Source organism: Vicia villosa, unplaced genomic scaffold (genome assembly GCF_029867415.1).
Source record: "Vicia villosa cultivar HV-30 ecotype Madison, WI unplaced genomic scaffold, Vvil1.0 ctg.000987F_1_1, whole genome shotgun sequence".
Lineage (NCBI taxonomy): Eukaryota > Viridiplantae > Streptophyta > Magnoliopsida > Fabales > Fabaceae > Vicia > Vicia villosa.
In genome coordinates, this window is record NW_026705444.1 from 580967 (window position 1) to 653055 (window position 72089).

The window sequence follows — 72089 nt, forward strand, 5'->3', positions numbered from 1 at the left end:
GATTAGAATGTTCCAATGAGTGTTGATCGAAGATGCCAAACTGGACTTGCATAGATTTGCCCCAGTTAGCAGGAACTTTGGTAAGATTCGCCTCGCGAGGACTTTATGAAAGGTACACTATGGGTGATATGCTCCCAGCGCTCATAGGCTCAAGACAATGTCCCATGTTGATTGGGGGGTATCTTTAGAGATACTTGGATGCGTGCCCCTGATTGCTCGAGTATCCATAAGAGATTCTCGGAATCTTGACTTGATTGCCCCAGATTGATCGTGACATAGTTCGAAACCCTCTTGCGATGTATGCCTCTTAACTTTTTGGCATTTGAGAGATTCTTCGACTCTTGACTTGATTGCCCCAGATTGATTGGGCAAAACGGGCCATGCCCCTTGTATACGTAGAGACATCGCTTCTCGGAGTAATTTTGTTAACTTTCAGTCATTAGCCATACCCTGTGCAAGTTTATTCTGATGCTAACATTTGAAATTATGTAGCAGAATACGTTTAATAATGAATTCATGAGATGCAATGCATATGTCTGTCTTGAGTTTTTGAAAAACATTAAAACTGGAGATGTAAAAACATGACATTTGTAAGAACATGATATTTATAACAACGTGCCGTATGTAAAAACGTGACATCAACTTGGCATTTATGGTAAACCTTAAGGAGTCAGGATACCCTTTTGGTGACAGTATGCTTTTGAACTAACCATGCTTCAATTAGGACTTTCAAGGGTTGTAACGTGGCTTGGTTCACGGTTTAAGAAACAAAGGATAAAGGCTCAAAATTTGATTGTACCCACCCCTCTTCGTGATGATCTTCAATCCTAAGCTCAGTTGATTCAGCTTATGCATTCAGGTTCCAAGAGAATTTTGGATTTGCACCTTTGATAATGATGATGGTTCACAAGCGGAGAGAACTTTTGAGATGGCAGTCACTTCTTCCTTTTGGTAGTCACAAATTTGAGTTGTTCAAGAATTTATTGACTTCTTTTTTTTCATTTTTTTGATATCCCTAACTTTTGCCTGAACTGTTTATTTTGAGTTTACAGTCAGCGGGATGCCTTGATTTTTGCCTAAGTCATCTTTTTGATTGTTGACTTAGCAGGCTTTTCTTTGTATATATGTTTTTTCATCATTTTTCTTTTTGAAAGATACTGACTGCCTTGTTTGATGATTGATGAACCATCATTGTCTTTTGGTTCTTTTCCAACACTTCTTTGATGTGTGCGGATGAACGCTTGTGATTGAAACCTTTGTTGAAAGGTATACTAAATGATTCTCTTAAAATAGAATGCACAGCCAAATTAACTGAGAACTACCCTGCCCCAGGTTATAATCAAAGGTTTTGAATTTTCAAGAAATAAAACTCCTACGCCTTAGGCTCAAAAGGGTTGACGAGGGATTAGCATCCTTATATCTCCACTGTTTAGGAATTGAAACAATGCCTGTACATCGTCAGCATAGTCCGTTCAAAAGCATACTGTATGAAGTTGCGGTATCGTTTTCATCATCCTCCCTTAAAAGGTATACAACTTTAGCAGGAGTTGAATATCACAAAATATATGCAAAGTAAAGACATAATTTAAAATGAGTGATAACGAAATAATTAATTCAAGACAAACATATGCAATGCACTGATGATAATTATTAAAATATATAATGTCTATCATAATTTGAATGTTTAAACAAACAGAATAGAAATTGCAAATGAAAGTAAATCTAATGATCTAAAGTTCATTCATTCTGACATTAATCAATCTTTTTGTGATTAGGCATGGGAGCAGTGATCACCACAGGGGTCTGGGGATGATAGAATTCAATTTCACCAGCATCGATCATGTCTTGAATCTTGTTCTTCAATGGCCACCAATCATTCGTATCATGCCCAGGGCTATTGGAGTGATATGCGCACCTCGCATTGGGCTTATAGCTGGGAGCGGAAGTGTTGGGTTTTACAGGAGGACCCCTCACAGTGATCAAGTTTGCTTTCAACAAATGTTGTAATGCCTGAGCCAGTGACATGTTGATCTTCGTGAACTGACGCTTAGGTGCATCTGGCTTGCGTCTTTGTTGTCGTGGAAATGCCCCAGTGGGTAGGTTGTGTTCATTACGACCTTTCGGGTTGTACACAAACTTAGTCATGCGAGGTTCTTCAGGTGAGTTGAAGTCAATGATATTTTCATCAATTAAGTCTTGAATCTTGTGTTTCAACGGTCCACAATCCTCTGTATCATGACCAGGACTATTCGAATGATAAGCACATCTCGCATGATACTTATACCCAGGAGCGGGATTAGTAGGAAATGAATATGGAGGCAATAGAGTTATCAAGTTCTGATTGAGCAGTTGTTGCAGAACTTGAGACAACGGCATGGGTAACGGAGTGAATGACCGCTTAGGTTTGGATTTCCATTTATCATGCCCACCTTGCTCCCTTTGTTGGTCCTTCCCCTTCTCGGCCAGAAGTGCCTTTAATTCTTCTTGCCCCTTGGCCAAGTGAAAGATTATTTTCTGGAACTGATTCTGAGCCTGAAGATTTTTGACAGATTGTTCGAGATCCATTTCCTTGCTGAAATAAACAGCGGGAAAATGAGGCATTTGTTTTTGTGAAACCTGTGATGCCATGTTTATGAATGATATGATTATGCATATGCAATGTTTTCGAGGACCTTGGAATTCAAATTTGTTTAAAACAAAACAAAAGAAACTTTATTAATAATACTTAAGGGAAAGAATTTGCAATTTGTTTTATTCGTATCTTTTACAATAATGAAAATTTAAAACTAGGAACAATAAAAACAAAAGTCTTCAAGTCTCCCATGGACGTTTCCTTTTTGAACCGATGAAGTTGTTGATGCCTTGCTCCGCTTGAAGTAGCCTTGTGAGCTCTAATACTTTCTTTTCTTTAGCACGAAACTGAGCTTCAAAAGTGTCTCTTTCTTCTTTTAATTGAATCCAAGATCTCTTTAATTCTTCGATGTCAGTTGGCATGTCTGGATGAGCAATAACTTGAGGAACTTTTTCCTCGCAATCGGGCTCCACTATCACAGATAGGACATATGGATAAGGCATGACGAGACGTTGAGCACGAGTGCGCACCCATCTAAGATAAGGCCCCAAAGGAATGGAGTTTCTCTGCCCCAAGCTCTTGCTATCAATTCTGTTCACCATATCCCATGCTCGTATAAACTTTCGGCGGTGATTTTGAGTATCATCTTCATAATCAAACACAACCCTTTGTAAAAGCATCTGATGAGGACCATCTCTTCGAGCGTAACCAAACTGTCGCAAGGCCAAACAAGGATTATAAGTAATACCCCCTCGTATGCCAAGTAACGACACATTAGGATATTGTCCACAACGGTCGATGATGGTAACACTCTCCTTGGATAAGGAAAGCCAGCGGATATCAGAATGAGAGAGTGACATTATTCTCTTATGCCATTTCAGCCTTTGATCGTTCCTCATTACTGAGCGAGGAAAGTGCGAAATAAACCACTTAGATAGCAAAGGTATGCAACACATAAGAGTCCCTCGTTTCTTCATAGTACGAGTGTGAAGAGAGTGTAGGATATCTCCAAGCAAGGTAGGAACTGGATTGCGTGTCAGAAATATCTTTATGGCGTGCACATCAATGAACTGATCAGGATTAGGGAATAATACCAAACCATAAATGAGTAAAGCTAATATGTCTTCGAAGGCTTGATAACTCATGGACTTCAAAAACATGCGAGCTTTTCCGAATAAGAACTTAGCGAGGAATCCCTTGACTCCACTTCTGGTTTCCCAATGACCATCAATATCAGACTTCTTAAGATGTAAAGCGGGAGCGATAACTTCTAATTTTGGAATTTCTTCCAAACCAGTGAACGGAATCTGATCTCGGATGGGGAGTCCAAGTATGTCAGCAAACTCTTCCATAGTAGGTACCAACTGATAATCCGGGAAAGTAAAACAATGATGCTCGGGATCGAAGAATTGAAATAGTACACTCATCATTTCTTCGTCAAAACCTGAAGTAACTAAACTGGGCAAGAGACCATGCCTTTCAGAGAATCGGGAACCTCCAGGAATCTCTAATACCAATTCTTTCAGTTCGGAAGGTATCTTCACAAAGTTAACTCGAATGGTGTTTCTAGTCTCCATGACCTACAAGATAGAACAAAGATGAATTCCATGGTCCTCGAATGGTTAGTCATGATGTTATGATGCTTATGATGTTTATGATGTCATGATGTCAAGTAGATAACAAACACAAACAAGTCACACAATTTTGCCTTAAGGTTAGGCTTGCATGTAGTCCAGAGGTGCGTACCCTCCCTCTGAAGTTTAGTCGGTTCAAACCTGTCCTATATAAAGATCGGGTTCTAGGGAGCTCATATCATTGACCTTTCTCGAAGGCGCTTATCTCAGTTCGGCAATCGAGTCGCCAACCGAAAAGGTCCTGAAAGTCCAGTCCATATGAGTGTAGCTTCGAGTATCAACCAACTTCAGTCGGAACCAAAGCCAGCCATCTCGCTACTTTCTAAAAGGCCAAAGTCAAGTTCGACTAAGGTTCTAAGGGCGAATTAGTGCTTAATGACACCACGCGGCAGCCAAGCATTTCCTCAGGTCGGATCCCAAGGAACACCAGGACAAACCAATGTGTCACACTAACGATGGCCATCAGATCAACCACATCAGTATACGTTGTGCAGTCTCCTTGATCTCATGCCATATACCTAAGGTACTCAGATCCGGGTTAGGATCTTTCACACAACAGAATACCAAAAACAGCCCTGCAAAATTAAATCAAACAAAGCAAACAATAGAAAACATTTAAAGTGAATCCTAAACTTTTAAGGTAACCCCTCTTTTATCGAAATTTATCCCCAGCAGAGTCGCCAGTTCTGTAACACGGTGAACTGACTTTTATAATTGAAAATGTCGCGGTTAAGCAAGAGTCGTCACCGACTTTTATTTTATCCAAACAAATTCAGAAAGGCTAAAAGAAACAGAAAAAAACCTTTTAAAGAAATCTAAGTTCGGGGGGTAATTTATGCAAAGGGAAGGTGTAAGGCACCCTTTGCATCCATGGTTTTCCATGGGCTCTTAATTGCTTTGCTTGCTCGTTTTCAGAAAATGTAGATGAAAGTAGAAAAATGGACTTTAGCTCGTAAATGAGCGTAGCCAGTTTTTGAAGAATTTTGAGAAAGAATATGAAAATTGAGCATTGCAAGGCAATTAGGGGCAATTACCTTAAACTCAGATGATAGGTCTCTTTTTAGCCTTTCAGAATGAAAGGGTCTATCCTTGCCATAAGAGGGCAGGAAGCCTTTCGTTTGGAGGTTGAAGGGTCGTCGAGATATCATTCGCCCAAAGACTGACCCATGCCATAGAGAGGCAGGTAGTCTAAATGGAATGATCAGAATAGCCTTTGTTTGTAGGCAACCAGAAGATACCTCAGCCTTATTCGTGGGCAACTTCCGAGGGTCGAGGTCATGTTAGTGTATCGAAGGCAGCATCATTTTAGGGTCTCATGACCTTTTATCGAGGCAACATGGCTGAGGTATCCTCGTATTCAAGGGACTGGCTATTCTGCAAAAAAGCACAAGGCAACAAGGCAACAGGCAACAAGGCAACAGAGAGGGTTACCCAAAAGCGTGCGTGTGTGCAACATTCACGTGATTATATTCAATTAATTATCTTGTAAATTAGCGATTCTAAATTCAATTCATGGTTGTCACTCCCTATTTTACTAACCACGCAGATAATATAAGGCAAGAACAACAATAATATGGGGGAGGGGACAATGAAACCAGCGGATCCCTTAGTAGGGTTTGACATAAGTAATAATTAAACAGAAAGAATAAAAGATTAGAGTTTAGGGTTTTAGGGTTACCAAACTCGCAGCTTCGGCGGTCATCAAACCCTGAAAATTGAAAAGGAAGAATAAACAGAAGAGGGTGAGTGTATGGCTAATTCAGTGAGAATTAAAGTTAACCCTAACTTAATAAAAAATGTTAAAGAGAAATTAAATAAGAATAAGAACTTAGCTTCGCATTTGATCTGATAGGGTTAGTAGCCAGAGGACGCTTTAAGGTTAACCCTGAAAAGAGGCAAGGCGGAGGCAGAAAAAATTGAGTGTAGGCAATGTTTATTTAAAAAGACAAACCCTAAAAACAGGAAATAAAATAGATTTTCAATTTTTAGCGTCGAATACTTAGCTTCGGTTTTTTGAAGGCGCATGATTGGGAGGAATCATGTTGCTAACCCTGAAAAGAGCAAAGGCAAAAAAGATGAAGGCAAGGCAAACCCTAATTATTTAAAAGGAAACCAAAATAGATTTTAGATTAAATAGGGTACTTAGCTTTGAATCTTGATCGGGCGCGTTGTCGGGGGCGTTGAAAGGTAACCCTGAAAAGGCAAGGCAAAGAAAAATAACATATATCTCAGTGTATGGAATGATCATTGTAAACCCTGATTCAGGCGCAAATTGACTAAGTTTAATATAATAAGTGAAATCGAATTAATTAATTGTTGGTTTTCAACCCAATTAATTAAATCGGTGAAAATAGGGTTTCGATTAAATGCCCTAACTCTAATATATATTTTTAATAATTAATTAGTTAATTTAAATAAATAATCTAAACAAATTAAATTAATAAAATTAATTAAAACAAATAAATATTTTTTACTTATTTTTTTGTGAAAAAGGAAATTAGGATAAATTGCTTTTTAAGAGACTTTCTAAAAGATATATATTATATATAAAATATTTAAACAAAAAAAAAATAATAAAACAAATTATTTAATTAAAAAAAACAATTAAAAGACTTAGCTGGGTATTATTCTGGTGTGGTGGATTGCTGAGGGTGTATGATGCGCTTTCTGCATGGTGGACGTGGGATGAGATTCTGTGACGATCAGAGGGTTGTGGGATGAGGCTGCATCGTAGCGCGCGTAGACGGAGATGCATGGGATAGTAAGGTATATCTATGCAAACAAATTAGTTAAAAACACAAGCGACGTTGGGGATCGAACCCACGTCTATGTAGTAACCAGCCTTCTTCTTTAACCAACTGTACCAAATCCATGTGCTGTTAACATAATCAAACTCAATTAATATATTAGAAAATAAGTCGCTTGGAAAAATGAAAAGACCGCGCCCTGAACCTTCTTCTTCTTCGTGAATTTTTTCAGAAACAGAGAGAACCTTTTGGCAACGATTCTCATGAGTAGCCATAACCTGTCAATACGAAAAACCATCATACATGCCAAATAAATATCCAAGGAAGGCCCAGATTCGGTGAATATGGTGCCCCAAACATGCTGGCATCCATATTTTTGTCCAATTTTGCTTGGTTTGAGAAACCCCAATTATGGAGCTTCCAAACCTAACAATGGTGATCCCCGCTACCTGCGCTTAAAATTAAATTAACCAGTGCAGAAAGTTCACAAATATCATCATGAACACAAATACATACTCAAATTCGATTCATAATGTGTGCACGATGAAAATCGAAACCTGAAAAAGCTTGCTCAAACCGTGATAATTGATGTCGCAATTCTGGAGAATTTGATGACTTGCAATATTATGGAACGCTTCAGAGAAGGTCGGGGAGTCAATCTTGATGCTTGGAATGGCTTGAATCGGCTTAAAACTCTGGTGCAATCTCGTTCTCGTTCGGTTCTGCGTTTTTTACTTGACACAGAGTTTCTTGCACCGCCCTTTTTCGTCTTCTTTGTTGCTTTTTTTTTATTCGTGGGGAATCTCCTCCCAATAGGGTTGACTGCTGACCTATTTATATCTTAAGAAAACTAGGTTAAATATAATTAGTATAAAATCATACATAAATGGCCAAATTAACAAATTAAATATTTGTTTTGATTTATCTCAAATTAGAGAGAATCAAATCAAATATATTAAATGCTAATTGTCTTGGAACAAAATCTAAGCAAATTAAAATATCATTCTATTTTTTCATGAATAAAAATGGAAAATAAATGTAAAAAATGCTTAAGTAATAAATATGAAAATTAAGAATTAAAATAAGAAGAAAAACTATTTTTTTGTGATTTTTTTCAATGAAAATAATTTAAGACTAAAGTTAGAAAAATAAAAGAGTAAAAACGTCAGCAGTGGGATCGAACCCATGACCTTATACCTGCAAGCATCACACTCTTACCAAATGTGTCAATACCTTATTTGTGGCAAAGCGTAATTCGCAAATATATGAGGGCAAATTTTGGGGTATGACATACCTCGTACTACATAGTAATGTTATCTGCTTTCCTTCTTGAACTTCAGAGGCTCACAACATGAGTTGGAAGAAAATAGAATAAGCTTTGAATTCTTCAGAACTTCAAGTCTTCAGAGTCACATCTTTAGAGTCTTCAACACTTGGTCTTCAAAATCCTTTGTCTTCATAAACTCGAGTCTTCAGAGCTTTATGGTTTCAGAGTCTTCAGAGTCTTTTAGCACTTGGTCTTCAAAACATGTTTCTTCAGACTTCTTAATAGAGTGATAACTTATGATGCTTCTGCTTCTGAAGTAGTTGCTATTGTTCATCAAAACGTGTGTAGCGCGAAAACATAACCTGATGACTTCTGATGTTTTGGCCACGCCTTTTCATCAGAATCATAACCTGTTTGTTAAGTACTCAACAAAAGAAACGTTAGTATAACAAAATTGTTCATACCCACATACACATTGTTATCATCAAAACTCAAAGACGTATTACAGAACCAATCTTGTTCTAACATACCTCATTGTTCATTAAATATTTTATTATCATCACAACCTAAGGGATATGGTATAAACCAATTTTCTTCCAACATATCATGGGTATTATTTTTGCCACAAGTATTATTTACAAAAGTAATAAATTATCCTAAATCACCAGGACCGGCCCAACATATTTGGAGGCCCGAGGCAAATTAGTTTAGAGTGTTTTAATAAAAGTTAATATTAATTTAAAAATTATTAATTCTTTATTTAAATATAATTTTTAGATTTATGTTTAAATTTATTTAAAATAGTTTAAATTAGATAAATCTCATTTATTTGATGGTAATTTTCTCTTTATATTAAGAAAAAAAAAGATAAAGTACTATATTTTTAAAAAAAACCTAGTAAAAATATTAAAAGCCCTCCATTTATTTCATGTTTTTATAAATTATAAGTTTTTTTTATAAAATTATTATAAATGTGTAAATATATTAACTGATGATAAAAAATATTTTTATTTTTTAATTATTTGTTGTGCTTATTAAAAGCCTATAGACAAAGAAATGTAATGCTGATTTTTTTTCTTTGATTTTTAAATCTCTAATCATTTGTTTTGTTCTAGACTTTCTTTTTATTTTTCATACTATAATATTAATTAAAATAATGATATAAATATAATTGTAAGTAGTAACTAGCTAAATTGTAAAACAGCCACGTCACAACCAAAATGCAAAACAGACTATGCAAATAGAAAAGTAATATTGTGTTTTGAAAAAGTGGATTGTGATCATATATACACTATGCATAGAAATATAGTGTTTTAAAAAGTGAGGCCCTAGGCGGTGGCCTTGTTTGCCTACCCCTAGGGCCGGGCCTGTAAATCACCCCAATAGCAGAACTAAACCTTCCTAAAAGATCATTAACAACTGAAACAATAACAACACCTAATACACAAGAATACTTAACAAGAAAAAAATCATAGCCACCCACCCATAAACCTCATAATAAACCCAACAAAGAAAAGAACGTTGTGATATCGCGATGATTTATCTACAATTCCTTGACAAATAATTTCAAATCAATAGTCGTAAAATATGAGTCCGGTCATGGTTTAAAAATAAGAAAAAATCAATTTGAAAAAAAAAACTAAAAGAAGGACTAACATGGCTTGATTAAATTTGGTAAGAGATTAAAAAGAAAACTTTTTTTTTCTTAGGGACTAATTTGGACTCTTCCTTTTTTGCGAGGGACTAAAATGAGTTTTCACTGACAGTCCAGTCACGATTCAAAAGTAAGAAAAAAAAAACAGATTTTAAAAAAATATTAGTAGAAGGACTAACATGACTCAGTTAAATTTTATAAGAAATTTAATATGAATTTTTTTTCTCAAAGACTAATCTGACCTCTGCAGTTTTTTGTGAGAAACTAAAATAAACCTTCACTTTTAAAAAAATTATATTAATATTTATATTATCTCCCTCTAAAAGAAATACATTATTATTTTTTATTATACAAACTTTTATCTCTCTATATTATTCAATTTTTCTCTTTTAAATATTGTATATTTATATAATCAAATTAATATTAATTGTTATTTTACTTTATAATTTCCTTCTAATCTATTAGTATTTTTATGTTAAATATTTTGAGTATTATTTTTACAATTTAAAAATACATCATTGTATTTATAAAAAATAATAAAGCTTTAATTAAATTTATTATAAATATTATAAAGTTTTATTTTAATTTTTTTATAAAAATAATTTAAAAAATAATCTGTTTAGAACAGATAATCCAAAGTCTATATATGACTGAACTTAAATAGTAATTTTCAAATCCATAGTATAACATGTGTTTTTTTTTTTTTAACAAACTCTAAATAAACCTTAAGATGTTTAAGAAGGATAGCCCATTTTAACGGGTGCAGTTACCGTGCATAGATAAAAATCTATGCACCGTGCATAGATTATTATGGACCCTTGGATCATTAGATCAAATTCTAAAGATCAATTGTTATTACTCAATACTCAGCACTCACTACTCAAAACTCAATACTCACCACTCAATACTCATTACTCAATACTCAATATTGCATTAAAAACATGATCCAATGGCTTAGATTGACTTATGCATGGTGCATAAGGAAAATCCTTATGCATATTAGCCAATGCCCATTTTAACATATGTTTCCTTTTTTTTTTTTGGTCAAAATAAATAAATATTTTTTTATCTTTGTTTGTTAGATAGTAGATTGAAATGGTGTAAATAAAAGTATATCCTAATAAATTAAACTCATATAAATTAAAGAACTTTATAAGACATTGTTGTACAAAATAAAAACTCCTTAATGTTAGAAAAATGGTAAAAAAGAAAATCCCATAAAAAACGTTTAGCAATAAAAAAAAGATAAATAATAATAGAAAAATAGAGACGAGAGAAAAAAAAAAAAAGAAGCAAGAGTACGACTGGTAGCATATTCTGAAGTCTTCTCTGCTCGTATCTTCTATCCAACAGCCACACACACCTTCACAGTAGTGCGCAATACACCGCCTCAAAACGGTTGTTGCAACCATAACGCATCGTTCCTTTCTGGCTGAAGAAAAAAAAATCCAGATCGAGCAATTTCAGATCTAAGCAAAGATGAATATTTTCAGGTTAGCTGGGGATATGACCCATCTGGCTAGCGTCCTCGTCCTTCTTCTCAAGATCCATACCATCAAATCGTGTGCTGGTAATTTTTCTCTCTATTCTCAACATTACTTTCGATAATTAGTTATACTTTTGTGTCAATTTTGAAATTTCAAGTAGATAATGTTAGGATCTAAGAAGAAATGAGAGTAGAGTGGGGTTTTATGGAGTGATTTTTTAGGCATTGCTTTGGAATTTTCCTTTGTTAGGGTTTTTGTTTTTAGGAGAAGTGTTTCTAGTTATTGTTACTGGAGATTTCAATTTTCTGTGGCAGTTACTAGTTAGTGTAACCTGATGAAGCATTCTTCAGTATTTGTTATAGTGGAGGAAATTATGGTGTGCCTTTTATTTGGGATTTGGATAATGTCTGACCATTCAATATGAAGACCTACACTAACACTCCTGAGATTTGATCTCGGGTTTAAGGCGTAGTGTCAAGCCTGATCTCGGCCGTCTTTGAGGGCGTGCGAGGATGGGCTATGCACAGGGCCAAAAATTTGTCGCGATTAAACTATGGATAAATAGGGTCTCTATTTGTTTTGTCCCGGTTAAATTGTGACTAATCTACGCAAAATTTCCAAAAACTTGAGACGACTCTGAATCTGATAGACTGATACACTTATTATAACATATGTTTGACAATTCAGACAAGTATGCCAGTGCTTTCTGGAGGCAGGAACTGTAGGTTAATCTCGAAGTGCAATGTTAGTGGTTTGACTATGTACTGGAAATAGCATGTGTTAACTACTAGTGATCTTTAATTTTGGTAGTTTCTTTGGTAAGTTTGAAAGTTGTATGTATGTAAAATTTGGGTAATAAGATTGATATATAGGGATATATGTAGTTAGAGTTGTAGATGAATGAGGATAGCTGCAAGTCTTTTGTGAGTAATGTAGTTATATGTTGCGGTGCTGCTTAGGCAATTGAAGTACTTTATGGACGAACAATCACTGTTTTATTCATTACCAGATGAAGGAAAAAAAGAGGCAAAGTGATTAAGAATAAAAGTAATTCATTAGAGAAGTAGATATCTACTTATCAGTAGTTTTTTTTTCTTCATTTTTCGGGCATTAGTTGACTGGTCTAGTCTGATTTTTTGTTAAAAGGAGAACTGTGTGTGTTTTTCTTTGACTTTTGATGCATCTTATTTATATGCAGGTGTCTCGTTGAAAACTCAAGAACTCTACGCACTTGTTTTTGCTGCTCGCTACTTAGACATCTTTACGAATTACATATCTCTATATAATACTGTTATGAAGTTGATATTCTTGGGAAGCTCATTCTCTATTGTGTGGTACATGAGGTATCACAAAATTGTCCGTAGATCATATGACAAAGATCAGGATACCTTCCGTCACTATTTTCTTGTATTGCCTTGCTTAGTGTTGGCCCTACTTATCAACGAGAAATTTACATTTAAGGAGGTTAGTATAACTAAAAATTTGTTGTTATTTTACTTCTATAGCTGTTGTGCTACCGTACATGTTTGACTATTTTAAGAGCCAACTTCGCATTACTTTAACTTTCTTTTGCTTTTCCAAAACCGTTTATGCACGAAATAGGTGGTGTGGACATTTTCTCTGTATTTGGAAGCTGTTGCTATACTTCCTCAGCTAGTACTTCTACAGAGAACTAGAAATATTGACAATTTGACAGGACAATATGTCTTTCTTCTTGGGTAAGCTATGGTTCTTTATCCCAGTTTTAACATTTTATATTACTATGATTTATATGGTTCTTGTTATTGCATTAGTATTGGAATTAGAAGCTATTAACTTCTGGAAGTATTTCAACTACTGATCAATAGCCAAATAACTGGAAAATTTGTCTATTTTTATATATGTTTTTTATATATGTTCCCGTAGAACAAGCTTAGCAGCGGTTTCTCTAGGATGAAGATGCAAATCATAATTGCAATTTGATACAGTTCTGAGTCATTGAAGTAATACTCTTCAAATCTAGGTTGTAAATAGCGCACCATAGTGGCGTAGCGTGGCGGCATGGCCCCTCACTGCTACACTATTGGCCTGCGAAGCGCTATCAACGGTAGCGGCCATAGCGGTGCTATGAGTCTATGACAGCACAGTAGCAGTGCCATGTGGTTTGATGACCACTTTTCTCAATTTGGGACAAAACCGTAAACCCTAATATTTTGAAAAGTAATTTATAACTTTTTAAAGAGTATGTTGGTCTTTCCCACCCTTTTATTGTCCTAATATTTAACCCCACGCATTATGCTTTTTTAGTTCCCCTGTCTGTTTTCATTTTCTGCATCGTTCTCCCCTGAACCATTTTCAGCTGTGTCTTCTGCATTCTTTGCCGTTTTCATCCATTTCTTCACCATTCACTGTTGTTCTCCTCTGTTTTCCTCTGCTCAGCTGTTCTTTTCTGATTCTTTGTTCTGCTTTGCCACTTCTCCTTGCTCTGTTTCACAGCTACAACCTTTTGTTCTGTTTGCCTTGCCTTATTTCTCTCTTTGATAACCATGGCATCATCATCCTCTGTCACTGCAAGTGTAACACCAACCTCCAGCAACTAAGTTATTTTAAATCTATTAGTAACAACCTTGACATTGGTTGGCAGTGGAACTCTTCTAAAGACCACAGCTAGAAAACAATTGTTTGTGATTTTTGTAAGCACCCTTAAACAGGAGGAATGACACAAGCTATGAAGCATCAGTTGGGAATAAGGGGAGAAGTAAAATCTTGTTGGAAAAATACTTGCCGATATTAAACAAATACTACAAGAGAGTTATGATAAAAAGCAACACGCTGCTGATGGGTATATGTCTGGGTTAATATCAATGAGAAGGATGATGATGCTGTGCAAGATTATATTTCTAATTTGATTTAGACGGGAACTCATTTTGATGGGAAATGTATGCTGTTGGAAGTTATGTTTACCGTTGGAAATTTGTACTATGCATGCCAGTGCATTTTCTATTTTTAAGTATTTATGTATGCTGTTGGAATTATGTTTACCATATACATTGTTTTTTAGTCTTCACTATAGCGGCCATCCCGCTATGCCACTAGAGCATTTTGGGGTTTCGGTGCTACACACAGCTATCCAAGATTTCCAACCTAGCTTCATATAATGATTCACATGAAGAAAATCATAGCATTTCATGTGATGTGTGGTACAGATTCCAAAATAGTGATTCAAACTCACCTAAATAAAAATAGGCGTAGCTAATGAGGATAAGACAACAAAAGAAATACAGAAATTATTAGTGTGCAGTAGTGTATATGGACCAGCTTGTCCACTGGCTTCATTGAAAATGATGGATGGAATTGGTCTTTTCTTATCATGAGTTGAAAGTTTTATATGTGGGAAAGCAAAATCTGCTTATTAAGTTTTTCAAGTTTATGCAATTACTGCTGAACTGGTGTTCTATCATAAAGAAAATAAGCAATGGTAACTTTGTATATCAGAGGAATCCATTTGCACATGTTTTAGCTCTCAAGCTTTAATACCTAAGAACTCTGATGCAAAATTTAGGATGGGTTTGGCTTGTGGATTATTTTCTTTCAATTTATGTTCTTACTATTGCTAATACTAACTGACATGTCCTTTATTTTCAGTTTGTTTCCTGTTTTCAACTAGTTGTTTCATTTTGCACTTGTTTTTATTATTTTCTATATAAATCATCAAGAACAGGAAACAAAATATAAACAAGGTGATGTTTTTGTAATTATTAGTGAAAATGAAAATAAAGAACTGAACATTTACATATCTCAACCAAAGCATTTCCCTTAGTTTGCCAAGGTTATATTGAACTGTTCAATGTCCAAGATTGACACAAAAACAGATATCTGTTAATCAAGTATTTTCTCTGAAGTCATTGTTAAGTTTTACCAGATTGTAGTCTGCATTTTGCTTGAGTCTATGTAAGAAGTTAATCTTGAACTCTGTCCAAAGTGGCATTTGGTACTGTCAACTGTCTGAGGGCCTAATGAAGATTAATGGTTTAGTTCAGCTTTTACAAATCTTTTGGGAATTATTTCAGTAGATAACGTCATTTGTATGTAATTTCTTTGAGATTGGTTCTTAATGTGATGCTTACAATATTATTTTGCCTGTCAAATGCAGTGGGTACAGAGCACTATACATTCTCAACTGGATCTATCGCTACTTTACCGAGCCCCACTTTGTCCACTGGATAAGTATGATTCTCTCTATTGTTTTTTGTTTAATAGTTATTATTATTTTACACTTTGCAGTTACCTTAAATAAAAACACAATCTTTGCATTGGTAACTAGATAGTTTATGGTTTGGAGCGTGTGCCTCTTTATCACATACTCTCAATTTCAGATTAAAGACACATTTGTACCAATACCATTGTTTAAATGTTGCTTTCCGCCCAAACAACTGAAAAAGGCGCTTGAATGGTTTTGCTAATCTTTTAAAATATCTACCAATTCTATTTCATAGAAATCTTACATGCAAACATGATAGTTGCCAAGTGAATTTCACTGTATTCGGAAATTGTCTTTCTGAGTCATTTTGATTTGCTATTTTGCAGCATGGGTTGCCGGGCTTGTTCAAACACTGCTCTATGCTGACTTCTTCTATTACTATTTCCAAAGGTAAAACTGGCCTACTTTTCAGGTCCAATTTATTTCTATTAACATAATCCTTGTTTATGTTGGTTTTGAGCATTTGAAAATATTGCCATGCAGTTGGAAGAACAACCGGAAGCTTCATTTGCCAGCATGAGTGTAATTCTCCATACATAAAACCAAGGTTCTCATGCCATGTGGATTATTAATAGTGAGCAGAGAAGATTAAGTATATCCGTCTAGACAGTGGTTTCTGATTTATGATTCCATATTTGTTAGTTTTTGTTCCTTCAATTAAATACTATTGTACTAATGACTAGAAGATTATAGATGAAAAAGTTTCAATTGTTTGTGATGATGGTAATCATGCAATATTGATATGTTCTAGAATTTCTAGATGCAGGTACAATGTTTATTCTAGATTCAGTTTCTCTAATGATGCAAGGGTCTTCTTGATTGACCCCTATTTAAAACTGTGTAAACTATATGGTGAAGAGAATTTATAAATTCTCGATTTAATTAATTTTGTAGAATTGATTTTGGATAAAATTATAATGTGATAACGATTATAATAATAAAAGTGATCTGTATGAAAGATATTTAAGTGGTGTTAAAATGGCTTTTGGGTGTGTAAATTACCATAATGGATTTTAACATTAGCAAGGTTTTAAATAGCGGTCCCGTCACGGTTGCGTAAAGGTTTTTGCGATTTCGATTGGTATAGATCTATTGCGGTTACAGTGTGAATTAACTACAATTTGTTTTTCAATATAGAAGACGGTGATAACGGTATTGGTTTTGTTTTTCAATATAGAAGACGGTGATAACGGTATTGGTTTCGGTACTTTCCAAAATTGTTTTTGCGCCGTTTTTTCAAAACCCTGAACATTCGCGTGTGTGTAGATTTATTTTCTCATTTATTTATTTTTTATACATTTTCTAAAATTTCATATATAAATTTTAAATGACAAATATAATAGATCACAGGGAGGATAAAGACATAATATTTTTCATCTTTATTTTTCTCTTTATTTTTTTAATTCAAAATTTATACACTAACAAACAACATATATATATATATATATATATCAGGAGGGTAAAGAGATAAAATAAAGATGATAATATTTTTCATCTTTATTTTTATTATATGCCATGTGATGTGAATATGACAATGCTTGATTTAGAGTGCAAAAACATCTTTGATATTTTTTTATCAATGAAATGCATCAGATGGATGCAAATTAAATTTCAATTTGGCTATCAACAAACAATTGTCTTTTCCACCAAGACGTTATAGAGAACATTGCAAGATGAGTATGATCAAGGGAACAAGGTGAGTGAAAGAGAAGATACCATTTGACACTAAGGGCACATTTAATGAATGATGAAGTAAAGCCAAACCTAAAGTATATGACTTGGTTTAAATCAATTTAATTTACATATACCACTAACTTAAAACTTCAAAATGATCTCTCAACATGTTTCTACTTCTACTTAACAACATATTTGTCCCATCTCTCAACAAGAGACTTTAAGCCCACCTCCCAATCTTCTAGCTCTAAGAACCCATATTTAAATACGTACATCATTCAAACTAGGCAATTTTTTTATCTCACCCTTATACATTCTCCTGACCTTGTGCGGAATTTTCAAAACGTCTCTCTTTTTTCGGAGGTGTATCTCCAAATGCATTAGAAATAATTTTTCTTAGGTGTGGTTTATATTATTTTTTAATAAAAAAATAACAAGTGTATTTAAATATCTTTTATGGAGTGAAAATAGAAAAAAATTGCACGTATAAGAGGAAAGTATACACTTGTCATATTTTCATCGAAAAATAGTATAAACCACACCTAAGACCATTTACAATGGGGTTGTTGAAAAAGTTATTAAATAGTTGAATGGTTGTAATGGGGTGTTGAATGAAGTGAAGTGAATTAATTGGCGTTGAAAAGATTCAACATGTTGAAGATGGAGTCAGGGTCACGTAAAACACTTGGCAAAATCTTATTGGTTGCTGTGATTTTGTAGATTTTTATATCATCCTAATTATTTGGGTCAATTATTTCATAATAAATCAATTTTTTTTTAATTTTCACCAAAATTAATTATTTGAGGTCTATAAATAGAGACCTCGTTCATTTGATTTGGACACAGAAAAAATTAATTTTTTCTCTAATTTAAAATATAAAATTAGAAAAATAAAATTCAAATAAGTTATGATATATATAGCCGTTAGATTAAGTAGTCTTACCCGATCTTACAATACACCCTTTTCATAGTATAGTTTCTTTCTCTCTCCTTAATTTCTTCTTCTGCAACTGACACCCAAACCATGATGGTGGTGATAAGAACTAACACCGTGATTGTCCATAAATCATTTGCTAGTGGTGGTTTTCGGAAAGCTTTATTAGATGAGAATTTCTTCACCCACCTCCTAACCTTCTTGCTCACCCCTGGTGAATTTACAACACTGCCCCTTGTTTCGGAAGTTCATTTCCGAAAAGGTATTTTTTTTTGAAAAAAAGGTGTTTTCGGAAATGAACTTCCGAAAACGTGTTTTTTTTAATATAAAATATTGATTTCGGAGATCCATCTCCGGAATAAAGTTACATTTTCAGAAAATGTGGTGTTTCGGAAGTTCATCTCCGAACTCACCCCCCTTGGAGGAATTCGGAAATGCACTTCCGAAAAAAGGTCTGGACAGAAGAAAAATAACAAACAAGAACGATTCGCTTTATTTAATCGGATGAAGACGATGGAGGGGACGCTGCAACAGGTTAGAAAGTCCTGATCCTCTAGAAATCCATACCACATTGTAACTTACCAACATAATAAACAACAACAAAAAACTTATGAGCAAACTATACTTACATCATAGTGGTGTAAATCCTTATCAGCCACTCGCAACTGAAAATGATTAGCACGAACTTGAATTTTCCTTCCCAATTTTCCTTCCCAATTTTCTTTCTGAGACGACGGAGCCGACTCTAGAGTAGCCTTCTGTTTAACTTCGGCAGTCAGGCTCTCGATGGAGATCAGAGCCGAACTCAAGGAAGCAACCGGCGCTGTGACAGATGGAACAAACGGCGCTGAAACAGATGGACGAACAACCGGAGCTGCAACAACAGACGGAGGAGAGGTAACCGGGGCCGGAGCATATGACGGAGGAGGTGGATGTCCGGAGGAAGAAGGATTGGAGGTACGTCCACCGCGAGAGCCACGACCACCACCACCACGGCCTGATCCTGCAGCATTGATGGATGATTGTTGAGAATGTGCAGGAGATGGTTGACTCCGGCGACTTTCGGGATGATTTCCTCCACCGCGGCGAGACATTGTGATGAAAGCAGTAACAAGAGATAGAAAACGCTAAAGCAAAGAAGAAGACTTAGGATCGAAAATGATTTGGGATATTTTGAAAGAAAAATGGGTGAGAAGCTTTTAAATAGGAAAGTGTTTTAGAAGTTAACCGTCTGAGAGTGGTGGGGAGAAGGAAAAGGGAACTTCGAAATTTCAAAAGGTTTTTTATTCTTTTAAATAGGGCGTGGCTGTGGAGCTTCCCAATTTTTGTTACGTAGGCTTTTAAGTAGGAAAGTGTTACCACATTTCTTAGAAGGTAACCGTCTTAGAAGGCTTACGTAGGCACATGTGTCCACATTTCTTACCTGATCAGGGGACGTCATTACAAAAAAATCAAACAAAGGGGTGCGCTGGGAAAGTCAAAGTTCTATGTTTATAATCCAGAAGATGGATAGTGTTCGCGGCGATGAAATCCAAGAATCTACATATTGAAATCAGAACAATCCAAAAACTAAGATGATAAATCCAATACAAAAACACTGTGCGATACAATCCGAAATCAGAACAAAACAAAACAAAACACGTCAAAGAAAACAAAAACACGTTATTCTGCCCGACGAGCGTTACAAAATACACATCAAACAAAATAAAAACACGTTATTCTTCCCGACGAGCGAACTCCTCCGAATGAAGATAATTATACCAATCCTCATCCCACTCAGTATCAGAACCATCAGCGTTGATCACGCCTGAAGACTGAGTCTGCACGTCCGAGCCATGGACCCCCAGGGGACGAGAAGCAGAACCAGTCAAAACCTTCTTCTTCTCCTTCACCTCCTTCACCTCCTTCTTTGAAGAACCCTTTCTTCCCTTAGCGCCACCCATTCCTGCGTAAAAATGAAGAAAGAAAGGTCCATGAGACCTCCTTTTATAAAAGAAGAAAGGGACACAAACTTCAAAGAAACAGGCACAATAAACAAAGGCGTTAAAAATAAAGTACTTGCAAATTAAAACGGACACTCCCTACCCTCTCTAGAAGACGCAGTCCTGCGTGCTGGTTGATTGTCTGACATGTTCTTGTAAACAATTGAAATCGATTAATATGCGAGACAAAATAAAAAACAAAAAAATTTGAACTTCTGATACATTTCGGAAGTTCATTTCCGAAAACTGGGATGGAGGTGTTTTTGGAAATGAACTTCCGAAACACCCCTGCGATGGAGTTTTCTGCAACTTCCATGGCAGACCCCTAAACCAAACTTCAAACCAAATCAAAATGCTTCTAAACAACCTAAATACTACTAACAACCTAACCATATATCATTTATGCAATTAAAACCCTAAATAACATGCATTTGAATAATAGATCTAAAAATTTCAAAACTTACAAAGTGTTAGGATTGAGGGCTTTTGAATGTTGTTTAGCAGTGTGATTGGAGCCTTGATGCAGCTTTGGAATTCTGTTTGCACAAATTTTCGCCTTTGCCACTTTTTGTTTTGATTTAGGGTAAATGATTGGGGGAGGGGGAGTGTTTTGATAAATCTGCAGAAATCGCAGTATTTCGGAAGTGAACTTCCGAAATAATGTTTTTGGAAATGAACTTCCGAAATAAGTCAATTTTTTCAAAAAAAGACGCTTTCGGAAATTAACTTCCGAAGCAGGGGTATTTTGGAATTTTCGCTGGGGGTGACCCCCATAGGGAGGTGGCTAAAGAAATTTTCTTATTAGATATTCAACATCACTAATATTTATAATGGGTTTATAGAATATCACTATTTAAAACCTTCACCATATTTCTAGAAAAAAAATGAAGATTTCAACTCTAAAAAGAATTTAAATAACCAAATTTAAAAAAATAAAATAAAAATAACTTTTAAAAAAAATTATTTGGGTAACCAGGTTTAGAGGGATCCCTACAAATAGGAGTCACCCCATAGCGCCTTTGTTTTAATCTTTTAACCAATGCGCCATCCCCATGCGCATATGTGGAAGCCCAAAATGGGGCCATGTGGGGTGGCACCAATGCCTAAGATCTTTTTTTTTTTTAATTTTTTAATTTTGTTGTTTTATATAGAATTAAATATTTAATAAATTATTAAAAATATGGAAATATATATTAATGATAAGAGATGCATTAAAACTTTTTAAAAAAACGATTACAAATATTGTAATGCCTATTGTCACCGTAACGACTGTCAATTTCGCACCTAGGCGCTACCCGATTTTGTTGGGGTAGTTGTCGACCCCTACCCATTTGAGGTTCTTGTTGTGTTTGGGTAGGTAGACCTTGGAATAGCCCCTCCATGCGCTCGTTGTCCATGTACTTTTCGATCGTACTATTTAAGAGTCAGTTCCCCATGCCCTCAAAATTTTGTCGTGGTGGTAGGGTAGCCATATATGGTTGGTAGCAACTGGAACAAAATATTCCCCCTTGGGTTCTTGCTGTAATCCAACCCCGTACCACAAAAACTTGAAAAAAAAAGGAGGGAACATGTTATTTCCAATTTTTTCTATAAGAGAGTGAGAAAATTGAAATAGAGTTGTAAACTTACTTTGTTGCATAAAGGAATGTGTAGTTGACGTCGTTTGTAGGGGAGAGTGTGGGCATTCTCTACTAACCCCATACTTGGAGCAAGAATGCGCATCCATAAAATGTGCAAGTATTGTTTTTTGCTTCTAACAGAGAGATTGATACAATATGGCCAAAGCGGCAGACCCCAATTATACTTTCTAATTTCATTGATATTGTCAAACAAACTTAAATAAAAATAATTGACAGTGTTACCTGTCGACTATGGAAATAAGTGGTTATCAAAAAGTATCATAAGGTAAACCTTAGTTTTAAGGAAAGTTTGTCTGAAGGTTCACCTTAGTTCCTCTGTGCCTTTCACCCATGGTTAGAAGTTGAGGCATCTTTAAGAACTTGGAAACTTGCTTGGAAGTTGAAAAGTTTAAGTTTTTGTGAAGAAGTGAGATGAAGTGTTTGATGAGGAAATGAGTTCATTGAAGGGATTATTTATAGAAGGGATGGTGGATGCTGAAGTCTTTTGCATGGGTACCGAGTGGCGAGCATGCATGCAAACATAGGTAAAAGCTATAATATAGGCGTACATGCATGCATACATAGCTGTAGTATGCAGATGGCATTTGGTTGTACGGTAAATACAAGGGAACCTTGTTGATGGCTGTTTCACAAGATGGAAACAGTAATACTTTTCCAATTGTGTTCGCTCTTGTGGAAGGTGAAACTGATGGGGGTTGGAGTTTCTTTCTCAGAAATCTCCAAACATACACGTTGCTCCCCAACCTGGGCTCTATTTGATTTCAAATAGGCATGCTTCCATTGAGAGTGCGTACAACAATCCAGCAAACAGTTGGCACGACCCACCTTCAATGCATGTCTACTATATTCGACATATTGTGCAAAATTTCATGCGGGAGATCAAGGATAAGGTTCTTTAGGAGAATCTTACCAATGCTGGATATGCATTAATTCAACCAACGTTCCAACATTATCGACATGAAATCGTATTGTCAAATTCGGATGAAGACAGATGGATAGATAATCTAGCCAAAGAGAAATGGACTAGGGCTTACGACAACGAGCAACGATTGGGGTGCATGACTACAAATTTTGTGGAGTCAATGAATGGTGTTTTTAAGGGAATCAGACACCTTCCGATTACTATCTTGGTGAGATCAACCTACTTTAGGATGACTTCCCTATTCGCAAGAAGATGTGAGTGGTGGAGTGCAGTTTCAGAATCGGGACAACTGTTCAGCGAAAGCTGCGTAAAATTTATGAAAGAATAATTTTCCAGTAGCCACAATGTTACATCTTTCGACCGATTCATGTGCACCTTCAGTGTCAAAGAAACAATTGACCATAATGAGGGCCTGTCGAGACAAGAAAACAGGGTTCTTCTAGAAGAAAGGTGGTGTGACTGCGGAAAGTTTCAAGCCTTTCGCATGCCTTACTCCCATGTCATAGCAACATGTTCATATGCGCACCGAGATGTCTTAGCACTCTTATCTCCCATTTACAAGACCGACACCTTGCTCGGAGTATACAACAATGCATTTCCAGTGATGGAAAAATAGGATTACTGGCCTGCGTGTGAGGGGGAGGTAGTTTGGCATAATGACAACATGCGGCGAAAGAAAATGGTCGACCCAACAGCACACGTATCAGAATCGAAATGGGTGATCATGGAAAAATGGAAAGAAAGTGTACCATATGTCGTCAAGTCGGGCACAATAAAATTAATTGTCCTAATCGTGGAGAAACCTTCACTTACCAATAATTGTATGTCATGTATTTGTACTATCTTTCGTGAAATCAACTAGACTTTATTTATTCCTAAAATATTTTGGTGTTACAACTGAACATACACAAACAAAGATTAAACAACAACACAAACAACGCATAACCAATAACAACATAAACAACTCTAAACAACAACAACACAAACAACACTTAACAACAAATAGAGACATAAATTAAATACATTAAAAAAACTACAATATTTTCACAATATCATAACTGTTGCACCCTAAAATTTATCCACCCATTTTTAACCTAAAAGAGGTTTCACATCACATTCATAAACACATTTCATTTAGGGCATAACTCAATACATGCATTCACAACATTGTTATTTCTCTAAGAAATTTGACAAGAAAGAAGATTCTATCAAAAGATTTCTTAATTAAAAGAGATGAATCAGAGGTTTCATTGAATTGCAATATCTTTACCCTGTTCTTCCTGAAATTAGGGTTTCACAATTCTCAGATCTAGGGGTGTTCATGGGTGTGGGTCGACCCACGAATCCGCGAACCTAAACCTAACCAACCCATAAATTACCCGAACCCATTCATTTACGGGTATACCCAACCCAACCCGCAACAACCTATATAGTTTTGGTTCGGGTATCAGGTTTGAGCTTTGCAACCCGCAGACCCGTTGACCCAACCCATTAATGTTGCATTAGTATTTTTTTATTATTTTAAATAGAAATATAAATTATTATCTCAGTTTAACCATAATTTTTCCAAAAAAGCTTTATTCTCCACCAATAATACTGTTAAATCAATAAATTTACGTAATTATAAGACTAAATGTTGTTTCTTATTTTCTTTTGTATCATTTCCAACTTACGTATTTTATAAAAATAATGTGACTTGTGGAATTTTATACTATTATGTAGTGTTATGTCATGTCTATGAATATTATTAGATATTATATGATGTGCTTCATCCATTTTGTGTGTTAGAAATGAATATAAATGTATTGAATTGTGTTACAATATTTTTAAATTGAAAAAAATTATTATTTTTTAAATTTAAAACACAACCCTTGAACCCAACCCAACCAATAAATGAACGGGTCAGTTCGGGTTGGTTTTGATAATGAAATTGTGGGTTGGACGACGAACCCAACCCATTGAAATTTGAATGGGTTGAGTAACGGGTTAGGCCAAAACCAGTCCAACCCAACCCACGTACACCCCTACTCAGATCAAGGCTTTGATTCAAAAGACATGTTTCAAGTTCACCTGGTCTCCCAAATTAAGGTTTTGACCAAAGTCAACTCAGTTGAATTTTTGGTCAACCTTTTTTAATCAGGAGTTGAGATGAGTTATGAGGTGTCACGGGTCCATGTTGAGACACTCAGATGATTTCATTGGATGATGCGTAATTGAAGTGGAGTTGGAGGTTCATTGATCAAAAATTTCATTTGGGACCAAAAATCAAACAATAGACTTTTTAGAATTTTGGTCAAAATCATAGTCAAACTTAGCATTATGAATTTTTGGAGAAATTTGGTTAAGAAATATCATGGAAATGAATAAAATTAAGATTTAATCAAAAGTTGTCAAAAGTGGAAGGTAGTTGAAATTGGAAATTACTAAAAAGGGAAAGTTAAGGGACTTAAGAGAATTTTTTGGAGTTTTTTAGAATGGTTGGGCAGTCAACTTCAAGCCTATTTTTCACATGGATCTAGGTTTTAATTCAAGACAAGGTGTAAAGTGAAATTATTCAACTCATGGTAATCAACAACTTTGTAGGTGAGAGTTTCTCCATCAATTATTTGGATAAAAAGTTATGGGGCTAAGAAGTTGGAAGATTCAAACTGATTTGAGCCAAGGTGCCAGGTAGATTTCTCATCAAACATCTAAAATATGTCAAACACCTTAAATACTATCTTCATGGCAATTTGTAAGGAGCTTCAGTCATCTTTTCGATTCAAGTGCCACACCAAATGTGTGTTATCATATGCCTTCTTCCCAATGACCAAAGAGCCATGTCAATTGAATGCGTGGTGAGTAAGTTCCAAGAGCTGAAAGTTGTGTGTTTGAAATGGAATCAGGCTGGCATTTGTTCGACAAATTGCTTCAATGTTGTCTTTGCATTTACATAGCCATCAAAAAACGAATTCATACTTTCACTTCTTTGTGTCGTTGACATTCCTGCCCAAAATGTTTCTCTTACATATGCAGGAACCCAACGATTTCTCTCATTAAATATCCCTTTCAGCCATTGTTAGAATCCCATTTGTGCATATTTTGTATATAAGTTTTGTGGTATTTCTTAAACTCTTGTGCCAAATTTGATTACCTTTTGATATAATAGTATGTAAATAAATAACTTTGTGTTTATTTTCTAAATTAAGTTAGTTTATTAACTCTTGTAATGTTTTTCTTTAGGTTTTAACAACTTTTGGGCAAGATGGAATGAGAAGAATGATCAAAACAAGCTTGCAATGAGGGTGGAATGCAAAAAGAAGGAGTTTTGTGCAAGAAGGTCCTCTCAGCGGAGTCCAAGCGGACCCAGGCATGGATTGGCAGCGTTTTTTCCACCAGCAAGTCCGCTCAGCGGACCCCCTCCGCTCAGCGGACCTTGAAGACAATTTAGATATTTTTTCTGCTTCGCTCAGCGGACCTTCTCCAAGAATGAAGTTGATGGTGTTGGGACTCAAAAATACCCAACCCATCAACTTCATTCTTAGAGTAGAATTGGCTTAGAAAATAACTTCGGAGGTTGCATACGGATGATCGGGGGTGGATTGAGCATCGAACGGAGCTGACAAACCGGGAGATTTTCGGTTCATTTCTCTTCTTCTTTGTGTATTTCTCTTTGGTTGGGTTTTGTTTGTATATTTACTTGAATCTTATGTATATTTACCGATTATAATGTTATATTTAACTTGCTTTACAAATCTGTGTTGATGTTATCCTGGATTTTTGCTCTATGCTGGGGATTTGGGGTGCTTTAGAGATAAACTTCTTGAATCCTTATCTAGGATGATTATCTGTTAGTTTCTGAACTCTAGAGATAGATTTAGAACTAGCATTCACTGTGGGTATCTATACTTAACGCTTTTGTGTTTGAGCGGCGCGCGAGAGATCGCCGACGCGAGAATACAGATGTTCTCGTGACTTCGCGTTAGAGATAACCTTAGTTATGAGATGATCTCATTTGTGCTCCAGAGATGGGCACTTATGTGAGAGATACGTGATGACATAGATGAGTATCGTAGGTTGAGTATAACGGGTTGATAAGTGTATGTTTGTGAAGAGTGGATATATTTACATTCCTGATAAGTTCTTTCTCTTCTAAGAATGTGTTTATTCTTACCTGTCTATATCTTTGTTTACTTTTTGCTCATTCAATCCCGAGCTCGAAACCGTAGAAACTGTTGAATGGCATCTCTCCATCTCTGAGGACGATAATTCCCGGATCAATATTTCCAAATATTTTCTGTTGCTTGCCCTATACTGCATTCAACAAAATGGCGCCGTTGCCGGGGATGGTTGTGGATTGCATCGCAGTAGTTTCCTTGGTTTTGAACTTTGTAGATAACGTATATATTGTATAGTTTCACGTGTATATATTTACTTGTACATGTTTACTTATTTATGTTCACCATATAGTTACTTGTATATGTTTGCATACAAGTATACTTTGTTGGTGAATGTTGGTGAAACACGTTGAGATCGGACCAGTTCGTTATTCAAAATCTTCACTTTACAACTTGTGAATCCAACATTCACCAATTTTCTCTTTTTGTATGATAATAATTGTATTTGTTCCAAACTTGTACATGTGGGTTTGTTTGTGTATATAGTTGTATACTTTCGTTTTTATGTTCGTTTAATCATTGTATATATTTGTACCCGTAACGTTTGTTGAGTGGTTGGTTATGACACTTTCTTTAGGCTTGTGCGGTGAGACGTCACCATGGCATGATTGGAGAAAGCTACTTTCCAAACACCTAAACAATAAAGGCGTCGAGCTAACGACGTAAAACAAGCGCTTGTTGGGAGGCACCCCAACGGTTGTAAAGTTTTGTTTATTTTTATGTTTAAGAGGAATTTAGGTGAAGTGGTGTGTGATTGGAACAGCTGGTGCAATTCTGATTTTTCTGAGTTCTGATGTGCCCGCTAAGCGAGCATAGCAGAATTTTGTTTTCTTGCTTAGTATCAGTGGGATTCCTATTCCACTTGGTTCACTCCTTTTTCCCACTCTAACCAAGGCTAATTAGTAGTATATACTAGTTTTGTTTTTCTAATTCTTTTGTTGGTTGTTTGTACTCAAATTTTGTTCGGTAATTCGAAGATTTTTGAGGTGATTTTCCAAAGCTTGAGTGTTTCAACTTGCGGATGTATGGTAGGATATTATTTTTGAAGTTGTATCATTCAAGGTACTCATTTATCGCTTTCTATAGCATAACATGTTTAGGAAACTTTTCATTTGTACAATTACCATACAATTCATTCTCTTGCATTACTTGCTTGTTGATTGAATCACTTTAGTTCCCAAACCATAAATGTGAGGAAGCTTTCCATTGTTTACATATGCTGGAGGCCACAATCTTTGTTTTAACTGGATTTTATTATGCTTAATCTTTTGTTTATGTTGATTTTATGAAAGCATAAAAAGGATCAAGGCATTTTATTTCATTTTGAGCACAACCACCATAACCAAATAGTCAATTCACCTTGTGAGTGTGTGATCATTTGTTAACCCTTTTGAGCCTTTTTGTCAATGTCCATGTTGTTTTTGCTAAATGCTTGTCTTTGAGTGTTCAACAAGTTTTGAAAACCAAAAACAAATGTATGGCTTAATACAAAAATGTATAAACAAAGTAAGCACTTACCACTATCCTACAACGACAACATATAAACGAAACGAATCATAAGCACAAAAAACATACAAAACATTCTAACACAATACATGCTATCTCATGAATCACACCTAGCAAAATTTCATCAATGGATGAAGAACAGACAAAGGTGAAGGACTTTTAACACTCATCCAACAATCTTGCAAACAAAAGATTAAATTATGCATTCATCCAAAAATTACATTGAAGATACAAAAGCAAGAATCACAAGGACTTTTCAAGGTTGTAATGTGGCTAGGTTAACAAACAAGGGATATGTCCTAAGGCTAATCGAAACAAAAACTTGACTAAACCTAAGGGAGTGATCAATCCACCAAAGATTCAAACAACAAAATCTCGATTAAACTACTTCCTTAACCACAAGTTTCTCAAACCAATCACAATACTTATTAGCACAATTATTCACTTCTATTTTCTTTTTGTTTTTCAAAACTTTTTCACATTTTTTTCTTTCTTTCTTTTTCTTTTCTTTTCTTTTCACATTTTTTCTTTTCTTTTCAACCTCATAGCAACAACCAAATAAGTAGAGACCATTTTCTCTCCCCAACTTGAATTCAACCACACCATCATATGAATACTCCCTACTTTCTAAGGCAAGGTAAAAATTCATACCAAAAATCATGGTTGAGGGTTCAAGAAAACAAAGAAACAATCATCCATGCAAAAATGAGACAAAGATCACTGAGGACTTCATTGTCTCGTGTGCATAGTACAGATGAATATATGAATTGTTTTGGATGTGCATCATTGCTAGTGAGTGTGATTTGTCCCTTTTGCTATCATGGCAATTGTCCTTCAATTATTTTGTGAAGTGAAACCTAGGTGATTCATTCATGAACATTATCTCTTTAATGCAATTGTGTTGAAAGTTTGTGTTCAGAAAGTGGTTCATAGTCATGTTAGAATCTTGTACAAGCAAGGAAGACTTATCTTGTAGGTATGTAACTCAAGTTTGAACCATTCAATTGATGTTATTAACCTTATGTGATTCGATGATGTATGTTTTTGAGCTAGCTTTGTTCGAGGACAAACAAAGATCAAAGTTGGGGAGAGTTGTTAGAATCCCATTTGTGCATATTTTGTATATAAGTTTTGTGGTATTTCTTAAACTCTTGTGCCAAATTTGATTACCTTTTGATATAATAGTATGTAAATAAATAACTTTGTGTTTATTTTCTAAATTAAGTTAGTTTATTAACTCTTGTAATGTTTTTCTTTAGGTTTTAACAACTTTTGGGCAAGATGGAATGAGAAGAATGATCAAAACAAGCTTGCAATGAGGGTGGAATGCAAAAAGAAGGAGTTTTGTGCAAGAAGGTCCGCTCAGCGGAGTCCAAGCGGACCCAGGCAGGGATTGGGAGCGTTTTTTCCACCAGCAAGTCCGCTCAGCGGACCTTGAAGACAATTTAGATATTTTTTCTGCTCCGCTCAGCGGACCTTCTCCGCTCAGCGGACCTACTTTTTCAACTTTTGTTCTTAGCCACATAAAATTGATGATTAAGAGTGGTTAGCATAGTTTTTATCATAATAGACACTTGGAGAAAAAGCTAAGGCAAGAGAAGAAGAGAAAAAAAACCATTTTCCTTAAGAGAAAATCAAGATTTCTAAACATCTTTCTTTGATCTTCTTGAGTTTGATGTCACTAAATCTTGGTTTGTTGCTTGTTGTTGAAGCTTCCATGGATATGGAGGGCTAAGTTTCATCTTGTGTCAAGATTATAGGTAGTTAGTTTGTAAATATGTACTTTCTTTGATCTATTATGTATGAACTTGGTTAATGATTAATACATGGTGAATATCTTGTTATTTATGTTTCATTTGTTGTTTTGGATCATTATTGAGAGATATGTTTCAAAGCTAGACCTAAAAGATATTCATCTATCAATAAACAAACTCTAGAGATAGATTTGTGAGTTGATAATCACAAGTATCAAGCTTTTAAGATTATCATGTTGATTGTCGGCATGAGAGATCATCTGACGGTGAATATGATAATAATCACGATATTGCTTTAGAGATAAACGGTATCGAGAGGATACATGATTGTATTAATCATGAATAGGTTCATATATATAATCATTAGAGTACATATGAAGCAAACTAATGAACACTAATCTTGACACAGTTTTACCAAACCGTTTTTAAATCCTAAGTTATTGTCTTTAATTTCTTTTCATGCTATTTATCTTTCATGACACTAAAAACATCCAAAACCTTAACTTAAAATACACTAAGCTGTAGAACGACGATAATATCGCATCAATCCCTGAGGAGACGATACTAAAAATACATCCTATACTTTCTAACAGCCATTCACTATTCTGAAGTCCAAAATCTTCAATCATTTTTTCCCACCTTTGCATGAAATCACTTTTACTAAAAGAATCATATACAGCATCATGCAAGAGTGCTCTGATAGATTCATAATCATAGTGCCTACCTAACTTTTCTGGAACTTTTTTCATTAAATGCCACAAGCACCACCGATGACGAGCGTTTGGAAAAAAAACCTCAATTGCATTTTTCATGGCTTTGTCTTGATAAGTAATTATGGCATTTGGAGTACGTCCATGCATGCATTCTAACCAAGTTGTGAACAACCAAATAAAGGTCTTAGTATTCTCGTTCAATAATAAAGCACAACCCAACAACATAGATTGACCATGATGATTTACTCCAACAAAAGGGGAAAAGGTATGTCATATTTATTTGTTAAGTAAGTGGTGTCAAATGTTACAGCTTCACCAAAATATTGATATGCAGCCCTACTTCTTGCATCTGTCCAAAATACATTTCGTAAACGACTTTTATCATCAATATCTATCACATAATAGAATTGGCTATTTTGCTTTTGCATTTTAACAAAATAGTTTTGAATTGCCTCAACATCTCCTACCCCAAGTCGTAGTCTCCTTACTTTATCAATATAGTTTCTACAATCTTTTTCACCAAACGTTAGATTCTCATACCCATTCGCTTCAACAACCAAAGATTGAAAATCTCTACTTACGTTAATTCCAGCTTGATCATTGAGTTCTAACCTCCTTTTTAAACGAGGTTCCAAATTCTTACTACTTCTAAAATAACGTGCTTTAGTAGGACAATTATATCATGATTATGTTCAAGAACAATTCTTGAAATAGTAAGAGTTCCATCTAAGCAAATACATGCATTTAATCTAGCCTTGCATTGTGATTTTGTTATAGGGTTTGGCTTAAAAATATTCTTTGATTTGCTCACATACTTTGTTCCACGACTACATGCTAGAGTAAAATATTTTTTCCTATCATTTCCATTTTTACTACTAAGTTTAGTAATTCCAAAACCCATAAACTGACCATAACTCTTGTAATAGTCTATAAGTTCATCTTTAAATTTAAATATCATTCCAACACGAGGTTTTTCATCATCATGAAAAATATTTGCTTCTAAACTATCACCGCATTTATCATTTGCTTCATTGACTTCTTCTTTATCCGAGGACACACATATTTCTTCCACTAATATAATAAATGAAAAACATATATTAATGAAAGTGATATAAGATGAAAAAATTCGTTTTAAATTAAAAACTAGTCTAATTGATATAAGTTTGAATACCAAAGTTTAAAACTATACTTGAATATCAATAACTTTTAAATAAAAATTAAAATAGTATTAGTCCATTGAATAATTTAATTTGATGAAAATGAATGGTGAGTGATTATGTATGAGTGAAGAACAAATTTAAGAGATATGAATCTTACTTGATAACTTTTTTCTGAAGCAGCTGTTGACTCTTAAAATCAGTGTTGCTTAGTTTCTATCTAGAGGCTAAATTCCATAGTTGTTCCTATGAGTATGAGTGCTACAAATAAAAAAAGTTAAGAAATAGTATTTGTCTACGACACTGTACGGTATAGGGGTTAATAATTACAGAAATGCTAAGTGTACACCAATTATTTACACTAACACCGTATTTCAATACATACTATACTATGCATAGGTTTTATTTTTTTAATAATTTATTTTTTCTTGATTTTTGTGAAAAAACATTTTCATTTGATAAAGGTATAAGGTGTAAAATACAATGTAAAAAACCCAGTATATAAATAACACATCTCTAATAATTACTAGTGCGCAACTGAACACTTGCGCAGTAAATTGGCAAATTGGCGGCATCTGTATTTTCTTTTTTTGTTATGTGTAATTATTATAGATGGGAAAGATTTATCATCCAAATTGCAATTTTAATGAATTTAGTAAAAATCTTTTGTTTTATTTATCTTAAATTATGATTGATTTGTAATTTTTCTTTTTGTCGAGCTTGGTCTCGTTATCTTTTGTAATCTGGTTGAGAACATTTAGTTCTCTTTACAATATATGTGGGTTGAGAACATTTAGTTCTCTTTACAATATATGTGGCTTAAAAAAAAGAGTAAGTGTAAGTCATTTCAAAGAATAATAGCATTCGATCAACGGATCCAACCGTGATCCTCCGTACAAATTCTAAAGTCATGATTGGTCATAAATAGCAAAATCAAATATTTCAATTAATATTAGTACTATTTTGTGTACTAAACAAAAAATTAGCCAAATTTCATATTTTTCTGGGCTACATAATCTTTTAAAAAAGACAAATTCTTTTTCTTTTCAATATCAACTAGTAACAAACCCGTGCATACGCACGGGTTCTGGTCTGATACGCGCATTTATTTACATAATATATTTATTTTAAATAGAATATTTAAAATGAAAAAATATTTAGATCAATAATAAATTTTTCGTATATCAAAATATTTAGATCAATAATAATTTTTTTCCCTCTTATATCATTCTTGGATCATAAATATTTGAATCATAAATATCATCTTTCTTATATATAAATATGTAGATAAGAATATATTTTTTCCCCTATTCAAATATTATTTATGTTTAGGTATCATTTACAAAAATATTTGGATAAATTGTAAATTTTTGTATATAAAAATATTTAGATCAATAATAGATTTTTTTGTCATATACCATTTTTGAATAAATTTTTTATGGATCTAAATACCATTTTTCGTATATTAAAATATTTAGATCAATAATAATTTTTTTCCATATACAAATATTATTTTTGTTTAGGTATCATTTATAAAAATATTTGAATGAATAGTAAATTTATGTATAAAAAAATATTTAGATCAATAATAGATTTTTTCCCGTATATCATTTTTGAATAAATTTTTTTGGATCATAAATTCCATTTTTCGTATATAAAAATATTTAGATCAATAATATATTTTTCCCGTATTTAAATATTATTTATGTTCAGTATCATTTACAAAAATATCTGAATCAATAGTAAATTTTTTTATATAAAAATATTTAAATCAATAATAGACTTTTTCCCGTATACCATTTTTGAATTAAATTTTTTGGATCATAAGTACCATTTTTCATATAGAAAAATATTTAGATCAATAAATTTTTTTTCCCATAGACAAATATTATTTATGTTTAGGTATCGTTTACTAAAATATCTGAATCAATAGTAAATTTTTGTATATAAAAATATTTAGATCATTAATAGATTTTTTCCCGTATACCATTTTTGAATTAAATTTTTTTGGATCATAAATACTATTTTTCATATAGAAAAATATTTAGGTCAATTATAGATTTTTTCCCGTATACAATATTATTTATGTTTAGGTATCGTTTATAAATATATCTGGATCAATAGTAAATTTTTGTATATAAAAATATTTAGATCATTAATAGATTTTTTTCCCGTATACCATTTTTGAATTAAATTTTTTGGATCATAAATACTATTTTTCATATAGAAAAATATTTAGGTCAATTATAGATTTTTTTCCCGTATACAATATTATTTATGTTTAGGTATCGTTTATAAATGTATCTGAATCAATAGTAAATGTTCGTATATAAAAATATTTATATCAATAATAAATTTTTCCCACATATCATTTTTAAATTAAACTTTTTGGGATCATAAACACCATTTTTCATATAGAAAAATATTTAGATCAATTATAGATTTTTCCCGTATACAAATATTATTTATGTTTAGGTAATGTTTACAAAAATATCTATATCAATAGTAAATTTCGTATATAAAAATATTTAGATCAATAATAGATTTTTTTTCCCGTATACCATTTTTGAATAAAAATTTTTGGATCATAAATATCATTTTCCGTATATAGAAATATTTAGATCAATAATAAATTTTTTCCGTATACAAATATTATTTTTGTTTAGATATCATTTATAAAAATATTGAGTGAATAGTAAATTTTCGGATAAAAAATATTTAGATCAATAATAGATTTTTTCCTGTATACCATTTTTGAATAAAAATTTTTTTAATCATAAATAATATTTTTCTTATATAAAAATATTTAGATCAATAATAGATTTTTCTGATACAAATATTATTTATGTTTAGGTATCATTTACAAAAATATCTGAATGAATAGTAAATTTTTGTATACAAAAATATTTAGATCAATAATAATTTTTTCCATTATATTATTTTTTATTAAAATTTTGTGGATCATAAATACCATTTTTTTTAAGAGTAAATGGAGTATAGAGAGATTGGGGTAGAAAACTAAAAAGGTGAAGAGAGAGAAAGAATGGTGAAAATAAGTTATAAAATAGGTGAATAAAATATTAAGATATAATGGACAATTGTGTGGATAGACCAAAAAACCAACAATTTTAATAGGTGTACAAAAAGTAAAGATGGGTAATTTTGTAAAAACCAGAGCCACTTATTTTCTTATATTATAGATATATTTCGATGTCAAACGGATATATTATTTAAAATATTTTTCAATTTTTCCTTTTTTTTATCAAATATTCATTTTACTATAACTTTATAAATGCATATATATTAAATAATTTTAATATTTTCTAAGAATACTGCAGTTTTAAATTAGATTTTTTTTGATAATTTATAAATTCACTCATATTAAATAATTTTAATATTTGTTTTTAATAGTGCACTTTTAAAATGGATTGATTTTAATGTATATAAAAATTAAATACAAATCAATGTTTTTTGAATGGAAAACAAAATATATAAATTAAGTTTTTTTTTTCCAGTTTTTGAAAGACAGGTCAATTATTATTTATATACATTTTTCATATTTTTATTAAATATTTATTTTTCTATATCTTTATAAATGTATCTATATTATATAATTTGTTGCTATAAATAATTTGTTACAGATATTAATTTGTAATTTAAATTATATTATTGTTTGTATGTGAAAATTGAAAATTTTATGTTTGTCTTTTAATTTATCATTATTTTCCTTTTCTTGGTTAAACCCTAATACGTTGAAAACAAAAACCAATTTCCATAATCAGTCCTTCTTCTTCTTCTGTTGTTCGGAACCGGAAAATATGAATGGCTGATATGATAAGCACATATTCTCTGTCACATTCTCTCTTTTCTTCAAACCGAACAATCCGTGGCTACAAGCATTCTCTCAAAGAGGTGGAACCATCTATGGCTCTCAGTTCCCACTTTGCGCTTCCAACAGACACTTCTAGAACGAATCACAGCATTTGAGTTTAAAGATTTTTTATACTCTATTTTGGTTTCGCAAGATGTCACACTTCCCATTAAGACTTTCCACCTTGACGTTACATACAGACATCTTTTTCAGTGCTTCATGATCACTATAACCAAATGGCTCAATTTTGCGATACAACAAAGAGTTGAGTACCTTTTTCTCCGTCTCAGCTCGGTGTTACTTCCTAAATTTCCCATCACCATTCTCACTTGCAAAACACTTGTGGTTCTCAAGCTTTTTAGTTTCCGCGTGGAAGAGGGTTTTTCAGATTCTTCTGTTCTACTTCCTTCTCTCAAAACCCTTCATTTGGAATATATTTGGTTCCCTAAACTTCGAGACTTTAATCACGTTTCTATCTGGATGTCCAACTCTCGAGGATTTAGGAACATCTAATATCGGGTTTGATTCTTATGAATCTCTAACTTGTAGCGAGTGGAACAGCTTTTGTTTGACGAACTTGACCAGAGCTGATATTGATTGTACTCCGTGTTATTTTCCGTTGAAAACAGTTCACAACACACATTCTCTGCGCCTTAAAATCCATCAGGTTTGTTTGTAAAGGAAATATGTGCTTGATATGTATTTTGTTTTCCTTTTACCTTTGTGTGTGACAATTTTACTCTCATTCCTAACAATGATTTTTCTACATATTTGAACTAGGGACCTTCCTCGAATGAATTGATTCCTACTTTTCACGATTTGACCCAACTTGAACTTATTTCTTTTAGTTATAGTTGGCAGTTATTAGTAGAACTTCTCAACCACTTTCCTAAGCTTCAAAAGCTTCACATTGATCAGGTTTGTTGAGGATCATATATTATTTGTCTATTAATTTTTCGCCTCATCTAGTGTGGGATTTTAATACACATTTTATGTTTTTTTTATGTGCATTGTTAATAGGCTGAAGTAGACCAGGAAATATGGAGTAGAATAGATGACAGAGAAGAGTGGGTAGACCTAGATGTTGTTCCAGAATGCCTTTCATTACACCTTACAACATGCAATCTATTCAACTTCTTAGGCCTTCAAGGTGAGCTTCTGCTAGTAAGCTATATTTTGAGGAATGCAGAAGTTTTACAAACCATGCAAATAAGGAAAGTTAGACATGCTCGACTAACAAGACTAATATCCTCATTCCCAAGGGCCTCTGTAACGTGTAAAGTTACAATTTGTTAGCCATTCAATGTAAGTCGTAGTTACTCTATCTTTCTTGTCACTTGATTAGCTTCTACTTTTACCATGCAACTGCTAGATTTGGTTGTTTGAATTTGAACTTTAGTGTTCATGGGCTCTGTCTCAGTGCACATGTTGATAGAAAATGATTCTTAATTTATGTATGCAGTGGTAGCTTAGTTATATTCAGTTTTACTTGTTCAGTGTCTTACAGTGCTTGAACATAAAATTGGGTTAAAAGTAAAAAGAGAAAGATTCGAGTTATAGATAGTTTTGATTAATATGAATTTTATTTAATTCAAACAATTTTTGATGCTTTGGTTCTTCTCTTAATTTAAACCATTCTTATTAACTTCCTCAACATACTTCAATATCTCTCAACTATGTTATGTATGAATAATCCGAATTTGTTTCTAGCTACTGAAAGGTTGAAATAAATTAAAAACATGTAACATTAACAAATTTCCAATACCAAACCAGTTCCCAATTAGCAGGCTAACAACATCAAACCAATTCACAATTCCCTTTACTGATTTTTAATATGCCAAAAGATGAATTTTTGATGAATTCAATTATTAAATTGATATATAATCAAACATGCTCCATATTATAACTCATTTTTAAACAAACTGAATTATGATGGAATATGTAAGTCTGTATGTTTAATAGTTAGTATTTGAAAGGAGTAGTCCTTTATAGAAAGGGAGACCCTTCCTTGTAAGACATGTCTTCTCTTGTTCTAGTTCATTTATTTAGCATACATTCAGTTTCCTTGTTAGTGTGGAATCACTTAATATCTTTTGTACGTAGTTAATTTTTCTGTAGTGCCAGTTAATTTTTCTGTGGTTCTCGAGCTTTTTAGTTTCAGCGTGAAAGAGGGTTTTTCAGATTCTTCTGTTCTACTTCCTTCTCTCAAAACCCTTCACAATCTTTGTCTCAGTGCACAAGTCGATAGAAAATGATTCTATCTCAGTGCACATGTCTATAGAACATGATTCTTAATTTATGTATGCAGTGCCTGCTTAGTTATATTTAGTTTTACTTGTTTGTGACTTCATATGCATGTCAATGCACTTTATGAGCAATGATATGCTAAACTATAATTTGATGTATAATCATTGGGTAGGAGGGGAACATGTGTAATTAGTGCCTCAAGTTTGCCAAGAATGTACCTTAGTTATTCTTTTAAACAGAAGCATGAACAAAGACTAAACATGTAGTTGTATTTTCAAAGGAATACTCTTTGTCTACCTTTCGATAGTGTTTTATTGTTTTTCCCTAGCACATTAGAAAGACATAGATCTAAATGGAAAGTAGTACTGTGGATGATTGCAATTAGAGAACAAGTATGTGGTGAAAGGTTCAGCCGTGTCTCAATTGTTCTTAATTTATAACATTGTGCCCTGTTTACATGATATATTTTATTAGTGATCACCACTGTAATTTTGTCGAAGAAATGATATTTGTTCGCTTGTTCAGTGTCTTACAGTGCTTGAACATAAAAGTGGGTTAAGAGTAAAAGGAGAAAGATCAGAGTTATAGATAGTTCTGATTAATATGAATTTTATTGTAATTCAAACAATTTTGATGCTTTGGATCTTAGTGTAAACCATTCTTATTAACTTCCTCAACAAACTTCAATATCTTTCAACTTGCTTCCAGTCAGGTAGATGTTATGTATGAATAATCCACGGTTTCTAGCTGCTGAAAGGTTGAAATAAATTGAAAACATGTAACATTAACAAATTTCCAATACAAAACCAGTTCACAATTCCACCATTCTACTATGAGTTCCTAGCATGTCATGTTATAGTCCTCAACTCTTTCCATACATACTATGCTTCCAACATCTTGCTGTACTCCTATCATCTATGTTATCAAGCATTCAAAATTAAACATATGGCTATCACCTGTGACAGTAACAACATAATTCCATGACAAGACATGTTGATCCTTTATCCTATAGATCGTAACTCCATGACAACACAACCTGCGTAATTAAGCATGTGCATAGTTGAGGATAGCTCCAGTCCACTCTCAGGTTCTTGCTCATTCTTATAAACAATTAATTCAAAGATAAAGCAATGCATTCCCCTACTGCCCAACGGAAGAGGACCGCCTTTCCATGCATTAATCAGACCAGAAGATTCTTCCAACATCAATTCATCTTGCCCAAACAAGCTAATGGGCTTAGACCTTATTCCAAAGGGAAATATGTTATGGACAATTAGGCAGTTAGTCTGTAAGAGGACATTTTAGGTTGTTAGAGCATCCGCTTGAGCACACTTCTATCCCGCACTTGTTTATAATGTCATTAGAAATATGCTTCATGCTGAATTTCGATGGCGAGATAAGGTTGATGAGGTATGGTTTTCAATTGGGTGATGTTGGGTTGCTAGGGAATTGTGTTGGTTTAGAACACTAGTTACTGGCTGTAGAATTGAAAATAGTTTATCTTTGGATGAAAAGATTTGCCAATCCCATTAATGATTTTCAGTATGCCAGGCCAAAAGATGAATTTTTGATGAATTCAATTCTAAATTGATACAAAATCAAACAAGCTTCATATTATAACTCATTTTTAAACAAAATGAATTATGATGGAATATGTAAGTCTGTATGTTTAATAGTTATTATTTTAAAGGAGTAGTCCTTTATAGAAAGGGAACCCTTCCTTGTAAGACACGTCTTCTCTTGTTCTAAATCATTTATTCAGCATACATTCAGTTTCCTTGATAGTGTGGAATCACTTAATATTTTTTTTAGTTAATTTTATGGATGCACTGCTTTGTTATTAAATGAATTGGTTTTGTGAATGATAAATGGAAAATATATACTTTGTAATAAAATGGTTTGATGTAATTTCCTCTTGCAACACCAAATCTATAACATTAATGCTTTAATTTTCTATTATAGATTTTAACTTCTCTTTTCTTTTCCTTTTGATTTCAGAAAACAGGTTGAAAAAAAGATGCTGTAAATTTCACATTGAAAGTTAATTTCACCTATTTTTTGACTCATTGGAAGGGTATGCGTAGTGTTTGCTACCAGGCTTATTTATGGAAGGAAACCATTGAAGAGATATCGATTTTGGACACAGTAACTATATGCAATTTATGAAGTTTATGAAGGTTAAGAGAGGAGGTGTTGGAATTGAACTCCCAATTTTTTCATGCTTGTTGAGATTAAAATGATTCTGCACTTATTTTTAAGTTACTGATATATGAACCGGAGATGTTATGGTCTTAATTTATGCATATGAATGAATACTTAAATTTAAATATATTGTAACGCTTGAAAGTTTACTAATTACCACGGTTTCGCACATCAGGTAAACTTGGATCTTCTTAAGGAATCAACATTGGTTTTAGCCTTTGAGTGCTTTACCATTGATACAGTTACTTGTGCATAAACAATCGGTCTCAAGAAATACCTTTTGATTATTCTCGGTTATGTCTACACCAAAACAACTTCAATATTGTTTTGTATTTAATATATATGAATAATATGTAAATATACTCTAGAGTATTCTATAATATTCTCTTAGCCTAACATTTTGTAGATTATTGCTTAGTATAGTCCTATGTAATTAATACTCTTTATTGTACTACTGTCAAAATATAATAGAATTTCTATGATGCATTCTTAAAATGTAGGTTTCACCAAATATTTCTTGTTTTCTCTCATTTTGTCTTTTTTTTTAGTTAACTATCTACCTAAATTTGGAGCATATGCTAATGAACTATCTAATTTATTCTTCATTAAAAGAATATTTAGACTAATAAAGGCCCATATGTGTAATTGACTAAAGACATTTTGATCTTTTAGAGAGGGCCCATATGTGTAATTGACTAAAGACATTTTGATCTTTTAGAGAGGGCCCATATGTGTAATTGACTAAAGACATTTTGATCTTTTAGAGAGGGCCCATATGTGTAATTGACTAAAGACATTTTGATCTTTTAGAGAGGGCCCATATGTGTAATTGACTAAAGACATTTTGATATTTTAGAGAGGGCCCATATGTGTAATTGACTAAAGACATTTTGATCTTTTAGAGAGGGCCCATATGTGTAATTGACTAAAGACATTTTGATCTTTTAGAGAGGGCCCATATGTGTAATTGACTAAAGACATTTTGATCTTTTAGAGAGGGCCCATATGTGTAATTGACTAAAGACATTTTCCATGGTAATATTTGGTAATTTCTTTCAATATGTACCATGAACTTTTTTTTATTTAGTAATTTTTTTTGTGTTGTAACCCATAAAATTTATAAAAAAAAAGTTCATTTCATTGAAAAAGTAAATTACAAACATCATCGAAACTAATAACTATGTTGTGGAACTAGATCCACGATTGGGACATTTGGTCCTATTATGTCCTACCTCACGACATATACTACACTTCCTCTGCATTTTTTCAGTTACGTCCATCTCGGTTCTAATACGCCTGCTGTTTGGTCGACCGCTTTTATTCCGACGCATTAAATCGTTATGCCAAACTGTTTCCCCCTCGTACACAGGCCAATATGCCTCCATTGCTACCACCGGAAAGTAGTTGTCGTATAGGTTGAGCAACGTTGATACTTTATAAATTTCTGATACCAAAGATAATGCATCAAAGTGAGTGTGTGAACATGCTGCAAGGACATGGGAGCAAGGCATGCGATATGCTTGAAATTGGCCACAGTCGCACCAACGACCTGGGATATTGACGCGATACTCTTGTCGTGGAAGCCCCTGGTTATGGTCAATTGTTTCTTTGACACTGAAGGTGTGGCCATGACGGTCGAACTCGGTCACCCGATGAGTGTTACCCTTGGCAGATTCCTGTTGTATATATTTCATGCAGACATCGCTATATACCTGTTGTGTTTGTAACACTGAATTCCACCTCTTACCTCATGTGGCGAACAAAGTTGCCATCCGAAAATACGTAGCACTAACAATGGCAGTTACAGGTAGGTTTCGTATGCCTTTGAAAACCCCGTTCATTGATTCCACAAGATTTGTAGTCATGTGGCCCCACCTAGCCCCATCGTCGTATGACCTAGTCCATCTTGCTCTATCAATGCTGTCAATCCACCTCCCTGCATCTGGATTTGTCAACGCTATTTCTCGGCGGTAGTATTGAAATCCAGGTTGGTTTAAGGCATACCCCGCGTTCACCAAGTGGTTCTATCAACCTCCCATTGTTCGAAGAAACGGATACGTTATTTTCTCTGCCGTCAAACCTCCCATGCAGGTAATGTTTTGGAACATTCAATCCATGGACCAGCTTAAGAGAACCCTTCTCAGGTTTTTGGAGGGAGAGTGGAGTCAAGGCGAACAAATCAGATCTATCAAGAGACTTAGAACAAGGGGAGGTGCTTTTCTTGAAAGACAGCGTTGGTGGGAGACAATGGAGGACGACATTCAATGCACTCGAATGATGGAGGACAGAGAAGACATTGTCCTAACCGTTGTAATATCCTAGATGTTGCAGTTTCTTTATCATTTCAGCTACTTCTGTACCGTCCAATTAAATGCTCTGAGCATATATTAATGAAATGTTTTATTAACATTACAAAGTTTCCAATTAGTATTTAAGTTATTAATAATTAGCAAAATTATTTTCCGCGGTATTTCACCCACTATAAATAAAGGTGTGTGTGTGTGTGTGGAGTTGAAGTACCAACTCTTTCTTCATTCTTACTGCAAACACTAAAAATGAACTCAGTTTGGGCTGTCGTTTTTTTTAGGAAGGTAGTCACATGCGTGTCTGCCTTAACCCCCATTGGAATTTCCAGAGAATTGTTAGAGCCATCAACACTGGGTTTCGTCAACTAGATGGTCCGACCAGAAAAGTTAAACAGATAGATTACCGTTGTCCATACATTACGTTGACGGATAATAATCCAGAAGACACCTACATGTATTACTGGGACCGTGTGAAAGACGATGTGGACGTGGATCTAATGTTTTGGACACACAGTGGAGAGGTTAACCGAGGCGTTGAAAATCCACTTGTTCTTGCAGTGATACTCGAGTAGTTTAGATTAAGTGTTGTTGTGTTTGTTGCAATGATCGAGCGTGTACTACAAGTTGTTATGTGTTATTTTCTTAGATGTTCTGGTTTCTGTGTTGGTTATTGTCAATGTACCTTTTTAATTAATGAATGAATTAATGTTTTCCATAATATATATCTGCGCTAGTTTAATATAAAAGTCTCAAAATCTATTATAATTGTATGTTTTAAATGAATTAAAAATTATGATAATGCATGTCACAAATTATGATAATGAATTAAAATCTATTATAATATAAAATTCTCAACATCTAAATAAAAAATAAAAGTATATGATAAATCGGTGCATGCAATGGTTTAACATAATTTAGCATGCCAAGAATGCATGCCTCTATAGCAATTTAGTCCCCCCACCACAGACATGACAAGACAAGACACTGCAGGGAATCTCGTCCCCACCACAGACTTGACGGGACAAGACACTGCAGGGAATCTCGTCCCCACCACAGACATGACGGGACAAGACACTGCATGGAATCTCGTCCCCACCACAGACATGACGGGACAAGACACTGCAGGGAATCTCGTCCCCACCACAGACTTGACGGGACAAGACACTGCAGGGAATCTCGTAATAACCTATGCATTTTGGCTATAAATATGTTCCCAAACTTGTTCATTTTCTTCATCACCTCTTATACTTTCATCAGAGCAACTTATCATCAGAGCAACTTTGTGTTTCATCATCAACAAACATGTCTCTCCTAACTATGGGTCAAGAGCATCGAGGCACCATTGCAAACATTGCCACTTATGTAAGTTTGAGTAAACACTTAATTTTTTTTACTTAAACTTACTAATTTCAAATACTTATGGGAGGTGTTTTTTTTATAGGATGTCACGAGATTTAGGACTCGTGCTGGTAAGATGAATGCTCCTGACCCTTTGATTGTGGACTACGTTAAACGTGCGGGATTTGGTGAGGTAATGAACTTAACACATACCTCAGTTGATATGAAGTTTATATTAGCATTGTGTGAGCGTTGGAGGCCTGAGACTCATACTTTTCACCTTCCAATGGGTGAATGTACCGTCACTCTAGAGGACGTGTACATGTTGTTGGGTCTCAAAACAAATGGAAAGGCAGTGTATGGAAATGTCCAACAACCAAACGCCCTATGCGTCGAATTGTTGGGTGTGGATTTAATAGAGGGTGAGGGGCAACAAAGGGGTAGGGGCCAAGGTATAAAGCTTGTTGGCCTTCAGGAAGCTTATGTTGGGCTTCAATTGGATCAGTTTTCTGACGAAGAAACTATACTGCGGAAAACTAGGATGTATATTATGTTGTTGTTTGGTAGGTTTCTATTTCCCGAAGGCACGGGAAATAGTGTTAATTTTATGTACTTGTGTTTACTTGGGGACATTGATGCAATAAAGACATATAGTTGGGGTTCGGCTGTGTTGGCATACCTATATAGTTCCTTATGCAAATGTGCAAAAAAGGATAGTTGTACATTTAGTGGATGTGCATTCTTGCTACAAGCATGGGCATGGTGGAGGATGCCGGTATTGGCCCCTGCAAATCCAAACAGTTACGCCTTCCCTTACGCTTCAAGGTAACTTTTGGATCTTATTTTAATTATTGCTTTTTATTATATTATTATTTGTAACTATATTGATTTATATCTTTTAATGTGTTTAGGTTCAATGCACTCGGAATGGATTGGTTCAAAACGCCTGATTCCAAAATCATTTTCTACCGCCAGCTATTAGATCGACTAGGACCCCAAGAAGTAATACCTCTAAAAATGTCCATTTTCTAAATATATTTTTAAAAATAACTATCTTCTATATTCTGAAATTAATATTATTTGCTTTGCAGTTTATTTGGCGTCCTTACTTGGAATTGGACCACGTACCCGACCTTGACGAGGCGGCTATTTGGACAGCAAAATCACCCATCATACGGTTCACCACTGTGGAGATGCACCCGAGTGACCGTGTGAAGCTCCAATTCGGCATGCATCAAGGTATCCCTGACCCACCTGAGCCTGACTGTTTGGGACGTTGGCATCTTGCGAAGGTTAGCGAACAGTGGTACGTACAAAATTACAAGTCCTTTGCCATAGAGCAGCGTAAAATATGGGCTCGTCGATCAAAAACGGTTCTAGAATTTCCTGTGGCGCCGGGAGAAATGAAGCCAACTGTTGAGTATGTAAACTGGTACAGATCCGTCACAAATCCTGAAATGATTGTGTCTGCCCCTTTCTATTTAGCTGACCCGCGAGCACAACCTCCATATTTTGGAGGACAACAACAACCACCACCAAATTACCACCACCAACAACAACAACCACCGCCACCAAATTACCAACAACAACAACAACCACCACCAGATTACCAACAACAACATTACCCACAACAACACCAACAACAACAACAACAAAGTTACCACCAACAACCAATGCAACCACAAACACCTTTTTACCAACAACATTCCCAACAACTCCACCAGTTTTTTCCATCCCAAACTCAACCACAAAATCAAGAATTCCATGCAGGGAGCTCTTCTAGATCATATTTCCAGGAATTCCATGCGGGGGGCTCTTCAAGATCACCACCAATGACCCCCGACATGGGCATAGAAGAAGAATACCCGCAATACACCACATTCGACCAACACACATCACAGTACCCCAGCCAACAATTTGACTTCAACACACCGCCACAACCATTGTATTTTAACCAAACCGGATCCACCACCAACTTCCAAAACTTCCAGGCTGCACCCACTAGGAGAAATTTTAACCCGCCTAGACACAGCTTCGACAGCGCCGCGGGCACCCGCCTATCCTATGGAGGGAATTCTATAGGTCAAGATGTTGAAGACCCAGGTTTCATTCAGGGACCGTCGACTATGGCACAAGACGAACCAAATAGAGGGGGGCGTCGTCGCGGAAATAGGGGGGCATTACCAACTCGTGACCCGTCTACACGACCCATTCGGCAACCTCAATGTGGATCGTACCATGGTCCACGTGGCGCGCAATAAGATTTTTATTTGTATCGTGAATGTATTTTGTAATGTTTTTAATTATAATGTATTTGTATCGTTAATGTATTTTGAAATGTCTTTAATTTTAATGTATTTTTATCGGCAATGTATCGTTATTGTATTTTAATATATAATTATTTTAACGAATGTCCAACTTTCAAAATAATGAATCCACCACCAACTTCCAAAAATAATTTTAACAAGATAGATAAAAAAAACAATATAAAAAAATTATTGAAAAATTGTATTTATTAAAATGAATGTAGTTAAGAGAAATTATGTTAAAAAATTGTAGTTATTAATGAATGTATTTACTAAAAAAATGAATGTATTTACTAAAAAAATACTAAAAAATAATATTAAAAAATTGTAGTTATTAAAAAAAAATACTGAAAAAAATTTAAGAGAAATTATGTTAAAGAAAAAAAATTACAAAAAAAAAATGAAAAAAAAAAAATAAGGGGGGGTGTTGTCGCCGGGGGGTGGCGACAACACCTAAAAAATGCACATAGGCGCCATTGGGCCTGGCGCAGACGTTATGGGCCAAGTGTTGTCGCCACCCCCCCCTGACGACAACGTGTTGCAGATAGCAAAAAAGTGACATTTGGGGAATTATTTTGAAAAGTTGGTTATTTCTGAAAAAATTTAAAAAAAAATGGATATTCAAAAAAAAAAATTCACGATTTGGATCCCTCCACTAAATCAATTTCCAACATTTAATGTGTAGGTAGGTCCCTCGTACATTTCTTTCCTTTATCAAGTAAGGGTTTCTATACCCAGAAACTCATTTTCTCTCCATCTTCCTGTAGCGGAAATTTTCAATGGCGGATGTAATAAGCAATTTACCAGACGCGATTCTCTGCCACATTCTCTCTTTTCTCCAAACCAAACAATCTGTCGCTACAAGCATTCTTTCAAAGAGGTGGAACACTCTATGGCTTTCAGTTCCCACTCTACGCTTCCAACAGAAACTTACCAAAGGAATCACAACTTCTAAGTTTAACGATTTTGTATACTCTGTTTTGGTTTCGCGAGATGTCAGGCTTCCCATTAAGACTTTCCATCTTGACGTTACATACATACATCTTAATCGATGCCCCATGATCACTATAACCAAATGGATCAAGTTTGCCATACAACAAAGAGTTGAGTACCTTTATCTCCATCTCAAAGCACTGTTACTTCCCAAATTGCCCATCACCATTCTCACTTGCAAAACACTTGTGGTTCTCAAGCTTTTTAGTTTCAGCGTGAAAGAGGGTTTTTCAGATTCTTCCGTTCTACTTCCTTCTCTCAAAACCCTTCATTTGGAAGATATTTGGTTCTCTAAACTTGGAGACTTTACCATGTTTCTATCTGGATGTCCAATTCTCCAGGATTTAAGAATATTTGAGGTAGAATTTAGTTCTGATGAATCTCATGAATCTCTAACTTGTAGCGAGTGGAACAACTTTTGCTTGACCAACTTGACCAGAGCTGATATTGATTGGATTCTTTGGTATTTTCTGCGCCTTAAAATCCATCAGATTTGTTAGACATGTATTTTGTTTTCCTTTTAGCTTTCTCTGTGACAATTTTTTCTCCCGTTCCTAACAATGTTTTTTCTACATGTTTGAACTAGCGACCTTCCTGGAATGAATTGATTCCTACTTTTCATGATTTGACCCAACTTGAGCTTATTTCTTTTAGTTATAGTTGGCAGTTATTAGTAAAACTTCTCAACCACTGCCCTAAACTTCAAAAGCTTCACATTGCTCAGGTTTGTTAAGGATCATATATTATTTGTCTATTAATTTTTTGCCTCATCTAGTGTGGGATTTTAATACACACTTTATGTTTTTTTGATGTCCATTATTAATAGGCTGAAGTAGACAAGGAGGAAATATGGACTAGAAGAGTTGACAGAGATGACAAAGAAGATTGGGTAGACCCGAATGTTGTTCCCCAATGCCTTTCATTACACCTTACAACATGCAATCTATTCAACTTCTTAGGCCTTAAAGGTGAGATTCTGCTAGTAAGATATATTTTGAGGAATGCTGAAGTTTTACAAACCATGAAAATAAAGAAAGTTGGACGTGCTAGAATAACAAGACTAATATCCTCATTCCCAAGGGCCTCTGCAACATGTAAAGTTACAATTTGTTAGTCTTTCAATGTAAGTCGTAGTTACTCTATCCTTGTCACTTAATTAGCTTCTACCATGCAACAGCTGGATTTGGTCGTTTCAATTTGAACTTTCATTTCATAACCTTTGTTTCAGTGCACAAGTCGATAGAAAATGATTTTGTCTCAGTGCACAAGTCCATAGAAAAGGATTCTTAATTTATGTATGCAGTGCCTGCTTAGTTATATTCAGTTTTACTTGTTTGTGACTTCATATGCATGTCAATACATTTTATGAGCAATGATATGCTAAACTATAATTTGATGTATAATCACTGGGTAGGAGGGGAACATGTGTAAATTAGTCCCTCATGTTTGCCAGGAATATACCTTCGTTATTCTTTTAAACAGAAGCATGAACAAAGACTAAACACAGTTGTATTTTCAAAGGAATCCTTTTTGTCTACCTTTTGATAGTGTTTTATTGTTTTTCCCTGGCACATTAGAAAGACATCGATCTAAATGGAAAGTTGTATAGTGGATGATTGCAATTGAGAACAAGTATGTGGTTATTTGTGAAAGGTTCAGCCGTGGTCTCAATTGTTCTGAACTTATAACATTGTGTCTCTTGCCCCAACTAAGATGCTTTGGGCACTGCTTTATCGTTAACATGAGTTGGTTTTGTGAAAGATAAATGCTGTAAAAATGTAAAATATATACTTATACGGTTTGTAATAAAATGGTTTGACGCATTTTCCCCTTGCAACACCAAACCTAAAACATTAATGCTTTAATTTTCTTTATCTCATATCTTGTTAAATAGGAAGATCATGCTTTTTTTTTGAGTTCCATCACTGAAATCATAATGGTTCTTGATATAAAAAAGAGCAACGATGGAAGAAATTTCTATTTAATTTTAACTTCTCTTTTCTTTTCCTTTTGATTTCAGAAAAACAGGTTGAAAAAAAGATGATGGCATGCTGTAAATTTCACATTGCAAGTTAATTTCATCTAATTTTTTGACTCATTGGAAGGAAACCATTGTAGGGATATTGATTTTGGACATGGCAGCTATATGCATTTTAGGAAGGTTAAGACAGGAGGTGTTAGAATTAAACTCCAAATAGATCATATAACTTATTAGTATTTTGAACAAATTTTTTCTTGTTGAAATTAAAATGATTCTGCAGTTATTTTATTTATTTTTGGCTTAGCACCACCGGTATATTCGAGGATCAGTTCTGGCATCAAGTAGTCCAGCCCCCTTCCGATCGCAGATGTGGGGATACTGCAATTATTTTGAAATTACTGATATATGAATTGGAGATGATATGGTCTTCATTTATGCATATGAAAATTTAAATATATTGCAAGTCATCTACTTAAAACCAATGGCTTTTCTCACAGTTTGAGTGAATAAAAAATAGGACTGAGCTCGATGAAGGTGATTTTCATCTTCAAATATTTCAGTACCTTTTTGCTTTAGTTTAACTTATACGTTTCATAATAAGCTGACTTTATTTTTTGTCTTTTTTATTACAAGGGCCGAAGCCCAAGAATAAGATGACTTTTATAATGCTCATTATGAGCAAATGTACATGTGACCTTTGATATGAATTTAAACCATATCTTAAATGTATTTTAATTTTCTTCTCAAGAGGTGATACAATTACAAGAGTCACAGCCCATGCTTGAAAGTTTTACAAATTAGTAATTACCACGGTTTAGCACATCCGTTAAATTTCGATCTTTAATGAATCAACATTAGTTTTAGTCTTTGAGAGTTTTACCCTTAATATAATTACTAAACTCTAAGATATGACCTGAAATAACATAAACAAATACTTATGGAGTTTTAGACAGAATGCATAATAAATTTATAAAAGTTCAGCATAATACTTCTGGAGTTTTCTCTTAATAATTCGACTAATAATCATATTGAAGAGAATGATAAAAAGATGTTGTGTTTTATTTCTCAGCCTCATACTGGTTTATATAGTGGGAATACTATAAATTACAATTAATTCTCTCCTTAATGGAGAATAAAGAAAAGTAAAGGAGAATAAATAGAATTAGGAAAATTGGGAAATAAAATATTTCTGAGCACCCCCACCCGCTCTCAAGTTGGTGCATAGATACCTATCATGCCCAACTTGTCATCAAATGCTTAAAGGTAGGTCTTGTCAAACTTTTAGTCAAGATATCCGCAGTTTGCTGACTTGAAGTCACAAAAGGTAAACATATGATTCCAGCATCTAACTTCTCCTTAATGAAGTATCGATCAATCTCAGTATGCTTGGTTCTGTCATGTTGAACTGGGTTGTTAGAGTATAATTTCAATGGAAGCTCAATTTTTATTTTAAGTTCTTCTAGGACTCTAAGGAACTATAATTCTACACAAATACCTTGAGACATAACTCTAAATTTGACTTTTACACTACTTGCTACAACTCCTTATTTCTTGCTCCTCCGTGTCACAAGATTACCTCAACCATAGATATAATATCGACAGGTTGATCTTCTATCTGTGACTGAACCTGCTCAATCACTATTGGTGAAGATAGACACATTTCTTCTTAAAAAAATAAGTCTTTTCCAATTTCCTTTAAATATCTCAGTATCCTATTGACAGCCTCAAGATGTTCCTCGAAAACATAATGCATAAGCTAACTTACTACACTAACTGAGAAATCAATATCATGTCGAGTGTGTGACAAATAAATCAGTTTCTCAATCAATCTCTGATATCTTCCAGTATCAACAGGAAGATTACCTTCTCCCCAAAGTTTAACATTAGGTTCCATATAGTATCTGCAGGACGACATCCATGCATTCATGTTTCTTTCAATAAGTCTAGAATGTATTTCTGTTGTGAAACCATAATACCATTCTTCTAGGTCACCATTGAGAAAGGAATTCCTAAAATCTAACTGATGTAGGTGCCAATCCAATTTAGCAGCAAGAGATAACAGAATTCTGCTGACAATGCTCCTGGCGAAGTTGCTGCCACAAATGTTGCTGTTTTAGACGGAAATGTTGTTTCTGTTTTTGTTGTCACGGATGGAGATGCTGCTCGACAGTTTGATCTTCACAGCATCTATTCGCTGCTAGCCGAGGCTGTTCTGGTGGATTCCAAAGCGGATGCTGCTGTTTGGAAGCACGAGTCAGATGGAGTTTACACAGTTGCATCTTGCTACCATATTCTTTGTAGTCAGTATGTTCCTTTTGGTCTGGCTAATCGCTATGATTCGGCTTTCTTTGATATTTGGAAGGTAGATGTTCCTTTGAAAGTGAAGGCTTTTGGTTGAAGATGCTTCATCAACAAAGTTCCGACTAAGGATTCTCTTTTGTGTAAAGGTATTCTTGCTAATACCTCGAACTTAGAATGTGTTTTTTGTGCCGATTGTAATGAATCTCTTCTACACTCTTTCTTATCTTGTCGGAATGCCGGTGTTGTTTGGAGGGAGATGGCCGAGTGGATTGAGTTACCCTTTAAAATCGGTTTAGATTTCAAGGAATTTTTTTTGTATTAGAGCTCTTTTTTCCGGTCGAAGAAGGTCAAAAGCGGAAAAGTTGGTACCCTTTGGTTAGCTATTTTATGGAGCCTTTGGATGCGTAGGAACGACATTGTGTTTAACAGCGGCTCGTGGAATTCGAGGGATGATGTTTGGAGTTGTAAGGCCCTTATTTGGAGGTGGTCGTTTATCGGGAAAATTACTCATTCAAATTATAACTTCTTTGAGTTTAGCAATAACCCATTGTTTTACTTAAGTTAGGTTTTAATCGGTCTGTAATTTTCTAGTTTGGTTTTTTGGGTGTAATATTGACTGTTTGGAGCATCTATATATTTCTTGATTTCAAAAAAAAAAAAAACCAAACAAGTGAAAAAAGGTCTTGGATCTACAAACCAATCATCCCTAGATAAATTACAAAAACCTTTATGAAAGGCTTTAAACCAATCCCAAGCTAATGATTTGAACAAACTAAACCCATCAAAATGTGATACAATTAAATTGTTGAAAATTACATCATTCCTACACTTCCAAATAATCCAACAAAGTGTTAAGCAAAAGAACCAACCCAAGTCCAAAGAGAGATTATTCTTGCAAATATCATCCATCCAACAAAAATGATCAATAAGAGAAGTTCTCTCATCACCATCAAATATCCTAAGCCACCGACACAACCTCGACCACCAAATTCTAGAAAAAGGACACAAAAGAAAGATGTGGTCTAAATCTTCATCGACCCCTTGACACAAGGGACAAAACAACATGTTTGGATCGAATAAAACCCCTTGTTTGAACAAATTCGTCTTAGTCGGTATCCTATTCCAGATAATCCTCCAACCAAAAAAATGAATTCTACTAAAAACATTTGTTTTCCATAAGTGAATGCAATGAGATTTTCGTCTTACAGGTTTTCGTTGATAACAAAACCGGTGGTGATATAACAAAAAAAAAAAATTCCATAATCAGTCGTTCTTTCCCTATTGCTCGGCAGCTGAAATTTTCAACGGCTGATATAATAAGCAGTTTACCGGAAGCTATTCTTTGTCACATTCTTTCTTTTCTTGAAACCAAACGCTACAAAGCGCTTCCAACAGACACTTACAAAAGAAATCACAACTTCTGAGTTTAACGATTTTGTATACTCTATTTTGGTTTGGCGAGATGTCACGCTTCTCATTAAGAATTTGCATCTTGAAGTTACATACCAACATCTTTATCGGTGCCCCATGATCACTATAACCAAATGGATCAATTTTTCCATACAACAAAGAGTTGAGTATCTTTATCTCCATCTCAACTCAGTATTATTTCTTCCCAAATTGCCCATCACCATTCTCACCTGCAAAACACTTGTGGTTCTCAATCTTTTTCATTTCTTTGTGGGACACGGTTTTTCATATTCTTCTGTTCTACTTCCTTCTCTCAAAACCCTTCATTTGGAAACTTTTGGATTCCCTAAACTTCGATATTTTATATGTTTCTATCCAGATGTCCAATTCTCGAGGATTTACAAACATTTAAGGTGGAAATTGATTATGATGAATGTGTAACTTGTAGCGAGTTGAACAACTTTTGCTTGACCAACTTAACCAAACTGATATTGATTGTACTCCGTCTTATTTTCCGTTGAAAACAGTTCACAACACACATTTTTTGTGCCTTAAAATCCATCAGGTTTGTTTGACATGTATTTTGTTTTCCTCTTAGCTTTGTGTGTGACAATTTTACTCTCATTCCTAACAATGTTTTTTCTACTTATTTGAACTAGGGACCTTCATGGAATGAATTGATTCCTCCTTTTCATGATTTGACCCAACTCGAACTTATTTCTTTTAGTTATAGTTGGCAGTTATTAGTAGAACTTCTCAACTAATTTCCTAAGCTTCAAAAGCTTCACATTGATCAGGTTTGTTAAGGATCATATATTATTTGTCTATTAATATTTCACCTTAGCTAGCTAGTGTGGGATTTTGATACACACTTTATGTTTTTTATTTGCATTATTAATAAGCTGAAGTAGAGAAGGAAATGTGGACTAGAAGAGATGACAGAGAACATTGGGTAGATCTGGATGTTGTTCCGCAATGCCTTTCATTACGCCTTACAACATGCAATCTATTCAACTTCTTAGTCCTTAAAGGTGAGATTCTGCTAGTAAGATATATTTTAATAAGGAATGCAGAATTTTTACAAACCATAAAAATAAGGAAAGTTGGACATGGTAGAAGAATAACAAGACTAATATCCACATACCCAAGGGCTTCAAAAGCATGTGAAGTTACAGTTTGTTAACCTTTCCTAGTTACTCTATCCTTCTTGTCACTTAATTAGTTTCTACCATGCAACAACTAGATTTGGTTGTTTGAATTTGAACTTTGATGTTCATAACCTTTGTTTCGGTTCACAAGTCGATAGAAAATGATCTTTAATTTATGTATGCAGTGTCTGCTTACTTATATTCAGTTTTACGTTTGTGACTTCATATGTATGTCGATGCATTTTATGAGTAGTGGTATGTTAAACCATAGGGTAGGGGGTAAAAGAGGTAAATTAGTGCTTCACTTTTGCCATGAGGAATGTACCTTCTATATTCTTTTAAACAAAAGCATGAACAAAGACTAAACACGTAGTTGTATTTTCAAAGGAAGCCTTTTTATCTTTCTTTAGATAGTGTTTAATTGCTTTTACTGTCACATTAGAAAGACATGTATCTAAATGGAAAGTAGTATAGTGGATGATTGCAATTAGAGAACATGTATCTGGTTATTTGTGCTAGGTCAGGCGTGGTCATTGGTCTCAATTGTTCTTAATTTATAACATTTTCCTCCTGTTTACATGTTATATTTTATTAGTGACTGATCACTGTAATTTATATAAATGTTTATTATTTTGCAGGTCAAAGATTAGTGATTACAAGAAAATGGAATCAAACTGTCTGGGTGATCATATTTTACAACAGATTGCAATTAAAGAACAAGTATCTGGTTATTTGTGCTAGGTCAGGCGTGGTCATTGGTCTCAATTGTTCTTTATTTATAACATTTTCCCCTATTTACATGTTATATTTTATTAGTGACTGATCACTGTAATTTTGTAGAAAAAGTAAAAAACAATTCTGCTTGTTGATAGTGTCTTATAGTGCTTGAACATATAAGTGGTGTTAGAGTAAAAGGAGAAAGATTGAGATGATTGACAACTAGAACCTAATTCAGATCTGAGTTATATATAGTTTTGATTAATAAGAATTTTATTGTAATTTAAACAATTGGATGCTTTGGATCTTTGTTAGTTTAAACCATTTTTCTTAATTTCCCCAACAAATTTCAACATGTAACATTGATCTTATCCTTTAATATTTTTTCATTTCCAATACCAAACTAATTCCCAATTCCACTATTCTACTAGGAATTCCTAGCATGTCATTTTATAGTCCTCAACTCTATCATATCAATACATCCTGTTATTCCAATATCTTGTTGTACTCCTATCCTTTAACTTTGAAGTCACCTTTGGCTTTAGATTGACCGAGTTCCGGAACCTCATGTTGAGATGCACTTTTGAATGTTTATATTCAATCACTTTAATTTTCTCTAAATATTACCGGTGTCTACTCATTAGTGTCATGTTCATAGACAGGTATCCATTGTTTCGCCATTGTGTCTATGTTAGTGCTTCATAATTGGTGAAAAGTTGAAATAAATAGTAAACATGTAACATTGATCTTATCTTTTATGTATTGTATGTCAGTGAATGCACCCTTGCATGTTCGTGTTATTAGCACTACCTTTGCCCAGCTAAGATGCTTTGGGCACTGCTTTATTGACAGTATGAGTTGGTTTTGTGAATGATAAATATTTTAAAAATAGAAAATATATAGTTTATAATAAAATGGTTTGATGTAATTTCCTCTTGAAAAACCAAACCTATAACATTAATGCTTTAATTTTCTGTTATAATTTTAACTTCTCTTTTCTTTTCCTTTTGATTTAAGAGAACACGTTGAAAAAAAAAATGATGACATGCTGTAAATTTTACATTTAAAGTTAATTTCATATGCTTTTTCGACTCACCGGAAGGGTATGCGTAGGGATGTCAATTGCATCTGTTAATGGGGATCCTGTGGGGAATATCTGTGCGGAGATCCGAAGTTGGGGATTTTTTTCCCCGTGGGGATGGGGATGGAGGGAAAAGTTCCCCCGATAATAGTTTGGGGCGGGGATTGGGAAAGTATCCTCCGTCCCCGTGGATACCCCGACTCCGAAGATATATGTTAATTTATATATTTTATATATTATATAATTATATAATTTTATAATGTATTAGAAAATGAAGAGTCATTAGAAGTTATAGATTTGTCACACATAATCAACCACTTGCGTTGGACGACATCAGTATTGTGGTAGTAAATTAGTGGAAGCACGGTAGCAAGAAGTTATGCTACTATTTATTAATTTTTATATAAAAAATATTAGCAACATCAAGTTCTTTTGCTTTTTTATTTATTATTGATGCAAGATGAATTTTGATTTTTTTAGAAAATAAAGATGCAAATATATGCGTTTTAAAAAATACGAAAAAAAACAAAATACTAGTGTCATAGTTTTGATAAAAAAGTGTAGAAATTTTCTTAAGATTCGATCTCCGTGGATATCCGTGGGGATCTGTGGGGATGGGGATGGAGAGAAATATTCCCCGTGGCGGGGATTGGGGATGGGGATGGGACTAAATTTGGGAGCGGGGCGAGGAGTGGAGAAGCATCCTCCGAACAATATCTGCCCCATTGACAAGTATGAGTTGGTTTTGGGCACTGCTTTATTGACCTTTATTGACAGTATGAGTTGGTTTTGTGAATGATAAATATTTTAAAAATAGAAAATCTATAGTTTATAATAAAATGGTTTGATGTAATTTCCTCTTGAAAAACCAAACCTATAACATTAATGCTTTAATTTTCTGTTATAATTTTAACTTCTCTTTTCTTTTCCTTTTGATTTCAGAGAACACGTTGAAAAAAAAATGATGACATGCTGTAAATTTTACATTTAAAGTTAATTTCATATGCTTTTTCGACTCATTGGAAGGGTATGCGTAGTGTTTGCTACCAGGCGTATAGAGGAAAACATTGAAGGGATATTTATTTTGGAAATGGTAGCTATAGGCACTTTATGTTGGAATTGAACTCCAAATAAATCATATAACTTAGTAGTATTTTGTACAAATTTTTTCTTGCTTGTTGAAATTTAAATGATTCTGCACTTATTTTGAAGTTACTGATATATGAATTGGAGATGATATGGTCTTAATTCATGCATATGGAGAATGTCTCAATGTTTTATCCTCAAGGGATAATTTTCTTATCTTCGGCCTTAAAAAAGGCATTCCAGTCAATCTTTCAGCCATCATCTTCAATCATTTGAAAGAAATCATCTTGGCCTCCAAACACTCTCAACAGTCCTTCATTTCTTATGTATGTGTCCTATTTGCTTTATTTGAAGAAGTTGAAGTCATCAGAATTCTTCGACGAGCAGAACTCACAAATGGAGACATATTGTTTGATAAAAGCTATGATGTCTTTGAATTCTAGTTTGTATCTTTGTATTTCTCTATTTTCTTATTGTGCGAGTTTGTACTTCTTATCAATCAACGAAATTGTTAATTGTTTTTAGGGTTAAATACGTTTTTAGTCCCTATAAATATGCGACCTTGCATTTTTAGTCCCTATAAAATTTTCCTTCAATGAATGGTCCTTATAAAATTATTATACATCTAGTTTCAATCCCTACCGTCAAACCAATGCGTATTTTAGAATGATTATTTTGCAGACATGTTCAAAATGTTTTTAAAAGTTCTTGGAAAAAAAAGAAACTCAAAATTTAATTTCTAAGTTGAGATTTTCATTACTTTTATCATTATTTTTTGAAATTTGAAAAATTCATATTTAATTCTTCTCGTTTTAAAAAAATTCTAAAACTTGGTAAATAAATATTTTACAGTATTCTAAGCATATATAAAAAAATTATTCAAAAATTTAAAAATTAAAGGGTAAGTAAACAGTTTTTAAAATTTTAGAAAATAGCAGGGACTGAATTTGCATGCATAAAAATTTTAGAAGGACCATTCTTTGAAGGAAAATTTTATAGGGACTAAAAATGCAGGATCGCATATTTATAGAGACTAGCTAAAAACGTATTCAACCCTTGTTTTTATTTCCTATGTTTTTAACTACGCTTTCACACATAATTAACTTTTTGATTATGACAAAAAGGGAGGAGAAGAGATAATGATTTTGATATACCTAATTCTTCTCAGATAAACCTTTTCCATTTCTTATAGAAGGTTTAGAATATAATTGTTCAAAATGACTGCAAGCAATCTATGACAAAGCAACTCTGATAAGAATTTCACGAATGCTTTATTAAGTTTCCGAGGATGTCCAGTTTCTAAGGATATACTACCTTCCTTTGAAGGACATCACGAGTCTTCGACTTAGGGGGAGTCTTAGACTTAGGGGGAGTTTACATTCCAAGATAAGTATTGCTTCTAAAATATAATTTTAAATATTAACCTGTGAAATTGTATCATCAAAATACATGATTTTGTTATCATTAAAAAGGGGGAGATTGTTAGAACAAGATTTGGTTTTGCAATAAGTCTCTATGTTTTGACGATAATAATACATATATTTTGAATGTAACAATTTAGTGTTTAATAGTTTCTTGAGTCTGCAGATATTGTATTCTAAGAGATCCTGGATTGATTATATGTGAAGAATCATCAAAAACTTGCAAGGTGCCTCCGAAACATCATTCACATGTGATTCTGAAGAAATATTGGAAGATCTGAAGAATACCGAATGTTCATCAAGAAGAAGAGCTACAACTGTTTCTCAAATCAGCAAATGAGTATTCACGTCAGGATCAGAAGTCTTCAATCAGAAAAGCTGGTGCTTCTAAGAACAAAGTCAAGATTCTGAATACATCAAGAGTCAAGCCTTAGAAGATCAGAAGTGTTCTCAAACATTGAAAGGAAATGCTCACATATCTGGTAACATTGTTCTAACTCTTAAATTACGAAATTTGAAGAAACCACTCTGAAGACCAAGTGCTGAAGACTCTGAAGACTTGAAGTTCTGAAGACTCAAGTTTCCGAAGACAAATGGTTCTGAAGACCAAGTGCTGAAGATTTTGAAAACGTAGTTCTGAAGACTATGAAAACTAGAAGCTCTGATGATCCAAAGCTTATTTTCTTTTCTTCCAACTCATGTTGTGAGCCTCTGAAGTTCAAGAAGAATAGAAGACAATGTTATGTAGTACGAGGTACAAGGTACAGACGAATGTTTTGTTCCACTACCAAGAAAGTACGGACATTGCGTACTATCTTATCTTCCAATATCATTAGCCGTTGGAAATCAAAAGGACCGTCCTACCCTCCAACGTCTCTTTTGAGAAACTACAAAAAGAATATCAGTTCATCCAACAAGGTTGGCGACAACTGAATAAGCTGTTGCTGCAATTATCACGATGCTAACTTTCATACTGTCATAATGGTTGTTGTTCTGGACCGGCCCAATCCAATTAATTGGGCCACTCCCGCCTTCGGCCCAATACACGTCAGAGCACACGTGGTGGATTACATCAGACTAGACTGGGCAAACGGGCCAAATAACCGACCACAAGGATCCCACGTGCTCGGTGAACAATCAATCCACGCGTCTCCTGAATATTTGCCCCAAAAGGAGGAGTCTAATCCGCTCGCCAAAACATCTTATAAGTAGCCCTCTACATACAGAGGGCAGGGTAATCTTTTTCTTACCACTAAGACCCTATTATTTTGTTGTACCCCGTGGAATACATACTGACTTTGGCATCGGAGTGCCTTGCAGGTACAACACCCTTTTTCCATATTCTTCACCCCGAAGTTCAAGCCTTCATTGTTGATGGCCATATGATCTGCTCGGTAAGATTAGTGGCGCCATCTGTGGGAACTCTAGCTCCCCCGTTCCTTTTTCTTGCAACTTCTTGATCCTTTCTTGCAACCTGCAAGAACCTAGAAACCAAAGCTTCAACCATATCATTACTCATGGTCGACAATAACGAAGATCTCTCATCATTAGATGCTGCAATTCTCAAGAGAAACGAGATCTCCATCGTTCCTCCACCCAGAAACACCGTTCCTCGAGACGGTGTCACAGCATCCCCCTCCCCCAAAGATCTCCAAGATGATCAGTCTCATCGCTTCGAAGATACAAGCGGGAAGGACAACCACGAAGAAAATCTGGGCAACCCTTTCCTCTCAAAGGGGGAGACTCCCCCGGACCAGACCCTAAACGCTGTCCTAGCCGCTCTTGCCCAGAGCAATGCACTCTTGCAACTACAAAGTAGTCGAATCGGGGCCCTTGAACAAAAGCACCGTTCAAGGACTCCCCCCGATCACAAAACCCCTTCTCAACGTGAAGGGGTCACCAAGAAGCGTCCACGGTCCCCTTCCCCCAAGAAGAATGAGGATCCATCTTCCAAGAAACGACCGAGCGATCAACATTCCCGTCATCGCTCGCAGTCCCCCCGGCCAAGAAGGAGATCTAGGTCACCCCTGGGTAAACACGACGACAACAGGAGGCGACGCAGGCGCAGCCAGAGTCGATCTATCTCTCCCTCCGCCAGCGACGACGAGGACGAGCGCCGCTGTCCTCTATCCCAAGAAATTCTAGAGGCTCCCCTAACAACCGGTCTCGAAAACCCCCCTCCGTTAGGGACGTACAACGGGACCACAGATCCAGACGAGTACGTTGAGAACATCGACTCCCTTCTCGACTACAGAGGATTGCCCGGCGCCATTAAATGCCGTTTATTCCCGACCACCCTACGAAAAGGAGCCATGACTTGGTATAAAAGTTTGCCAGACGAATCCATCACATCATGGAGGGTGCTTGGAAAACTTTTTTCCAGACATTTCACGGCCTCCCGAAGACACCCAAAGTCAGAAGCCTCATTGGAAGCCATTATCCAAGGAAAGGACGTGTCTTTACGGGCATACATAGAAAGATTCAATAAAGAAGCCGTACAAGTATCCACCACTGCCCATATGAAGAAGTTTTTGCTCGAGCGTGGCCTCCGACCATGCTCGGACTTTGCTAAAGCCGTCGGGATTGAAACACCGACCACCCTTAACGAATTCTTCCTCAAAGCCCAAGCCTACATACAGTATGAGGAGAAAGAAGCTGCCCACGCTATCTGCAATTCCAGGCACGAAGAGAGAAGTAAAAATGCCCGCCAAGATGAGTCTCGCCGAGGGACTAACAAAAAGAAGGATGATAAGACTCGGGACCCCAAGGACTACAAAGCCCCCGCGGGGAAATTCCGAGAGTACACCCCGCTAAACGCGTCAAGGGAGCGCATCGTGAACGAATGCGCAAACGCCGAGTTTCAGACGGGTAAGGTCCGGTTCCCAAAGAGCTTGCCCTCCCGGCCAAACATAGATAAATCGAAATTCTGCCGTTTCCACAAAGGCCACTGGCACAACACTAAGGATTGCATCTACCTTAAAGATGCCATAGAGATATTAATCAGAGAGGGGCATCTAAAGCAATATGTAAAGAAGCAGGAGGCCGCTAGAGAAGCTAAGCCAGTCACAGAGGAAAAGCCGACGGAGGATACACCCGCCATGCAAGTGGCCATGAGAATTACCAGGCCGGAAGATTTTTACCTCCCTGACTGAGCCAACGCAGCAACCACCTATTCCTCCCACAACACATGGGAGAGGTTCCCATCCGCAATGGTCATATCAGGCGGAGGTTTCAGCAAGGTGACCGTCGGATCCGTAAAATGCAAGTTCGACGAGCTAATCTCGGCCAGCGCAAACATAACCTCAACCTCCGACCAAGCCAAAGGCAGTCCATCCTCAATATCCTTCTATAAAGAGGAATTGCCCGGAGGAGCACCTAACGCGACCATCCCGCTTCTCATCCGAGTAAGGATGGCTAACTTTGACGTACGACGAATTCTGGTCGACTAGGGAAGTTCAGTAGACATCATGTACTCCCAACTGTTCAAAACGTTGCAGCTGAACGACATTCACCTTACACCATACGTAGGACCGGACCTACAAGGATTCAATGGCACTGTAACCAAGCCATGGGGATTCGTGGAACTCATAGTTTCAATCGGGTCGGCAGAGACCACCAGGGAAGTAAAAGTCCAGTTTCTAGTCATTGATTGCCCATCAATATACCAATGCATCCTCGGACGCCCCACTCTGGCCGAACTAATCGCATTTCCCTCAACCGTACATCTCAAGCTCAAATACTATACGACCAAAGGACAAGTAGCGACACTCAAAGGCGACATCGAAGCAGTAAGGAGGTGTTTCGAAGCCTCCGCCAAGGGCCTGAGCGCGATAAAGACACCGGCCCAAGAGAAGACAGCAACCAGCGCTACTCTAGAAACCAACAAATCTATGCCCCGCATCGACACTATCGACGTCGACAATCGTTTTTTGGGAGAACCCGAGCAGAGCATCAACTCAGGGATATCCGAAGGGATCCTCCGACCAATTCTGGACGGAGACTTTGAACTCGTAGCCCTGGGAGAATATCCGACCAGGGGAGTCAAGATCGGGTCGGACCTGCCAGACCTGGCCAAAAGGCAACTCAAAGCTTGCCTCCGTGAGAACGCCAACCTATTCGCTTGGAGCACTGCAAAAATGCCCGGACTTGATCCAGAAGTGGCTTGCCATCACCTAACCATCGATCCGACCTGCAAGGCCGTCGCTCAGAGAAGAAGAAAACAGTCACCAGAAAAAACGGCTGCGGCCGAACTAGCTGTAAAAGACCTCTTAGAGGCCAGGTTTATATCTAAGGCCAAGTACACTACTTGGCTCTCCAATGTTGTACTTGTTAAAAAATCAAATGGAAAATGGCGCATGTGCACTGACTACACCGATCTTAATAGGGCTTGCCCAAAGGATACCTATCCTCTCCCTAACATAGATAAACTAGTTGATAATTCCGCCGGTTTTAAATTACTTTCATTCATGGACGCATATTCAGGGTATAATCAAATACCCATGGCTAAAGTTGATAAGAAGTATACGGCCTTCATGACCGAATCGGGCAACTATTACTACAACGTAATGCCCTTCGGTCTGAAGAACGCTGTTGCGGCGTACCACCGCATGATGAACAAAGTCTTTCAAGCAGAGATAGGCGATATGCTCGAAGTCTATATGGACGATATGATCGTCAAATCCCAACGGGAAACCGATCACGCCGTTCACCTTAAAAAAGGTTTTTGAGCAAGCCCGAAAGAGTAAAATGAGATTCCATCCGGAAAAAAGCACATTCGGCATCCGCGCAGGAAAATTCCTCGGCTTCTACTTAACAGAAAGAGGAATCGAAGCCAACCCGGATAAGTGTAGGGCCTTCTCAGACTTACCCACTCCAAATTCTAAAAATTCAATCCAAACCTGGAACGGCATGCTCACCTCACTATTCAGATTCGTGGCAAAATCCGCGCAGCATGCCCTACCACTATTTAAAATCCTCCGCAAAGAGACCACATTCGAATGGACGGAAGAGTGCGAACGCGCCCTCTCCCATCTGAAACGGGCATTATCCAGCCCACCAGTTTTATCTAGACCGGAATGTAATACGGTGAACTGACTTTTGAGAAATGTCGCGGTAAGCAAGAGTCGCCACCGACTTTTATTTTATCCAATTTAAAGAAAGGCTAAAAGAACAGAAAAAAACCTTTTTGAAAGAGATTGAGTTCGGGGGGTAAGTTATACAAAGGGAAGGTGTAAAGCACCCTTTGCATCCATGGTTATCCATGGGCTCTTAATTGCTTAGCTCACTTGTTTGTTTGAATTGTTTGAAAAGTGTCATGTGTGAATAGTAAAAAGATTCGTTTAAGGACTTTAGCTTGTAAATAAGCGTAGCCTCTTTTGAAAATATTATTTGAAAACAAGTGGGAAAAGATTTAAATTTGAATTTGAAAAAGAGCAAGCAATTAATAGCAACTACCCTAAGTTTGAAAAATCGTTCTTTTAGCCTTTCAGGGCGAAAGAGTCTATCCGTACCATAAAAGGGAAGGAAGTCTTTCAATTAGATGTTGAAGGGTCATCAAAAATAATCGTTTACGATAAGACTGTCCCATGCCATAAAGAGGGCAAGTAGTCTAAGGGAATGATATAATAGTCATTTTATATTTTAGGCATCATGCGAGGATACCTTAGTAATTTGGGGACCGTCATTTTTATAAGGCAGCTTCGAGGGAGTTTCAATAACTTTGAAGGCAACAGGCAACATTGCTTTAGGTATCCTCAAAATCGAGGGACTTGACTATTTTTAGGCAACAAAATTAAGGCAACCAAATAAGGCAACAGGCAACAAGAGGAGTTACCCTAAAGGTGTGTGGGTGCAACAATCAAGTGATTCAATTCAGATATTTATCTTGTTTAGTGCATTGACTGATCTAAACCCTAATTGATTACAAACCCTAAAGGTTTTTTAAGAAAACTTATTGTGACCCAAAAGGTTTGTGAAGCTTAAAAAATGCGTTAGTGGATAACACCTACTTGGAGATTATAGGGTTTATAAATAAATCGAGTTTAACAAAAACTTAATTATTAATTTTCAATTAAATAATTAATTAGAAGTATATACAAAAATAAAAATTTTTATTGTTTAAAAATAATTATTGACAAATTTGTGGAAAAATCGATTTTTCGATTATAAATAAATAAATGTAAAATTATTATAAAGAAAAATTTATTTATTAAATAAATAAATTAAAAAAAAAAGAGAAAAGAATTATAAACTAAAAAGAAAAAGAAATAGCCAAGGGTGTACCTTGTGCGTGTGTAGCCTATCCCTACTGAATCTACAAGCAATATTAATGTTAGAAAAATAAAAGAGGAAACATAAAAGCCAGGGATTGAACCCTCTCCCCTTGGGTCGCAAGGTCACATCCTTTGCCAGCTGAACTGCGCTAATTAATCGTTATTAGAATGATTTGCAAGATATAAATATGAATTAATGAAAACTAAAAGAATTTTCAAATAGTCAAACGCGTGGGTCCCAGATGCCTTGGATGAACCAATTGCAGATGGATAGAGACTCGTTAGCGATTGACTGGCCAATAGGTGATGCTCACGCGTAGTCAATCATTCCACTTTACTGTTCATCATCACCTCCATTAGACTTACTCCGTTTTGCAACAGTCCTGCTATCGTTTGACTACGGATTTTTTGTAGCGAATTCCCTCACGGATTGGCTTGAGCTTGACGATTTGGTGGATCTTTGACTTCAACAATGGCTGGGACCGAACTAAGGTGATCCCAGAGCGATGAATCAACGCTCAGAATTGCTTGATAATGGTTGTGAATTGTTTTTGATCATGCCCTAGCTTTAGGAAAACTTTTTCTCTTGGAAACCTATTCTCATAGTCTCTCCCTCCTTTTTTCGTCCTCCCTCATTAGGGTTAGTGTATATGTATATATTGGAGTCATTAGGTCAAGCTTGTGGGCTTGGATCTTAGGTTATGAAGAGAAAGAAAAATTTATAAGAAAAACCATGTAATTCTTTCTAAAATTGTATAATGTTTCTCAGGGCAAGGGCTGCACGTTTTTGGACCTTTAATGGTGATTATTTGGCCAACTCCAATGATTAACAATAAAGCCATATGAATTGATTCCATCATTTTATATTTTTATTTAATTTATTTGCTTTTTAATTAAATAAAATCCAAATAAATATAAGTAAAAACTATAAAAATATGGGAGTGGGTTTATAGATCCTTATTTAAGTCAAGATCATGTTTGAAGTCCATCACTTAGGCCCATTAGTCAAGAAACTCAATATTATCCAATTAGGGTTTCATGTTCTTCTTGAATTTTGCCCAACTTGTGCAAGCCATAACTCCTTCATTTTTTATTGTATGGAAGTGTTCTTGAGCTTTTTAGAAAGCTTATAGTGTCCTCTAAATGATGCTTTTGGTTTCATCTCAATTGAGTTTACCATGTTCAAGTTATGAGCTTTGAGAAAAAATGACTTTTTGCGATCCTTTAGAAGGACCTGTAATGTTTTTGCTCATATCTCTCAAATGAAGCATTTTTAGCCTTGGCATGTGAGAGGCAAAGTTGTAGAGAATTCAATTTCCTTCAAAATGAGCTTTGGATGGAAAATTTCTGATGTTCCATGTGGGAGTTATGGCTGGTCAAAGTTCTGTTGACTTTCTCCTATGGAAACCCTAATTTAGAAACTTTTGAATTTATTGATTTCTGATCTTTCCTTGATGAACCATGATGAATTCTTGATTAAATGGTGAATGATACTTCAAGATAAGCATGTTGACAAAAAATCAGGAGTTTTGACTATACTTTGACCACAGCTGACTTTTAGGTCAAACCATTCGACTGTTGACTTTCTGAGCAATTGAATAGTCGATCTTTTGAATTGAGACCTGAAATTTGTCATGGAGGTAGTTTGGAATATCATAGACCATATGGGATGCCTTGGAGCTTTTGATCCATTGATTTTTCCTCAGAACAACAAAACCCTAATTCTTTGACCTTTGTTTAGGAAAGGGTGTCTTTGAGCTTTGTACCTTGATTTGAATTTGAACAAGAGAAATAGTTTGGGCAAATTTTGGGGTATGACAGCTGCCCCTGTTCAATTTTGTTAAACCTGAAGATGTAGAGTGGTTTGTATGCCAGTCGGAATTTGAAGGTGGAAGAGGATTGAACACTAGAATACCCAGGAATTTGCCCTAGCTGATGATGAAGGGACTTTTGTCGGAGATGGGCTTGAAGATGCCATCCAGGTTTTTGGAAGATATGTATGATTGAGATGGGCTTGAAGATGCCATTCAGCTTGATAGAATTTTCGAGTCAGAACACGTCGTACGTTAGATCGTATCTGAAGGATGTACTTAGGATGAGTCGTACGTTAGACTGAATATGTGGTGTCAGAATTAAATTGTTGGCTAGATTGCCCGAAATTTCAGGATCATATAGGTGAATTGATTGTTGTGACTCTATTTTCGTAAATCCATCGCCATGACTTCATTGTCATGATTATTTCTGAATTGAATACCGGGAATAGATATGTGACTCAATCGTCGTGACTCCATTGTTGTGATGCCAATACCGTGACTCTGTTGTCGTGATTCTATTATTGTGACTCAGTTGTCGTGATTCCATTATCGTGAGTTAGTTGTCGTGATTCCATTATCGTCACTCAGTTGTCGTGATTCCATTATCGTGACTCAGTTGTCGTGATTCCATTATCGTGACTCAGTCGTCGTGATTCTATTATCGTGACTCAGTTGTCGGGATTCCATTATCTTGACTCAGTTGTCGTGATTCTATTATTGTGATTCCATTATCGTGACTCAGTTTTCATGGTCTTTTTCTGAATTGAGTGTCATGATTAAGTTTGTCCCTTTCTTTGATCGTGTGAGTATCGTTCGTAGTAACCGAATTAGATTTTTGAAGGATGAGGATAATCGTGTCTACACCGTTCGTGATGATAGAATTAGATCTCTCGTCGTGTCAGCACCGTTCGTAGTAACTGAATTAGACTTTGGAAAAGTTGATCGTGTCCACACCGTTCGTGATGATGGAATTAGATCTTTGAGAGTTGACCGTGTCAGTACCGTTCGTAGTAACGGAATTAGATCTTTGAAAATTGGAGATTTTGTTCATCTGCTTATACTTGTATCCTGAAAAAAGGTAAAGTTAGTCTTTATGTAATGTCATGATGCATGTATTATGCGACGAGTCTCTCAAAACTTGCGTGTTATGTATGAATTCATTATGAGGTAATGCAATGTATGAATACGTTTATGACACATGATATGTGAATATGATTTATGTTGATTGAGAAAATAAATCTCTGTATTATTGTGATTTTGATATCTGATCTTGTTTTTGAAGATGCTCAGCTGGGGATTTATGATTTTGCTTGGGGATGAACAGTTACTTGATGTTCCCTGACTGGGGATTTAGAGATATTAATAAACTATGTTCGGAGAGGAGAAGAAGGTCGGGGAACCGACGGTGTCAAAGATGTGAACTCTGTTGAGGAGCTATGTCTTTTGTTGGACGAGTACGTTTGAAGATATCCTCTTTGAGGATTGCTCTGGGGGGATATGATCCTGTGAAGTCGACTTTGTGAGGAGGAATGGATGCCTTGGACATTGCCCCCAGTATTATAGCAACTACCATTCCTGGGTTTGTATTGACTAGGACACACCACTGAGTATTTAAACTGGACTTGCATAAATTTGCTCCTACTAGTAGGGACTTTGGAAAGATTCGCCTCGCGAGGACCTTATGGGATGCGTACTCTGGGTGACATGCCCCTAGTACTTAGTATGGTGCCTCTGACTGATCGGGAAGTAGCTTCGGACCCACTTGGATGCATGCCCCTGATTGTTTGGCATTCTTGAGATATTCTTGTAATCTTGACTTGGTTGCCCTCAGATCAATTGGCATTTTTGAGAGATTCTCGGAATCTTGACGTGATTGCCCCATATTGACTGGATAGACTGCGTCATGCCCCTTGTATACGGTGACTTATAATTGAGTCAAGTGTAAGAGTTATTTTTACTGAAGTGGTTTTGTCTGTCGGGATGACTTTTAGTCATTAGTCGTACCTTGTGTATATTCTTTCTGATGCTAACATTTGAAATTATGTAGCAAAATATGTTTAATAATGAATTCATGAGATGCAATGCATACATCTGTCTTGAGATTTTGAAAAACATTAAAACAAGAGATGTAAAAGCGTGACATTTGTAAAAACGCGATGTTTGTAAAACGGAATATCAACTCAACACTTTTGGTAAACCTTAAGGAGTCAGGATACCTTTTTGGTGACAATATGCTTTTCGAACTAACCATGTGTAATACGGTGAACTGACTTTTAAAGAAAATGTGCGGTTGAGCATGAGTCGCCACCGACTTTTATTTTATCCAATTGGAAAGGCAAAAAGAACAGGAAAGACCTTTGAAAGATTTTGAGTTCGGGGGGTAGGTTATACAAAGGGAAGGTGTAAGGCACCCTTTGCATCCATGGTTATCCATGGGCTCTTAATTGCTTAGCTCACTTAGTTTGAATTGTTTGAAAGAGTGTCGTGTGTGAATAGTAAAATTTCGTTAAGGACTTTAGCTTGTAAATAAGCGTAGCCTTGTTTGAAAGTATTTGAAAAGGAGGTGTGAAAAGCATTTGATTTTGAATGTGTGAGCAAGCAATTATTAGCTACCTACCCTATGTTGTCTTTCTTGTTCTTTAAGTCTTTCGGGCGAAAGGATCTATCCATACCATGAGAGGGCAGGAAGTCTTTCAATTGGATGTGAAGGGTCATCGAGAAATCGTTCGCCCCAAGACTGTCCCTACCATAAAGAGGGCAGGTAGTCTAAGGGAAGGATAGAATAGTCTTTTAAGGCAACAGTAAGGATACCTTAGCATTCGAAGGGACGATCATCATTTGTCGAGGCAACATCGAGGGGCAAGATCATATTTATCGTAGGCAACTCGAAGGGACTATGATCTTTTATTCCGAGGGACTATGATGATTTGAATTCGTAGGAAGCATGTTGATCGGTCACCATTTCTAGTAAGTTTCCGCACCTTTTTCCGACCAAAAGTCATAATCTTGGTAATACTAAGTGGCATTGTTATAGGTTTTATTATAAGTTTCTTAATTTGTCGGTTGTTTGAGTTTTGCATGCTAGTGTGTTTTAAGTTTTATAAAAGTGCCATTTTATGCGTTGGTTGTTAGTTTGTTGTTAGCCAGGTTGACCCAGGAATGAGATAGGAACTTAAGACACTCCGAGGCGAAAAAAAGAAGCTGAAAGTGCCAAATAGAAGGTTCACACGGGCACCAGTGTGCATGCACACGGGCCGTGTCAAAAGATGGCTGGAAAGATGTTTTTGAAAGCTAGGCAGAGGTTTCACACGGGCACCCGTGTTCCTGCACACGGTCCGTGTGAAAAGCTGAGCAGAAAGTGATTTTTTTGGCTAAGCAGCAGTTGACCAACACGGGCACCCGTGTTCCTGCACACGGTCCGTGTTGGTAGGCGCAGGCAGAGTTCCAACTTTTGATATTTTGAAAGCCTTGAGCTCATTAAGGGTATTTTGGACCTTTCGGATACGAGGGATGACTGCCAACACTACTAAAACCTAACAGGAAGAAGGAACCAGGCATCTTGGATCATTGAGGATAGAGAATTACAGAGAAAGAACAATCAAGGGTTTGGGAAGAGATCTTCAAGAGCACTCGCGATTGGAGATCATATCGACCGATAATTTCTTGTAATGACTTCATTTACTCTTGTTATTTTCTTAAACACTATGAGTAGCTAAACTATTTTATGCTAGGGTGATGTCCCTAAATCTTTTCATGTAATGACTTGTTAAAACCGTTGTGATGAATTTGATGTTTTTATAATTTGAGTTTATGATTCAAAGATTTTCATGCTTCATCATATTGGAAAATATTTTGTTGATCTATGATTAGGGTTAGGCGTGACACACCACTCTAATGCATTTTGAATCAAAACATTACCGGTAAATCGCTTAGGAATAAGGATTTCACCATAGTGATCATTCATTCTAGATTACGATGCATAATGCCTTAATACTAAAATCAATTATTGAGGAATTGAAATTGACTTTTAAGTATTAATAAGTTCTCCACTAAGGAATTAGGGAAAACTATTTTATGGAATTGATACTCAATTGTAGTCACATCTTTTCATGAACAACGGTGTTCTCAAGGAGTTACATAAGATTTATACATCAACCTTAGCATGCCTTCTCATTTGTGAACCAAATCATCAATTACTTATCGTTTTTAATTATAAACAGTTAGTAGTTTTATCAAGCAAATCAAAAACCACAATAGCTTTTTGTTCAATTGAAATTTAGTCCTGGCTTATATTTTATCCGCAGTCCTTGTGATCGATACTTGGATTCAACTCCATTTTAATAACTACATCGGTAACAAAAGTAGTACACTTGCTATTTTCCGATCAAGTTTTTGGCGCCGTTGCCGGGGACTGCCAAACTATAAGCCGAACTTTAAGTCAATTGGAATTTTGTTGCTCTGCGACCAAAATTTTATTTTTATTTGTTAATTTGAATTTCATTGCAGTCTTGTATCTGTTCTAACTGTTGTCTAACTGTTTATGCGAGGTCAGACCTCAGCTAAATTTTCCTTTGACACAGAACCAGAAAGAGCTCTGCACGAGAGACGCCGCAAGGCAAGAATTGAAAGACTGGCAGCACCAAGTGCAAGTCTTAGTGTCCCACATCAGGAAAGCGACGACGAAGTGTCTGTGCATTCGGAGCACAGCGACTCTGACTTTGACAGGGAGGTAGTTCAGGAACCAGTTAACATGGCTGGAAATCAACCTCCTGCGGAGAGATTGTTAGGGGACTATGGAGGGGAAAATGCTCACCCCAACCGGATGACTATTGTTAATCAACCTGTGAATGTGGCACATTTTCAATTGCATCCATCCACCATTCGCCAGTTAGAGAGCAAGCCGTTCTCCGGAAGAATAAACGAGGATGCAAATAAGCATCTTCAGAGATTTCTCACTACGACAACTTCGTTGAAGATCGAAGGTCATTCAGAGGAGGCCAAGAGACTTGTTATGTTCCCGTTTACACTTACTGATGACGCAGAGGAGTGGTTTTACTCACTTCCGGCTGCAAGTATCACAACATGGCAAGAGATGGAAACGACATTCCTCAATGAATATTTTCCTGCGTCGGTGTTCATCCGAAAAAGATACGACATTGTAAATTTCAAACAAAAAGAGGGGGAATCATTGGGGGATGCATACAAGAGGTTCAAAAGGTGTTTGACTGCATGTCCTACTCATAACATGGACGCTACCGAGCAAATGCAGAATTTCGTGAATGGGTTGCGACTTAAGACAAAGCAGCTTATTGATACCGCTGCTGGTGGTTCAACAAATTTTGCTACAGCCACAGTTATGAAAAGGATCATAGAGGCAATTGCTGCTAATGAGCATCTTGAGTTGTATGATCGTACCATGAGCCAACCGGAGGGCAAAATTGATTTGAAGTTGCCAGAACAGGTTGTAAAGATGGAGGATCAGATTGCTGCAGAGGTAGAGAGAAGGTTAAAAAAGATGAATATTGGAACTCAGACAGTAGCACAGGTGGAACCAG

At 35.5% G+C, this 72089-nt stretch overlaps 3 protein-coding genes, 1 long non-coding RNA gene and 1 pseudogene across 4 annotated transcripts; 4 read left to right on the plus strand and 1 right to left on the minus strand.

Annotated features, from left to right (window-relative positions):
* The first annotated feature begins 11150 nt into the window (after positions 1-11150).
* LOC131632693 (ER lumen protein-retaining receptor) lies at positions 11151-16384 on the plus strand. The gene is made up of 6 exons (XM_058903428.1): positions 11151-11444; positions 12560-12825; positions 12964-13079; positions 15494-15567; positions 15928-15991; positions 16085-16384. Exons 1-6 carry the CDS (start codon positions 11354-11356, stop codon positions 16119-16121), a joined length of 648 nt encoding a protein of 215 aa, XP_058759411.1. The 5' UTR covers positions 11151-11353; the 3' UTR covers positions 16122-16384.
* Positions 16385-25634: 9250 nt separating this feature from the next.
* On the minus strand, positions 25635-36081 carry LOC131632714 (protein FAR-RED IMPAIRED RESPONSE 1-like; annotated as a pseudogene).
* A 49-nt stretch (positions 36082-36130) lies between these two features.
* On the plus strand, positions 36131-38166 carry LOC131632715 (uncharacterized). The gene is made up of 5 exons (XM_058903445.1): positions 36131-36351; positions 36461-36578; positions 36692-36829; positions 36932-37061; positions 38030-38166. Exons 1-5 carry the CDS (start codon positions 36131-36133, stop codon positions 38164-38166), a joined length of 744 nt encoding a protein of 247 aa, XP_058759428.1.
* Positions 38167-47031: 8865 nt separating this feature from the next.
* On the plus strand, positions 47032-48426 carry LOC131632695 (F-box/LRR-repeat protein At4g14096-like). Its single transcript, XM_058903432.1, has 3 exons — positions 47032-47766; positions 47890-48027; positions 48130-48426. Exons 1-2 carry the CDS (start codon positions 47090-47092, stop codon positions 47909-47911), a joined length of 699 nt encoding a protein of 232 aa, XP_058759415.1. The 5' UTR covers positions 47032-47089; the 3' UTR covers positions 47912-48027; positions 48130-48426.
* A 4297-nt stretch (positions 48427-52723) lies between these two features.
* On the plus strand, positions 52724-55099 carry LOC131632696 (uncharacterized). Its single transcript, XR_009293081.1, has 3 exons — positions 52724-53560; positions 53655-54026; positions 54782-55099. It is a non-coding gene; the product is annotated as an uncharacterized LOC131632696 (long non-coding RNA).
* Positions 55100-72089: the final 16990 nt, after the last annotated feature.

Coding starts and splice junctions, on each gene's coding strand:
- LOC131632695 (XM_058903432.1), top strand. CDS start 47,090: ATGGCGGATGTAATAAGCAATTTACCAGACGCGATTCTCTGCCACATT. Junction 47,767..47,889: donor GATATTGATTGGATTCTTTG/GTATTTTCTGCG, acceptor TGTTTGAACTAG/CGACCTTCCTGGAATGAATT.
- LOC131632715 (XM_058903445.1), top strand. CDS start 36,131: ATGATCACTATAACCAAATGGCTCAATTTTGCGATACAACAAAGAGTT. Junction 36,352..36,460: donor CTTCATTTGGAATATATTTG/GTTCCCTAAACT, acceptor TCTAACTTGTAG/CGAGTGGAACAGCTTTTGTT. Junction 37,062..38,029: donor CAACTTCTTAGGCCTTCAAG/GTGAGCTTCTGC, acceptor ATTTTTCTGTAG/TGCCAGTTAATTTTTCTGTG.
- LOC131632693 (XM_058903428.1), top strand. CDS start 11,354: ATGAATATTTTCAGGTTAGCTGGGGATATGACCCATCTGGCTAGCGTC. Junction 11,445..12,559: donor TACCATCAAATCGTGTGCTG/GTAATTTTTCTC, acceptor ATTTATATGCAG/GTGTCTCGTTGAAAACTCAA. Junction 15,568..15,927: donor CCACTTTGTCCACTGGATAA/GTATGATTCTCT, acceptor GCTATTTTGCAG/CATGGGTTGCCGGGCTTGTT.